Genomic DNA, 72,089 nt, shown 5'->3' with positions numbered 1-72,089 from the left:
TCCTAAAAATTTGATGCGCATTTTTAATCCAACTTTCTTCTCTTTCTCTTCTACCTTTTTCGAAAACAATTTATTAATTAAAGTAAAATATTTAGATGAACCTTGTTGAAGTCAACACAAATCATGACATTCCATTAATGATTGTTCGTGAATTTTTTGACATTCTTCATCAACAAACTTGCTTAAAGTGAATTCGTATTACAAGGATAGAAAAAGAGAAGTAAAACAATCATTTTTAATTTAATTCATTGTTTGAATGCTTGGTAGAAAAGGTTTAAGTGAACGCGCTCAATTTCTCGTGACACACATTACGAGGTTATATTCCACATTCACATACTAATCCAATCATGGGTGACAAAGCAGCATTGGAGAAACTTATATAGGAACTCCAAAACCTAAAGGCCCTACGAGAAGAAGAAGCCTAAATGAAGGCTCATAAAAAAGCAAAAAAGGGGCTAAAATAAAAGTAGAAAAAGAAAAAGAAAAAATTCTGCAAGAAAAAGCAAAAACCGAAAGAGTAGAGGCCTTGGAGAAACTTGTCCTTCGAGCTAACTCAGGGAATAAGTACTTCAATTATGAGCTTGCACCACAACCTAGTGGCAAGACTCTCCCAGAAAAGTTCTTGACTACGGATTTTCCAACCTTTAAGGTTACTAACAATCCTAGGACTCACTTAATGAGCTTTATTGGAATTATGGCATTGAAAGGGGTTGAGCCAAGCCTATATGCATGTACTTTCCCTCTTTCATTGGACCCAACTGCTAGATCATGGTTTTATAACCTTGATGCAAAATAAACTTCCACTTGGAGTGACGTTGTAAAAGCGTTTTTAACCCAATATGGAGATAACATCGAGCTCACAACTACCTTGCGCGATCTCGAATTGCTTAAGTAAGGGGAAGAAGAAGGCTTCATTGACTTCTTTAATTTTCCAGGTGGCGATCAAAGGTTGCTCTTATTCCACAAAGACCTCTAGATCATGAACTTATTCCAAAGTTCATAGACAATATGTCTCCACCATACAAGTGCCATTTACAATACCTTGGTTTAGACACATTTCAAAAAGTCTATACTGTGGGAATGTTAATTGAAAGGGACTTGATAAATGAAACCATGAATCATATAGATGGAATTGATTTTTAGAGAGGATTTCACCTACGTCGGAAACGGACAAAGCTCGAAGACGCGATCTTAAGAAGTTGTCAACAATTCAAGATGTAGCACCCTAGGTCTTGTTTTGTTTCTTTCCTTTTTTTATGATAGACTAAGAGATTCATGCTGTCGAATCTACTTATTTTTTACTCTCATTAATGAATGAAAAATATATTTTCAAGTACGTCTATCTTGTTCTCTTTTCAATCTCTTTATTGTTATTGACTTGAATTAAATAAAACGTATACATACAAACCGCCAATATCAAAAGGCATACATACTCAACACTTTAAGGATCTTGATGAGCTTTGGCTTACAAGATGTATTGAATGAAAAGAGGCCCATCTTAGGCCCACAAAGAAAGGATATGATGATTTCACCAACACAGGAGGCAACTTGAAACTCCATAAATATAATCTCATGTTCTTAACCTTAGAGAAAATCCATCCTTTTGGCAGCCCTTTGAGCCTCATCAATTGAGCCTTAGTTATTCAACCTACATTATTCCATACCTTGGGATGGGAATGGTGCAAAGATACAAATAGGAAATTGGGGGAACGAAACAGAAGAGGGGACACAAAGTCAGTCTAAACCCAAAAGGAAAGATCAAATGCAAAAGAAAAAAGAAAAAAAATCGTACTAAACCCAAAACAAAACTTGTCAAAAAAAAAAAATGGAATGAAAGGAGAGATGACAAGGAAAAGACACCTAATGTAAGAAGTTGCCACACAAAGCAGAAAGGTTTAAATTTGAGAAGCACCAAAAGTAAGAGATTTTGGGAGTATACTTGAGCATGTCCATTGTTCATAACCCCAATCCTAGCCACGTTACGACTTTAGAAAGGCCCTCCTTGAGGTAGACCATAACCATATACCAAAATCATCATTCCATGAAAATATGGACAATCTTAGGCCTTTGCACATATGGACCTACTATTAAGTAGTCATGCCCATATATAAAATGCATGTGGAGTTATGATTACAAGATCATATAAAAAAAAATTTCAAATGATTTGGATGATTTGATAGCCATTGGCTTGATTACATCATGTTATTAAAGCAATCGAATCAAACTAAATTCGATGTTTTCCATATCCTTTGCCAAAGAAAAATGAGATGACTATCATTATAAAAAAAACACAATCATCTAATTTTCTTTTAATAATAGGGTTATTTATTATATTACCAAGGTAATTCAGGTTCTATATACATAACCTAAAAGAAACGGAAATAATACAATAAATTAATATATTGACAGCCTTGATGTCAACTTTAGATGTCTTTTACAACTTTTGAGAATTGGTCTTTTCACTTGTCATGAGCAACTAAAATGTCCGCCTACGTAGGATATCTCCTGATTTGGATATTTTTACCCAAACAGCTAGTCCAATCTGAGGCAGCCATGTGTCACTGGAAGGGGCGCCACTTTGGTCCCTCCAGATGGTGACACGTGGTGGGTAGATTTGCCCCCCTGGGAATGGCAGCTTTCAAGGCTCAAATCCCAAGGGGCCCCTGCAAAAACGGCATGCCCTTTCCTAGGGCACGAAACTCTAGAAAGGGCACACATACCTAGAGCCCTATAAATAGGGAACATTCCCCTCATTTATGGGGATCGGATTTTTGGGACAACTTTTATGACATAACCTGGATTAATTACCAATCATTGTCTGAACTGTCACTCTTAAGAAACAGTACGCCTGAGCTTGGAATCCAAGCAGATAACTTTATTTCCGCACGTTTTTCTCCGAACACTTTGCTAACTTAATCTTCAGAGGTGGACCACCGACCAACCGGCGGTCCGTTTGTTTTGCAGGTACAGGCGCCCCTTGCTGGATCCTGTCTTAGTGTACCAGCCTTCGCCGCCCTTAGCTGGCGCTCGGCTGAGAAAGTGCATGTGGGCGAATGCCTCAAAGCTGGGCTCCACCTCCAGCATTTCACATGCGGCAACATATCCGATGATATTAATCCAGCAATTTGGGACAAGTTTCCTGATACCTAGTTGGTATCCGTCCAATATCCTCTCCACGGCCGAATGGAGAGGGAAGCGCAGGCCGGCTTAGAGGACCGCCTCATAGCAGCCGAATGCTTGGTCCTTATAGCTGCCTAAGATCGGCGAGGTTTTTGTATCATCCTTGTTTGGCACAGACAAGGAAAAGCCATGACCCGTTACGGTCTTGCGCCTAATATTAGCAAGGCCGGATGTCATAGAAGTCCGCTTGCTTAGCGTAACATGGTGATAGTGGGGAGCGCGTTCCAGGCGCCGAGAAGCACTCAGCTCGGCCTAGCCTTCTCCCCTTTCCACTGAAAAGGACTCCCTTGCAGTGCCTATCTTTGTTCTGGCCTCCTTTTAAGTAATGGAGGCATTTTCAGAAACGATGCCGAATTTTCATCTGAGCTCTCATCAAAGACTGGGGCCAGCAGGGTCTTCCCCCAGACTCTCTTCCGACGCCTGTTCTGAAGGCTTGGGTTTGTATTAATTGTCGGCTTCCCACAGTATGGTATCACTGGGGGTGCCGCTTGAAGAAGGGGGAGAGTGATAAGTTGGAGTTGGGGGAGGTTCAGACGAAGGGCTTTGAGGGCTTTAAGAGACTTCACTGACAGGCACCCTAATGGAGCCGTCAGAATAAATAGTCGACCCCTCTAACTGATAATAAGTACCATCCGAATTATAAACTCTTGTTGTTTTCTTCGTTCTGGCCATAGTGTCCTGCACAGACACAGAAACGATCGGATTCGGGGAAGATCGCAAAGCAGGATCTCTAACCAAGCAGTCGGCACCGCTAGTTCTAGATTCAGCCGTCCCCGGTGACCGGCTGATCCCTATCTTATGCCGTGCCGCATGCGTTTGGGAAACCATTTTTCAAAGAAAAACAAAGGAAAAAATGAAAAGTAAGAGAAAAGAGCACGCGGTTACCTTAGAAGAAGGTACTAGGAGACGCTTAGTTTGCTGGAACAAACGGATAGAAAGCCGAGCGTCGGATGCTTGAGAAGTTTAAGTCTTTGAGAGTCTTTGAAAGTCTGAAGTCCAGAGATTCTCCAAGGATTCGCAAAGGTGTGAATTCAAGGGGGGCTCAAAACTTTCTATTTATAGAGGGGGTAAAACCCTAATTTTTCCCTCCAACAGTAAAATTTGAAATCCGGCCAGTCGGATCCTAACACCTGTCACAGGCGACAAGTGACAAGCGCGTATCCCTTGTGAGGGGCAAATGATTTGGGTATTTTTACTTAAACAACTGGCCCTATCCGAGCCAGCCATGTGTCACTAGACGGGGCGCCACTTTGGTCCATCTAGATGGTGACACGTGGCGGGCAGATTTGGCCCCCTAGGAATGGCGGCTTTTAAGGCCCAAATCCAAGGGGGCCCCTGCAAAAACGGCGTGCCCTTTCTTAGGGCACGAAACCCTAGAAAGGGCACACATACCTAGAGCCCTATAAATAGGGAACATTCCCCTCATTTATGGGGATCGGATTTTTGGGACAAATTTTATGACATAACCTTGATTGATTACCAATCATTGTCTGAACTGTCACTCTCAAGAAGCAGTACGCCTGAGCTTGGAATCCAAGCAGATAACTTTATTTTCGCACGTTTTTCTCCGAACACTTTGCTAACTTAATCTTCGGAAGCGGACCACCGACCAACCGGCGGTCCGTTTTTTTGCAGGTACAGGCGCCCCTTGCTGGATCCAGTCTTAGTGTTGTAACTCTCTCGAGTGACAAAAAATCCCGAAACATTTGGCGCCGTGTGCGGGGGAGAGTACCTCTAAGATGGCTTCACAAGAATCTGTACCGGATCCTGAGACCAATCGGCATCCGGAAGACACAATGGTCCAAACGGACCATGACTCAGGGGACGACGCTGATATCAAAACCTATGTGGATCCTAACGGGTCCCTCATCTCTAGACGCATCCGTAGTATACAAAAGCGGGAGCGTCACCATGATTAGGCGGGGCCAAGCAAGGCTGCTGGACATACAAGGAAGCCCTCAGGGCGGCCGGGTGATCCTTCCCAGGCTGTAGAATTAACCCAGTCACCCAAGACGAACTCATGAAACTCCTGAGTAGTCTTAGGGGCGAAATCAAGCAGCTTGCCACCGAGAAGTTGCCTACTCCTAGAAAGGAGTAGTCGGCCAAGAAGCCAGCCCAGTCTGGTAAACAAAAGTCGGTCAGGGACCGCCAGCCGACTCCTCATCCTGCTCCCAAGGAGAAGGCTCGGCCCTAATTTGACTTCTCTAGACTCCGTTTCCCAGAAATGGGTACAAGAAAATCCATTCAGCACGTACAACTGGACGGTAGCAAGAAAACATTATCCGATGCTGGACATAACACCGAGCAGAAGAGAACCCAGCTATCAGAGTCGGCCTCTACGTCGACCTACCATGATAGTTTTCAGAATACCTCTGTGAGGTATTCCCAATCTGTACATGAGACCCCGGCAAGCAGCCCTCGGGTTCAGTCTGGCCCTCATGTGATACATTCGGCCCAGTACATAGCTCCTCCACAGTACTAGTCGCCTGCTTTACCTTACATTCACCCTGCCTTCTTTTGAGGCCAGGCGGCATACGACTACTAGCTGATGGATTGGCAGCTTAGGATGCAACACCTTAGAGATCAACTCTCTGTGTTCTCCAGGGAAATAGCCAAAGCCGAATAGCCGGCTAAGGTTAAAAATGTGTTGGTTGGAACCTATGATGGGACCTCCAACCCTGAAGACCACCTGCTAGCATACACCCACCTCATGTACTTACAAGGGTTGGATGATGCCGCATGGTGTCGCTGTTTTCCAACCACCCTGAAGGGCATAGCCCAACAGTGGTTTGGCAACCTGCCGGTTGGTTGCATTAATATCTTCAAGACGCTTGCGTTCTTGTTTGCTTCAAACTTATCTCTGAACATCCCTTCAAAGAAGACAAGCCTTGATTTGGGCAATGTACAACAGGGAGATAGAGAAGGACTGCGTTCCTATGTTAGGCGGTTCAATCTGGTGATAATCCAGATTCATGGGCTGTCTGATGAGGTCGCCTACACAGACTTCTTTAAGGGTTTGAAGGACGGGTCTACTATCAAATACAAACTCGTTCGCAAACAAATTTTAACTCTGCAAGGAGCCTTAAGAAAGGCGGAAGCCTATATACAAGCGACCAAACTCTGCTCCTCCAGCAAGCAGTCAGACTCAAAGAAGTCCGACTAACAGAAGGAGAGCAAAAAGAAAAAACAGATTTGGGCCGTTGATAACTCCGATCAACCGGCCTAGAAGAAGAAAAAAGAGTGGAAGTCGTACGTTCCAAGGTACGAGTTCCACAAGGACTACTGTTCCATCCTCTTGGAGATCAAGGATCGGCTAACTTTTGATAAGCCGACTCTTATGAAAGGTTTCGCTGAAAATCGGAACAAAAGCAAACACTGCCACTTCCATGAGGATGTCGGCCATGACACGAATGACTGCTTCAGTCTCAAGCGAGAGGTTGACTGTCTGGCCGACAAGGGACAGCTGATGTCCTATGTGAACTCCAAAGTGATTTCCAAGGCAAATCAGGGGCAGTCCAAGAAGAAAGCTCCCCAGCCTGCTATTAGTGCCGAAACAGATGAAGATCTGGTATATACAATAGCAGGCGGATTCGCCGGGGGTGGCCCGGCCATTCGCGACACTAAGGACCATCTGAGAAAGATGGTCAATTTTGTTGAAGAGGGAGAGGCGGCAAGAACATCTGCCTTCCCTGAAGTTATCATCACCGAACGGGACAAAGGCAAAGTCCATCGGCCGCATAATGAACCTGTGGTCATGGAATGCAAAGTGGCCAACCAACTGGTTGGTCGAATTTAATTGACACAGGCAGCTCCTCTGACCTCATCAGCCTCAAATGCTTATCTAATCTCAAGTACAAACCGGATAGCATGATGAAGGTCTCTCACACCCTTGTTGGGTTTGGGGGAGAACTTGTGCACCCAGTTGGACGAATTGATTTGCCCGTCCGCCTGGGGAATAAGCGAAACGGTCGGCACATGACCATCCGTTACCTGGTGGTTGAAGAGCTCACAGCCTACAACCTCATCTTTGGCCGACCCACTCTGAACGAGTGCAAGGTCGTCATCATTCCTGCTCTCATGCTGCTTCAGTATGAGAAGGATGATAAAATAGTTGGTTCCCTCAACGGGAACCAGAAGACGGCTCGAGAGTGTTACCTCTCGGACGTCAAGCCCGCGGTCGCAGCAGCCAAAAGGGGCAAACAGACAATCGGCCTTGATGATGTCAAGGAAGAACATTCGACCCCAGCATCCGGTAAGATAAGAAAGACTGATCAGCTGGTGGTGGGAAAAAAATGAAAAGCAATAGCAATCATTGAACGGTCAGATGATCTTCGTCCCCAGCCTACTGGCGAACACATTGATATCCCTCTGGACGACAGTCGGCTAGAGCGAACGGTTAAGGTGGGGACGATTGCATTTGCTAAGCTGGGTGAGAGCATGCACCAGCTTCTGAAAGAATTCAAAGAAATTTTTGCCTTTGAAGTGGAAGAGATGCTAGGCATCAGCCCGGATCTCGTCGTCCACAAACTCGCCGTGGATCCCAAAAAGAAGCCCATTCGGCAAAAGAAGAGGAACCACGACGAGGAAAGAAGTCAGGCGGCAGCCGCTGAAGTAAAAAAGCTGCTGGACGCCAAGTTCATTCGGCCATACAATTTCCCTGAGTGGGTAACTAACGTTGTGTTAGTAAGAAAGCCGAATGGAACATGGCGCATGTGTGTTGACTACACCGACCTCAACAAGGCATGTTCAAAGGATAGGTATCCACTGCCTAAGATCAACAGTCTGGTCGATTCTACAGCCGGACATGCCCTGATGAGTTTTATGGACGCCTATTCAGGTTTCCACCAGATCCCCATGTGGAAAAAAGATCAAGAAAAGACGGTATTCGTCACTGATCAGGGGTTGTTTTGTTATACGGTGATGCCGTTTGGTTTGAAGAATGCGCCTGCAACTTTCCAACTAATGATTAATATGGTCTTCATTAATCAAATTCGAAGGAATGTAGGCGTACATTGATGACATGATAGTTAAATCCAAACAACAAGCAGATAATCTTGCTGATCTCCGAGAAACATTCGCCACACTTAGGCGGAACAAGGTCATGCTGAACCTAAAAAAGTGTGTCTTTGGTGTTGAGTCTGGGAAGTTTCTCGGATTCTTGATTGACCAAAGGAGAATAGAGGCCAACACTAAAAAAATACAGGCGATAATCAACATGCAGTCGCCCCGTACTGTAAAGGAAGTGCAAAAGCTAACAGGTTGTCTGGCGGCCTTGGAGAGATTCTTCAGCCGGTCAGGTAACAAGTGTCTCTACTTCTTCTAGGCAATCAAGAAGAAGACCAACTTTGAATTGGGGGATGATGTAGAGGTGGCCTTTCAAAGGTTAAAAACTCATCTGCACTCTTTGCCGAGGCTTGTTAGCCCTTTGCCCAAAAAGAAGCTCTTCATGTATCTGGTCGTCTCCGATCATACCCTCAGTGTCGTTCTCTTAGCTTAAAGAGACGGCATCTAGCTCCCTGTCTATTTCATTAGCCATGTTCTTAGGAACACAGAGCTTCGGTACCCCATGGTTGAAAATTTTGGCCTTGCTCTTTACGAGCAATTTCAAATTGAGCTCGGTTTAAGGCGGACTCGGCTCGAGCATTAGAGACTGTTACCTCTTTGGACTTTTCATAGAGAGGCTTCCTTAGCCCTTGAATGCACAGCATGGCCTGAATTTGAGTAAAGAACCGAATGGTTAAGACCAGTCGGATATGTACTTGACAATAAATGAATCAAGATAATTCTCTACCTCACAGAGGTTCCCCAAGATGGCATCCATGTTAAGTGTGCCGACTCCTTTCACGGACGCCTTGTTCTCCGGATCAAGCGCCTTCAGCATCTCCTTGGCCATTTGGACGACGGTTGGCCTTTGCATAGGAACGGCAAGATTAAAATTAGTTAAGAAAATTTTAAGAAACTATTTATGTGATAGTATCAAATACAGAGGTGGTTTATACCATCCGGCTGAACCTCCTCCTCCTTCCCGAGGCGCCTCTTCTCTCCTGCTGAGACGACAGCAGTGGTAGGTTGCTTAAAGCCACCCTTCGATGCCTTATTGACATCTGGTTTGCTGACCTCCCTGTCAGATTCGAGAGAAGAGCCTTCTCCTTTCTTACGTTTATGAGCAATGTGCTTCCGGTTCTTGCCGGATGCGCTCACATCACCCACCCCACTCTTTTGGATTTTGGGTTGGGATTGCTTAGAGGGAGAAGGTCTGGTGGAGCCACCCTGCATTAGCAAAAGGAGAAGGCATCAGAAAACATGCGGGCAAAAATTGACCTTACTAAAAAATACCAAGTATGATAAACAACTATCTTGGGGGTCCTGACTGGTTTCTGCTCGTCACTCGCCTGATTAAGGACGTTCGAGCAGTATTATGCCGCAGAGACGGATACTTTGAACAACCCCCCATCCTCTAACCATTTGTGTAGGGGGATGTAGCTTTGAGGGACGACTTCTTTCTTCCCCTGTTCATTTGTCCGGACGGATACTTTGAACAACCCCCTATCAAAGATTTTCTCTTGGGCTCGCTTAGGGAGAGGTGGCAAAGACCTTTTGCCAGCTAGGAGGGGCGGATCCTTGTTCCACTTATTATACTTCTAATTCAGTCGGCTTTCAGAGTAGTGGACAATGTAGAACTTTGTTCTCCAGTCCTTCCATTTGTTTTCCTTGTCGACTGCCATCATGTACCCCTTGCAGGGGGACAAGGTGTACTAGCCTTCGGCGCCCTTAGCTGGCGCTCGGCTGAGATAGTGCATGTGGGCGAATGCCTCAAATCTGGGCTCCACCTCCAACATTTCACATGCGGCAACATACCCGATGATATTAATCCAGCAATTTGGGACAAGTTTCTAGATACCCTGTTGGTATCCGTCCAATATCCTCTCCACTGCCGGATGGAGAGGGAAGCGCAGGCCGGCTTAGAGGACCGCCTCGTAGCAGCCAAATACTTGGTCCTTATAGCTGCCTAAGATCGGCGAGGTTTTTGTATAATCCTTGTTTGGCACAGACAAGGAAAAGCCATGACCCGTTGCGGTCTTGCGCCTAAAATTAGCAAGGCCGGATGTCATAGAAGTCCGCTTGCTTAGCGTAACATGGTGATAGTGGGGAGCGCGTTCCAGGCGCCGAGAAGCACTCAGCTCGGCCCAGCCTTCTCCCCTTTCCACTGACAAGGACTCCCTTGCAGTGCCTATCTTTGTTCTAGCCTCCTTTTAAGTAATGGAGGCATTTTCAGAAGATAACGAGGCCGAATCATCATCTGAGCTCTCATCAAAGATGGGGGACTGCCGACTGGGGCCAGCAGGGTCCTCCCCCAGACTCTCTTCGGACGCCTGTTCTGAAGGCTTGTGTTTGTATTAATTGTCGGCTTTCCACAGTATGGTATCACTGGGGGTGCCGCTTGAAGAAGGGGGAGAGTGATAAGTTGGAGTTGGGGGAGGTTCAGACGAAGGGCTTTGGGGGCTTTAAGAGACTTCACTGACAGGCACCCTAATGAAGCCGTCAGAATAAATAGTCGACCCCTCTGACTGATAATAAGTAAAAGAAAAACAAAGGAAAAATGAAAAGTAAGAGAAAAGAGCAGGCGGTTACCTTAGAAGAAGGTACTAGGAGACGCTTAGTTTGCTGGAACAGACGGATAGAAAGCCGAGCGTCGGATGCTTGAGAAGTTTAAGTCTTTGAGAGTCTTTGAAAGTCTGAAGTCTAGAGATTCTCCAAGGATTTGCAAAGGTGTGAATTCAAGGTGGGGTCAAAACTTTCTATTTATAGAGGGGGTAAAACCCTAATTTTTCCCTCCAACAGTAAAATTTGAAATCCGGCCAGTCGGATCCTAACACCTGTCACAGGCGACACGTGGCAAGCGCGTATCCCCTGTGAGGGGCAAATGATTTGGGTATTTTTACCCAAATAGCTGGCCCTATCCGAGCCAGCCATGTGTCACTAGACGGGGCGCCACTTTGGTCCATCCAGATGGTGACACGTGGCCGGCAGATTTGGCCCCCTTGGAATGGCGGCTTTCAAGGCCCAAATCCAAGGGGGCCCTTGCAAAAACGGCGTGCCCTTTCCTAGGGCACGAAACCCCAGAAAGGGCACACATACCTAGAACCCTATAAATAGTTAACATTCCCCTCATTTATGGGGATCAGATTTTTGGGACAGCTTTTATGACATAACCTTGATTGATTACCAATCATTGTCTGAACTGTCACTCTCAAGAAACAGTACGCCTGAGCTTGGAATCCAAGCAGATAACTTTATTTCCGCACGTTTTTCTCCGAACACTTTGCTAACTTAATCTTTGGAGGTGGACAACCGACCAACCGGCGGTCCGTTTGTTTTGCAAGTACAGGCGCCCCTTGCTGGATCCAGTCTTAGTGTCGTAACCCTCCCGAGGGACAAAAAACCCCGAAACCTATCCATCTTCTCTAAGCGAGGAATATTGATTGAACATGGTAGCTACATGAAAAAAAATTATCGTTATCGCTATCACACGTGAACTTCACTGCCAAGTCATCACTATGATTCAAATATTAAGTCAATAATCCTTGCTTTTCGAAAACATGTCTAATTTTCTTTCTTTATTCTTCTATGGGAAAGTTGGATTCCCCTTCCTTTTTATACAAATCCGTCCTTTTAGTTTATTTCTTTTTTAAGGGGGTAAGTCGGGATGATCCCTCCCATTTGGCATCTTAAATACTAAAAAATAGTATAATTTTCTTGCTCTTTGCCTCAAATTGGGGGCTTAAAAAAGCCAGGACATCTCCACTTCTCTCTATTTACAGATTTAAACACGCTATTTATGCTGCAAAATCAATGTCATGCAAAGCTTATTACGAACCATCTTAATAACTTTAAATGACAAAGGGAAGAATACCACTTCCTATTATTTGACCAAGATAATTAATTATGTTACTTGATCAAAAAATTTGTGACAAACATATGCAATATTCCACAAATTAAAAACACAAGTCTTGGAGCTTTAAATAAACATGAGAAACATCCCCTAGCATATGTATACATGAATTCCAAAAGCCACCTAAAGTCTACGCTTGGGGGTTCAAAATAAAAATATAGCACTAGGTGAAAAAAGGCAATTGGCAGCGGTTCAAACCCGGTCTAAGGCACCGGTTTGAACCACTGCCTATGTGAGGGGTGCCAAAAACTTGGCTTTTGGCACTGGTTCAAAACCGGTGCCATAGGGTGTAATAGGCACCGGTTAACCGGTGCCATAGGGTGAAATAGGCACCGGTTGCCTAAAACTGCTCTCCCGCCATTTTTTTTTGGTGGTAGATAGTTTAGGCACCGGTTGTGCAACTGGTGCCTATTAACCAATTTTTTTTTTTTTCGTTTTTTTTTTCCATCGTGTAATAATATTTTTAAAAAAAAACCTGCAATAATAATAACCTGTAATTCCAGCAATTATATTAAATATAATAATTAATAATTTTATTATTATAATAACTAATAATAATAATATTATTAATTATTACAATAAGATACAAAAATAATATTAGAAACAAGAATTCAATTATATATATAGATATAAATATTCCCAAACGCAATACAAAAAAAAAAAAAAAAAAAAGTTGCTTACATATACAAATAATAGTAAGTACATATATAATGAATAATAAGTTATATAGTTCAAAAGTTAACATAAATAATTTACAATTATAATGCCATTTACATGTTGAAGGTGATAAAAGACGCCAACATGTCACGAACTTCATTAAGCTCCTTGATTGTCAACGGACCATCCTTTTGGACCTTGCAAAACTTGAAATACAAAAACATTATTTTAAAAATAATTAATTAGGCAGACAATATGTATTTTATCAAATATTACCTATATGATTTCTATATAGCCCATTTACTACATTACTTATCAAATGAACTATTTCTTTCTCATAACATGTCAATATTGGATAGTTGTATGTGTGTAAGCCCTAAAATTGTATAGGAGAGCATTTTGTTAAGGTTTATGACGCTTTTTACTCAAAATGGCCCGAATATGGCCTATATGACCTTACTTTGCCCATTTCCTACATTTCTTATGAAATGAACTTTATTTATCTCATAACATGTCAATATTATCTAGTTATAGGTGTATAAGGAAAGAAATCACATCAAAAGAGCATATTAACACAAAAAGGCTCTAATATGGTCCATATGACTTATATTCAGCCCATTTTCTACCTTTCTTGTGAAATAGCCTTTTTGTTTCTCATAACAAGTCATTGTTGGATAATATTAGGTGTCTAAGGCTAGAAATCACATCAATATAGCATTTCAAGAAGTTTAACAACGCATTTTACTCAACATGGCCCAAATAGGGCTTATATGACTTCTATGTAGCCCATTTTCTACATTACTTATCAAATGAACTATTTCTTTCTCATAACATGTCAATGTTTGGTAGTTGTATGTGTGTAAGCCCTAAAATTGTATAGGAGAGCATTTTATTAAGGTTTATGACGCTTTTTACTCAAAATGGCCCGAATATGGCCTATATGACCTTACTTTGCCCATTTCCTACATTTCTTATTAAATGAACTTTATTTATCTCATAACATGTCAATATTATCTAGTTATATGTGTATAAGGAAAGAAATCACATCAAAAGAGCATATTAACACAAAATGGCCCTAACATGGCCCATATGACTTCTATTCAGCCCATTTTCTACCTTTCTTGTGAAATAGCTTTTTTATTTCTCATAACATGCCATTGTTGGGTAATATTAGGTGTCTAAGGCGTGAAATCACATCAATATAGCATTTCAATAAGTTTTAGGACTTACCTCATCAAGCTGTTGAGTGTCCGTACAATGAGTCACAATGTCAAGCATGAATCTCATCACATACAAAGCACAATCAAGTCCATTCTCTTGTTGTGCGCACTAGCATATGACAAACAAATCACATCAGTGAAACATGCAAAGGAAATGAGCAAATATTTACTACCATATATTTTCAAGATAATCACAATATCATGTAAATTACCAACGGTGTCTTCCATGTTGGACCCTTTGGAGCACGACAATGTAGCTTCTTCATAACACTGTAGTATAAAAAAGTACATTCAAATTTGATTAGTCGTATGATTACTAAATTAGTTATTATTAGCAATAATCATCACTAGGTTGCTATATATATTTACTTTTGCAATATAGACTTCACGAGCCACTTCTCCGATGATCGAGTTGAATCAAGGTGATAAATTGTGTTAGTGGAATTACAAATCACCATGAGGCTCCAATGCTCCCTACATAAGTTCACAATAGACAAGGTAATTAATATTTAGGATTCAACATATAATGAGGCCAAATCGATTGAATTTGACATGGTTAGACTTACTCTCTATAACATGGGGCGAATATGAACTTGTCTCCCGCACGCGCTGATTCCCTTATACTATGTTCAACATAGTACAACACGTTATGGGGGTTGCCTATGATTTTAGTAGTGGATAACTGCTCGGGGTATAACCACCCAACTTTACAAGGAGAATCAGTGTCAGTTAAGTGCTCCTGCAGTGCTCTGCGTGCATGAACATTGAATAATTTATCGGATGTAGGATAATCACCATCAATTTGAATAACTTGAAAAAAGTATAGATTATGTGGGCATTGAAGTACCTCATGAATGTTTGAATGAGGGAAATGTTAAGCTTTGCACCACGTAGAAATTCCTTCACATCTTCTTTGCTGATCCATGCAATTGCATCCTCATCATAGTGGAACATTTCCTTAGGAAGTGCAACTTCCATGGGATCGACCAAATGACAAGCACGGTTGTGAAGAAAGGTCATGTCAGTAGAGAGCGATTGAAGAACAATGTCTTCAACAAGTGGAGTAGGTGGCATGGGTGAACCTTTAGAAGAGTGCAATTTCGACGCTTGTTCACTCTTGGACTATTGTTCACTTAGCTTCTTCTTAGGTTGATCAATTCTTTTAGGCTTCTCCACCCTCTTTCTCTTTAAAGTTTTGCTTCCATTGGAAATCTGAAATAGTTTGAGAAAAAATAAGTTTCAACTCACAATCACTTATACATTTGTAATTATGATATGGTTTGATAATGTATAAGTTTAGTAGTTAAGAAATGAAGAAAATAGCCAAGTGAGTAGCCATTTCGGCTCAAAATGGCTTTATTTTGATGAATTGGACCCAAAAACTTAGAACTTGGCGATTTTTATGTAATTTCAAATGAAAAATACTTATAAACATGTGATTATGATTTTTTTTTTAGATGCAATGAGTTTATAAGTTGAGAAATGAAGAAAATAGTCAAGTGAGTAGCCATTTCGGCTCAAAATGGCTTTATTTAGATGAATTGGACCCAAAAACTTAGAACTTGGCGATTTTTATGTAATTTCAAATGACAAACACTTATAAATATGTGATTATGAGTTGTTTTGAGACGCAAGGAGTTTATAAGTTGAGAAATGAAATAAATAGTCAAGTGAGTAGCCATTTCGGCTCAAAATAGCTTTATGTTGATGAATTGGACCCAAAAACTTAGAACTTGGCTATTTTTATGTAATTTCAAATGACAAACACTTCTAAATATGTGATTAAGAGTTGTTTTGAGATGCAAGGAGTTTATAAGTTGAGAAATGAAGAAAATAGCCAAGTGAGTAGCCATTTCGGCTCAAAATGGCTTTATTTGGATGAATTGGACCCAAAAACTTAGAACTTGGCGATTTTTTTGTAATTTCAAATGACAAACACTTATAAATATGTGATTATGAGTTGTTTTGAGATGAAAGGAGTTTATAAGTTGAGAAATGAAGAAAATAGTCAAGTGTGTAGCCATTTCGACTCAAAATGGCTTTATTTTGATGAATTGGACCCAAAAACTTAAAAATTGGCGATTTTTATGTAATTTCAAATGAAAAACACTTATAAATATGTGATTATGAGTTGTTTTTTGATTCAAGGAGTTTATAAGTTGAGAAATGAAGAAAATTGTCAAGTGAGTAGCCATTTCGGCTCAAAATGGCTTTAATTTGATGAATTGGACCCAAAAACTTGGAACTTGGCGATTTTTATGTAATTTCAAATGACAAAAACTTATAGATATGTGATTATGAGTTGTTTTGAAATGCAAGGAGTTTATAAGTTGAGAAATGAAGAAAATAGCCAAGTGAGTAGCCATTTCGGCTCAAAATGGCTTTATTTGGATGAATTGGACCCAAAAACTTAGAACTTGGCAATTTTTTTGTAATTTCAAATGACAAAAACTTATAAATATGTTATTATGAGTTGTTTTGAGATGCAAGGAGTTTATAAAATGAGAAATGAATAAAATAGGCAAGTGAATAGCCATTTCGGCTCAAAATGGCTTTATTTTGATCAATTGGACCCAAAAACTTAGAACTTGGCAATTTTTATGTAATTTCAAATGAAAAACACTTATCAATATGTAATTATGAGTTGTTTTGAGATGCAAGGAGTTTATAAGTTGAGAAATGAAGAAAATAGTCAAGTGAGTAGCCATTTCGACTCAAAATGGCTTTATTTTGATGAATTGGACCCAAAAACTTAGTACTTGGCGATTTTTTTGTAATTTCAAATGACAAACACTTATAAATATATGATTATGAGTTGTTTTGAGATGCAAGGAGTTTATAAGTTGAGAAATGAAGAAAATAGTCAAGTTAGTAGCCATTTCGGCTCAAAATGGCTTTATTTTGATGAATTGGACCCAAAAACTTGGAACTTGGCGATTTTTATGTAATTTAAAATTACAAATACTTATAAATATGTGATTATGAGTTGTTTTGAGATGCAAGGAGTTTATAAGTTTATAAATGAAGAAAATAGCCAAGTGAGTAGCCATTTCGGCTCAAAATGGCTTTATTTGGATGAATTGGACCCAAAAACTTAGAACTTGGCAATTTTTTTGTAATTTCAAATGACAAACACATATAAATATATGATTATGAGTTGTTTTGAGATGCAAAGAGTTTATAAAATGAGAAATGAATAAAATAGGCAAGTGAGTAGCCATTTCGTCTCAAAATGGCTTTATTTTGATGATGTGGACCCAAAAACTTAGAACTTGGCAATTTTTATGTAATTTCAAATGAAAAACACTTATCAATATGTGATTATGAGTTGTTTTTAGATGCAAGGAGTTTATAAGTTGAGAAATGAAGAAAATAGTCAAGTGAGTAGCCATTTCGACTCAAAATGGCTTTATTTTGATGAATTGGACCCAAAAAACTTAGAACTTGGCGATTTTTATGTAATTTCAAATGACAAACACTTATAAATATATTATTATGAGTTGTTTTGAGATGCAAGGAGTTTATAAGTTGAGAAATGAAGAAAATAGTCAAGTGAGTAACCATTTCGGCTCAAAATGGCTTTATTTTGATGAATTGGACCCAAAAACTTAGAACTTGGCCATTTTTATGTAATTTCAAATGACAAAAACTTATAAATATGTGATTATGAGTTGTTTTGAGATGCAAGGAGTTTATAAGTTGAGAAATAAAGAAAATAGTCAAGTTAGTAGCCATTTCGGCTCAAAATGGCTTTATTTTGATGAATTGGACCCAAAAACTTAGAACTTGGCGATTTTTATGTAATTTCAAAAGAAAAACACTTATCAATATGTGATTATGAGTTTTTTTGAGATGCAAGGAGTTTATAAGTTGAGAAATGAAGAAAATAGCCAAGTGAGTAGCCATTTCGGCTCAAAATGGCTTTATTTTGATGAATTGGACCCAAAAACTTGGAACTTGGCGATTTTTATGTAATTTAAAATTACAAACACTTATAAATATGTGATTATGAGTTGTTTTGAGATGCAAGGAGTTTATAAGTTGATAAATGAAGAAAATAGCCAAGTGAGTAGCCATTTCGGCTCAAAATGGCTTTATTTGGATGTATTGGACCCAAAAACTTAGAACTTGGCAATTTTTATGTAATTTCAAATGAAAAACACTTATCAATATGTGATTATGAGTTTTTTTTAGATGCAAGGAGTTTATAAGTTGAGAAATGAAGAAAATAGTCAAGTGAGTAGCCATTTCGACTCAAAATGGCTTTATTTTAATGAATTGGACCCAAAAACTTAGAACTTGGCGATTTTTATGTAATTTCAAATGACAAACACTTATAAATATATGATTATGAGTTGTTTTGAGATGCAAGGAGTTTATAAGTTGAGAAATGAAGAAAATAGTCAAGTGAGTAACCATTTCGGCTCAAAATGGCTTTATTTTGATGAATTGGACCCAAAAACTTGGAACTTGGCGATTTTTATGTAATTTAAAATTACAAACACTTATAAATATGTGATTATGAGTTGTTTTGAGATGCAAGGAGTTTTTAAGTTGATAAATGAAGAAAATAGCCAAGTGAGTAGCCATTTCGGCTCAAAATGGCTTTATTTGGATGAATTGGACCCAAAAACTTAGAACTTGGCAATTTTTTTGTAATTTCAAATGACAAACACATATAAATATATGATTATGAGTTGTTTTGAGATGCAAAGAGTTTATAAAATGAGAAATGAATAAAATAGGCAAGTGAGTAGCCATTTCGTCTCAAAATGGCTTTATTTTGATGATGTGGACCCAAAAACTTAGAACTTGGCAATTTTTATGTAATTTCAAATGAAAAACACTTATCAATATGTGATTATGAGTTGTTTTTAGATGCAAGGAGTTTATAAGTTGAGAAATGAAGAAAATAGTCAAGTGAGTAGCCATTTCGACTCAAAATGGCTTTATTTTGATGAATTGGACCCAAAAACTTAGAACTTGGCGATTTTTATGTAATTTCAAATGACAAACACTTATAAATATATGATTATGAGTTGTTTTGAGATGCAAGGAGTTTATAAGTTGAGAAATGAAGAAAATAGTCAAGTGAGTAACCATTTCGGCTCAAAATGGCTTTATTTTGATGAATTGGACCCAAAAACTTGGAACTTGGCGATTTTTATGTAATTTAAAATGACAAACACTTATAAATATGTGATTATGAGTTGTTTTGAGATGCAAGGAGTTTATAAGTTGAGAAATGAAGAAAATAGCCAAGTGAGTAGCCTTTTCGGCTCAAAATGGCTTTATTTGGATGAATTGGACCCAAAAACTTAGAACTTGGCAATTTTTTTGTAATTTCAAATGAAAAACACTTATAAATATATGATTATGAGTTGTTTTGAGATGCAAAGAGTTTATAAAATGAGAAATGAATAAAATAGGCAAGTAAGTGGCCATTTCGTCTCAAAATGGCTTTATTTTGATGATGTGGACCCAAAAACTTAGAACTTGGCAATTTTTATGTAATTTCAAATGAAAAACACTTATCAATATGTGATTATGAGTTGTTTTGAGATGCAAGGAGTTTATAAGTTGAGAAATGAAGAAAATAGTCAAGTGAGTAGCCATTTCGGCTCAAAATGGCTTGATTTGGATTAATTGGACCCAAAAACTTAGAACTTGGCGATTTTTTTGTAATTTAAAATGACAAAAACTTATAAATATGTGATTATGAGTTGTCTTGAGATGCAAGGAGTTTATAAGTTGAGAAATGAATAAAATAGGCAAGTGAGTAGCCATTGCGGCTCAAAATGGCTTTATTTTGATGAATTGGATCCAAAAACTTAGAACTTGGCGATTTATATGTAATTTCAAATGACAAACACTTATAAATATGTGATTATGAGTTTTTTTGAGATGCAAGGAGTTTATAAGTTGAGAAATGAAGAAAATAGTCAAGTGAGTAGCCATTTCGGCTCAAAATGGCTTTATTTTGATTAATTGGACCCAAAAACTTAGAACTTGGCAATTTTTATGTAGTTTCAAATGAAAAACACTTATAAATATGTGATTATGAGTTGTTTTGAGATGCAAGGAGTTTTTAAATTGAGAAAGGAAGAAAATAGCAAAGTGAGTAGCTATTTCGGATCAAAATGGCTTTATTTGGATGAATTGGACCCAAAAACTTCGAACTTGGCAATTTTTTTGTAATTTCAAATGACAAACACTTATAAATATGTTATTATGAGTTGTTTTGAGATGCAAGGAGTTTATAAGTTGAGAAATGATGAAAATAGTCAAGTGAGTAGCCATTTCGACTCAAAATGGCTTTATTTTGATTAATTGGACCCAAAAACTTAGCACTTGGCGATTTATATGTAATTTCAAATGACAAACACTTATAAATATGTGATTATGAGTTTTTTTTGGGATGCAAGGAGTTTATAAGTTGAGAAATGAAGAAAATAGTCAAGTGAGTAGCCATTTCGTCTCAAAATGGCTTTATTTTGATGATGTGGACCCAAAAACTTAGAACTTGGCAATTTTTATGTAATTTAAAATGAAAAACACTTATCAATATGTGATTATGAGTTTTTTTGAGATGCAAGGAGTTTATAAGTTGAGAAATGAAGAAAATAGTCAAGTGAGTAGCCATTTCGGCTCAAAATGGCTTTATTTGGATTAATTGGACCCAAAAACTTAGAACTTGGCGATTTTTTTGTAATTTAAAATGACTAAAACTTATAAATATGTGATTATGAGTTGTCTTGAGATGCAAGGAGTTTATAAGTTGAGAAATGAATAAAATAGGCAAGTGAGTAGCCATTGCGGCTCAAAATGGCTTTATTTTGATGAATTGGACCCAAAAACATAGAACTTGGCGATTTGTATGTAATTTCAAATGACAAACACTTATAAATATGTGATTATGAGTTTTTTTGAGATGCAAGGAGTTTATAAGTTGAGAAATGAAGAAAATAGTCAAGTGAGTAGCCATTTCGGCTCAAAATGGCTTTATTTTGATGAATTGGACCCAAAAACTTAGAACTTGGCGATTTTTATGTAGTTTCAAATGAAAAACACTTGTAAATATGTGATTATGAGTTGTTTTGAGATGCAAGGAGTTTTTAAATTGAGAAATGAAGAAAATAGCCAAGTGAGTAGCTATTTCGGCTCAAAATGGCTTTATTTGGATGAATTGGACCCAAAAACTTAGAACTTGGCAATTTTTTTGTAATTTCAAATGACATAAACTTATAAATATGTGATTATGAGTTGTTTTGAGATGCAAGGAGTTTATAAAATGAGAAATGAATAAAATAGGCAAGTGAGTAGCCATTTCGGCTCAAAATGGCTTTATTTTGATGAATTGGACCCAAAAACTTAGAACTTGGCAATTTTTATGTAATTTAAAATGAAAAACACTTATCAATATGTGATTATGAGTAGTTTTGAGATGCAAGGAGTTTATAAGTTGAGAAATGAAGAAAATAGTCAAGTGAGTAGCCATTTCGACTCAAAATGGCTTTATTTTGATGAATTGGACCCAAAAACATAGAACTTGGCGATTTTTATGTAATTTCAAATGACAAACACTTATAAATATATGATTATGAGTTGTTTTGAGATGCAAGGAGTTTATAAGTTGAGAAATGAAGAAAATAGTCAAGTGAGTAGCCATTTCGGCTCAAAATGGCTTTATTTTGATTAATTGGACCCAAAAACTTAGCACTTGGCGATTTTTATGTAATTTCAAATGACAAACACTTATAAATATGTTATTAAGAGTTGTTTTGAGATGCAAGGAGTTTATAAGTTGAGAAATGAAGAAAATAGCCAAGTGAGAAGCCATTTCGGCTCAAAATGGCTTTATTTTGATGAATTGGACCCAAAAACTTAGAACTTGGCCATTTTTATGTAATTTCAAATGACAAACACTTATCAATATGTGATTATGAGTTTTTTTGAGATGCAAGGAGTTTATAAGTTGAGAAATGAAGAAAATAGCCAAGTGAGTAGCCATTTCGGCTCAAAATGGCTTTATTTTGATGAATTGGACCCAAAAACTTGGAACTTGGCGATTTTTATGTAATTTAAAATTACAAACACTTATAAATATGTGATTATGAGTTGTTTTGAGATGCAAGGAGTTTATAAGTTGATAAATGAAGAAAATAGCCAAGTGAGTAGCCATTTCGGCTCAAAATGGCTTTATTTGGATGTATTGGACCCAAAAACTTAGAACTTGGCAATTTTTATGTAATTTCAAATGAAAAACACTTATCAATATGTGATTATGAGTTTTTTTTAGATGCAAGGAGTTTATAAGTTGAGAAATGAAGAAAATAGTCAAGTGAGTAGCCATTTCGACTCAAAATGGCTTTATTTTAATGAATTGGACCCAAAAACTTAGAACTTGGCGATTTTTATGTAATTTCAAATGACAAACACTTATAAATATATGATTATGAGTTGTTTTGAGATGCAAGGAGTTTATAAGTTGAGAAATGAAGAAAATAGTCAAGTGAGTAACCATTTCGGCTCAAAATGGCTTTATTTTGATGAATTGGACCCAAAAACTTGGAACTTGGCGATTTTTATGTAATTTAAAATTACAAACACTTATAAATATGTGATTATGAGTTGTTTTGAGATGCAAGGAGTTTTTAAGTTGATAAATGAAGAAAATAGCCAAGTGAGTAGCCATTTCGGCTCAAAATGGCTTTATTTGGATGAATTGGACCCAAAAACTTAGAACTTGGCAATTTTTTTGTAATTTCAAATGACAAACACATATAAATATATGATTATGAGTTGTTTTGAGATGCAAAGAGTTTATAAAATGAGAAATGAATAAAATAGGCAAGTGAGTAGCCATTTCGTCTCAAAATGGCTTTATTTTGATGATGTGGACCCAAAAACTTAGAACTTGGCAATTTTTATGTAATTTCAAATGAAAAACACTTATCAATATGTGATTATGAGTTGTTTTTAGATGCAAGGAGTTTATAAGTTGAGAAATGAAGAAAATAGTCAAGTGAGTAGCCATTTCGACTCAAAATGGCTTTATTTTGATGAATTGGACCCAAAAACTTAGAACTTGGCGATTTTTATGTAATTTCAAATGACAAACACTTATAAATATATGATTATGAGTTGTTTTGAGATGCAAGGAGTTTATAAGTTGAGAAATGAAGAAAATAGTCAAGTGAGTAACCATTTCGGCTCAAAATGGCTTTATTTTGATGAATTGGACCCAAAAACTTGGAACTTGGCGATTTTTATGTAATTTAAAATGACAAACACTTATAAATATGTGATTATGAGTTGTTTTGAGATGCAAGGAGTTTATAAGTTGAGAAATGAAGAAAATAGCCAAGTGAGTAGCCTTTTCGGCTCAAAATGGCTTTATTTGGATGAATTGGACCCAAAAACTTAGAACTTGGCAATTTTTTTGTAATTTCAAATGAAAAACACTTATAAATATATGATTATGAGTTGTTTTGAGATGCAAAGAGTTTATAAAATGAGAAATGAATAAAATAGGCAAGTAAGTGGCCATTTCGTCTCAAAATGGCTTTATTTTGATGATGTGGACCCAAAAACTTAGAACTTGGCAATTTTTATGTAATTTCAAATGAAAAACACTTATCAATATGTGATTATGAGTTGTTTTGAGATGCAAGGAGTTTATAAGTTGAGAAATGAAGAAAATAGTCAAGTGAGTAGCCATTTCGGCTCAAAATGGCTTGATTTGGATTAATTGGACCCAAAAACTTAGAACTTGGCGATTTTTTTGTAATTTAAAATGACAAAAACTTATAAATATGTGATTACGAGTTGTTTTGAGATGCAAGGAGTTTATAAGTTGAGAAATGAAGAAAATAGTCAAGTGAGTAGCCATTTCGGCTCAAAATGGTTTTATTTTGATGAATTGGACCCAAAAACTTAGAATTTGGCGATTTTTATGTAATTTCAAATGACAAACACTTATTAATATGTTATTATGAGTTATTTTGAGATGCAAGGAGTTTATAAGTTGAGAAATGAAGAAAATAGCCTAGGGAGTAGCCATTTCGGCTCAAAATGGCTTTATTTGGATGAATTAGACCCAAAAACTTAGAACTTGGCGATTTTTATGTAATTTCAAATGACAAACACTTATAAAGATGTGATTATGAGTTGTTTTGAGATGCAAGGAGTTTATAAGTTAAGAAATGAAGAAAATAGCCAAGTGAGTAGCCATTTCGGCTCAAAATGGCTTTATTTTGATGAGTTGGACCCAAAAACTTCGAACTTGGCGATTTTTTAGTAATTTCAAATGACAAACAATTATAAATATTTGATTATGAGTTGTTTTGAGATGCAAGGAGTTTATAAGTTGAGAAATAAAGAAAATAGTCAAGTGAGTAGCCATTTCGACTCAAAATGACTTTATTTTAATGAATTGGACCCAAAAACTTAGAACTTGGCAATTTTTATGTAATTTAAAATGAAAAACTTATAAATATGTGATTATGAGTTGTTTTGAGATTCAAGGAGTTTATAATGTGAGAAATGAAGAAAATAGCCAAGTCAGTAGCCATTTCGGCTCAAAATGGCTTTATTTGGATGAGTTGGACCCAAAAACTTCGAACTTGGCGATTTTTTTGTAATTTCAAATGACAAACAATTATAAATATTTGATTATGAGTTGTTTTGAGATGCAAGGAGTTTATAAGTTGAGAAATAAAGAAAATAGTCAAGTGAGTAGCCATTTCGACTCAAAATGACTTTATTTTAATGAATTGGACCCAAAAACTTAGAACTTGGCAATTTTTATGTAATTTCAAATGAAAAACTTATAAATATGTGATTATGAGTTGTTTTGAGATTCAAGGAGTTTATAATGTGAGAAATGAAGAAAATAGCCAAGTGAGTAGCCATTTCGGCTAAAAATGGCTTTATTTGGATGAATTGGACCCAAAAACTTAGAACTTGGCAATTTTTATGTAATTTCAAATGAAAAACTTATAAATATGTGATTATGAGTTGTTTTGAGATTCAAGGAGTTTATAAGTTGAGAAATGAAGAAAATAGCCAAGTGAGTAGCCATTTCGGCTCAAAATGGCTTTATTTGGATGAATTGGACCCAAAAACTTAGAACTTGGCAATTTTTATGTAATTTCAAATGAAAAACCCTTATAAATATGTGATTATGAGTTGTTTTGAGATTCAAGGAGTTTATAAGTTGAGAAATGAAGAAAATAGTCAAGTGAGTAGCCATTTCGGCTCAAAATGGCTTTATTTGGATGAATTGGACCCAAAAACTTAGAACTTGGCAATTTTTATGTAATTTCAAATGACAAACACTTATAAATATGTGATTATGAGTTGTTTTGAGATTCAAGGAGTTTATAAGTTGAGAAATGAAGAAAATAGCCAAGTGAGTAGCCATTTCGGCTCAAAATGGCTTTATTTGGATGAATTGGACCCAAAAACTTAGAACTTGGCAATTTTTATGTAATTTCAAATGAAAAACTTATAAATATGTGATTATGAGTTTTTTTGAGATGCAAGGAGTTTATAAGTTGAGAAATGAAGAAAATAGCCAAGTGAGTAGCCATTTCGGCTCGAAATGGCTTTATTTGGATGAATTAGACCCAAAAACTTAGAACTTGGCGATTTTTTTGTAATTTCAAATGACAAACACTTATAAATATGTTATTATGAGTTGTTTTGAGATGCAAGGAGTTTATAAGTTGAGAAATGAAGAAAATAGTCAAGTGAGTAGCCATTTCGACTCAAAATGGCTTTATTTTGATGAATTGGACCCAAAAACTTAGAAATTGGCGATTTTTATGTAATTTTAAATGACAAAAACTTATAAATATGTGATTACGAGTTGTTTTGAGATGCAAGGAGTTTATAAGTTGAGAAATGAAGAAAATAGTCAAGTGAGTAGCCATTTCGGCTCAAAATGGTTTTATTTTGATGAATTGGACCCAAAAACTTAGAATTTGGCGATTTTTATGTAATTTCAAATGACAAACACTTATTAATATGTTATTATGAGTTATTTTGAGATGCAAGGAGTTTATAAGTTGAGAAATGAAGAAAATAGCCTAGGGAGTAGCCATTTCGGCTCAAAATGGCTTTATTTGGATGAATTAGACCCAAAAACTTAGAACTTGGCGATTTTTATGTAATTTCAAATGACAAACACTTATAAAGATGTGATTATGAGTTGTTTTGAGATGCAAGGAGTTTATAAGTTAAGAAATGAAGAAAATAGCCAAGTGAGTAGCCATTTCGGCTCAAAATGGCTTTATTTTGATGAGTTGGACCCAAAAACTTCGAACTTGGCGATTTTTTTGTAATTTCAAATGACAAATAATTATAAATATTTGATTATGAGTTGTTTTGAGATGCAAGGAGTTTATAAGTTGAGAAATAAAGAAAATAGTCAAGTGAGTAGCCATTTCGACTCAAAATGACTTTATTTTAATGAATTGGACCCAAAAACTTAGAACTTGGCAATTTTTATGTAATTTAAAATGAAAAACTTATAAATATGTGATTATGAGTTGTTTTGAGATTCAAGGAGTTTATAATGTGAGAAATGAAGAAAATAGCCAAGTCAGTAGCCATTTCGGCTCAAAATGGCTTTATTTGGATGAGTTGGACCCAAAAACTTCGAACTTGGCGATTTTTTTGTAATTTCAAATGACAAACAATTATAAATATTTGATTATGAGTTGTTTTGAGATGCAAGGAGTTTATAAGTTGAGAAATAAAGAAAATAGTCAAGTGAGTAGCCATTTCGACTCAAAATGACTTTATTTTAATGAATTGGACCCAAAAACTTAGAACTTGGCAATTTTTATGTAATTTCAAATGAAAAACTTATAAATATGTGATTATGAGTTGTTTTGAGATTCAAGGAGTTTATAATGTGAGAAATGAAGAAAATAGCCAAGTGAGTAGCCATTTCGGCTAAAAATGGCTTTATTTGGATGAATTGGACCCAAAAACTTAGAACTTGGCAATTTTTATGTAATTTCAAATGAAAAACTTATAAATATGTGATTATGAGTTGTTTTGAGATTCAAGGAGTTTATAAGTTGAGAAATGAAGAAAATAGCCAAGTGAGTAGCCATTTCGGCTCAAAATGGCTTTATTTGGATGAATTGGACCCAAAAACTTAGAACTTGGCAATTTTTATGTAATTTCAAATGAAAAACCCTTATAAATATGTGATTATGAGTTGTTTTGAGATTCAAGGAGTTTATAAGTTGAGTAATGAAGAAAATAGCCAAGTGAGTAGCCATTTCGGCTCAAAATGGCTTTATTTGGATGAATTGGACCCAAAAACTTAGAACTTGGCAATTTTTATGTAATTTCAAATGACAAACACTTATAAATATGTTTTTAAGAGTTGTTTTGAGATGCAAGGAGTTTATAAGTTGAGAAATGAAGAAAATAGCCAAGTGAGTAGCCATTTCGGCTCAAAATGGCTTTATTTTGATGAATTGGACCCAAAAACTTAGAACTTGGCCATTTTTATGTAATTTCAAATGACAAACACTTATAAATATGTGATTATGAGTTCTTTTGAGATTCAAGGAGTTTATAAGTTGAGTAATGAAGAAAATAGCCAAGTGAGTAGCCATTTCGGCTCAAAATGGCTTTATTTGGATGAATTGGACCCAATAACTTAGAACTTGGCAATTTTTATGTAATTTCAAATGAAAAACTTATAAATATGTGATTATGAGTTGTTTTGAGATTCAAGGAGTTTATAAGTTGAGAAATGAAGAAAATAGCCAAGTGAGTAGCCATTTCGGCTCAAAATGGCTTTATTTGGATGAATTGGACCCAAAAACTTAGAACTTGGCAATTTTTATGTAATTTCAAATGACAAACACTTATAAATATGTGATTACGAGTTGTTTTGAGATGCAAGGAGTTTATAAGTTGAGAAATGAAGAAAATAGCCAAGTGAGTAGCCATTTCGGCTCAAAATGGCTTTATTTGGATGAATTGGACCCAAAAACTTAGAACTTGGCAATTTTTATGTAATTTAAAATGAAAAACACTTATAAATATGTGATTATGAGTTGTTTTGAGATTTAAGGAGTTTATAAGTTGAGAAATGAAGAAAATAGCCAAGTGAGTAGCCATTTCGGCTCAAAATGGCTTTATTTGGATAAATTGGACCCAAAAACTAAGAACTTGGCAACTTTTATGTAATTTCAAATGACAAACACTTATAAATATGTTTTTATGAGTTGTTTTGAGATGCAAGGAGTTAATAGGTTGAGAAATGAAGAAAATAGCCAAGTGAGTAGCCATTTCGGCTCAAAATGGCTTTATTTGGATGAATTGGACCCAAAAACTTAGAACTTGGCTATTTTTTTGTAATTTAAAATGACAAACACTTATAAATATGTTATTATGAGTTTTTTTGAAATGCAAGGAGTTTATAAGTTGAGAAATGAAGAAAATAGTCAAGTGAGTAGCCATTTCGGCTCAAAATGGCTTTATTTTGATATATTGGACCCAAAAACTTTGAACTTGGCGATTTTTATATAATTTCAAATGACAAACACTTATAAATATGTGATTATGAGTTGTTTTGAGATGCAAGGAGTTTATAATTTGAGAAATGAAGAAAATAGCCAAGTGAGTAGTCATTTCGGCTCAAAATGGCTTTATTTGGATGAATTGGACCCAAAAACTTAGAACTTGGCAAATTTTATGTAATTTCAAATGAAAAACTTATAAATATGTGATTTTGAGTTGTTTTGAGATTCAAGGAGTTTATAAGTTGAGAAATGAAGAAAATAGCCAAGTGAGTAGCCATTTCGGCTCAAAATGGCTTTATTTGGATGAATTGGACCCAAAAACTTAGAACTTGACAATTTTTATGTAATTTCAAATGACAAACACTTATAAATATGTGATTATGAGTTTTTTTGAGATGCAAGGAGTTTATAAGTTGAGAAATGAAGAAAATAGCCAGGTGAGTAGCCATTTCGGCTCAAAATGGCTTTATTTGGATGAATTGGACCCAAAAACTTAGAACTTGCCGATTTTTTTGCAATTTCAAATGAAAAACACTTATAAATATGTGATTATGAGTTTTTTTGAGATGCAAGGAGTTTATAAGGTGAGAAATGAGGAAAATAGCCTAGGGAGTAGCCATTTCGGCTCAAAATGGCTTTATTTGGATGAATTAGACCCAAAAACTTAGAACTTGGTGATTTTTATGTAATTTCAACTGACAAACACTTGTAAATATGTGATTATGAGTTGTTTTGAGATGCAAGGAGTTTATAAGTTAAGAAATGAAGAAAATAGCCAAGTGAGTAGCCATTTCGGATCAAAATGGCTTTATTTGGATGAGTTGGACCCAAAAACTTCGAACTTGGCGATTTTTTTGTAATTTCAAATGACAAAAAATTATAAATATTTGATTATGAGTTGTTTTGAGATGCAAGGAGTTTATAAGTTGAGAAATAAAGAAAATAGTCAAGTGAGTAGCCATTTCGACTCAAAATGAGTTTATTTTAATGAATTGGACCCAAAAACTTAGAACTTGGCAATTTTTATGTAATTTCAAATGAAAAACTTATAAATATGTGATTATGAGTTGTTTTGAGATTCAAGGAGTTTATAAGTTGAGAAATGAAGAAAATAGCCAAGTGAGTAGCCATTTCGGCTCAAAATGGCTTTATTTGGATGAATTGGACCCAAAAACTTAGAACTTGGCAATTTTTATGTAATTTCAAATGACAAACACTTATAAATATGTGATTACGAGTTGTTTTGAGATGCAAGGAGTTTATAAGTTGAGAAATGAAGAAAATAGCCAAGTGAGTAGCCATTTCGGCTCAAAATGGCTTTATTTGGATGAATTGGACCCAAAAACTTAGAACTTGGCAATTTTTATGTAATTTAAAATGAAAAACACTTATAAATATGTGATTATGAGTTGTTTTGAGATTTAAGGAGTTTATAAGTTGAGAAATGAAGAAAATAGCCAAGTGAGTAGCCATTTCGGCTCAAAATGGCTTTATTTGGATAAATTGGACCCAAAAACTAAGAACTTGGCAACTTTTATGTAATTTCAAATGACAAACACTTATAAATATGTTTTTATGAGTTGTTTTGAGATGCAAGGAGTTAATAGGTTGAGAAATGAAGAAAATAGCCAAGTGAGTAGCCATTTCGGCTCAAAATGGCTTTATTTGGATGAATTGGACCCAAAAACTTAGAACTTGGCTATTTTTTTGTAATTTAAAATGACAAACACTTATAAATATGTTATTATGAGTTTTTTTGAAATGCAAGGAGTTTATAAGTTGAGAAATGAAGAAAATAGTCAAGTGAGTAGCCATTTCGGCTCAAAATGGCTTTATTTTGATATATTGGACCCAAAAACTTTGAACTTGGCGATTTTTATATAATTTCAAATGACAAACACTTATAAATATGTGATTATGAGTTGTTTTGAGATGCAAGGAGTTTATAATTTGAGAAATGAAGAAAATAGCCAAGTGAGTAGTCATTTCGGCTCAAAATGGCTTTATTTGGATGAATTGGACCCAAAAACTTAGAACTTGGCAATTTTTATGTAATTTCAAATGAAAAACTTATAAATATGTGATTTTGAGTTGTTTTGAGATTCAAGGAGTTTATAAGTTGAGAAATGAAGAAAATAGCCAAGTGAGTAGCCATTTCGGCTCAAAATGGCTTTATTTGGATGAATTGGACCCAAAAACTTAGAACTTGACAATTTTTATGTAATTTCAAATGAAAAACACTTATAAATATGTGATTATGAGTTTTTTTGAGATGCAAGGAGTTTATAAGTTGAGAAATGAAGAAAATAGCCAGGTGAGTAGCCATTTCGGCTCAAAATGGCTTTATTTGGATGAATTGGACCCAAAAACTTAGAACTTGCCGATTTTTTTGCAATTTCAAATGAAAAACACTTATAAATATGTGATTATGAGTTTTTTTGAGATGCAAGGAGTTTATAAGGTGAGAAATGAGGAAAATAGCCTAGGGAGTAGCCATTTCGGCTCAAAATGGCTTTATTTGGATGAATTAGACCCAAAAACTTAGAACTTGGTGATTTTTATGTAATTTCAACTGACAAACACTTGTAAATATGTGATTATGAGTTGTTTTGAGATGCAAGGAGTTTATAAGTTAAGAAATGAAGAAAATAGCCAAGTGAGTAGCCATTTCGGATCAAAATGGCTTTATTTGGATGAGTTGGACCCAAAAACTTCGAACTTGGCGATTTTTTTGTAATTTCAAATGACAAACAATTATAAATATTTGATTATGAGTTGTTTTGAGATGCAAGGAGTTTATAAGTTGAGAAATAAAGAAAATAGTCAAGTGAGTAGCCATTTCGACTCAAAATGAGTTTATTTTAATGAATTGGACCCAAAAACTTAGAACTTGGAAATTTTTATGTAATTTCAAATGAAAAACTTATAAATATGTGATTATGAGTTGTTTTGAGATTCAAGGAGTTTATAATGTGAGAAATGAAGAAAATAGCCAAGTGAGTAGCCATTTCGTCTAAAAATGGCTTTATTTGGATGAATTGGACCCAAAAACTTAGAACTTGGCAATTTTTATGTAATTTCAAATGAAAAACTTATAAATATGTGATTATGAGTTGTTTTGAGATTCAAGGAGTTTATAAGTTGAGGAATGAAGAAAATAGCCAAGTGAGTAGCCATTTCGGCTCAAAATGGCTTTATTTGGATGAATTGGACCCAAAAACATAGAACTTGGCAATTTTTATGTAATTTCAAATGACAAACACTTATAAATATGTGATTACGAGTTGTTTTGAGATGCAAGGAATTGATAAGTTGAGAAATGAAGAAAATAGCCAAGTGAGTAGCCATTTCGGCTCAAAATGGCTTTATTTGGATGAATTGGACCCAAAAACTTAGAACTTGGCAATTTTTATGTAATTTCAAATGAAAAACACTTATAAATATGTGATTATGAGTTGTTTTGAGATTCAAGGAGTTTATAAGTTGAGAAATGAAGAAAATAGCCAAGTGAGTAGCCATTTCGGCTCAAAATGGCTTTATTTGGATGAATTGGACCCAAAAACTTAGAACTTGGCAATTTTTATGTAATTTCAAATGACAAACACTTATAAATATGTCATTAAGAGTTGTTTTGAGATGCAAGGAGTTTATAAGTTGAGAAATGAAGAAAATACCCAAGTGAGTAGCCATTTCGGCTCGAAATGGCTTTATTTGGATGAATTGGACCCAAAAACTTAGAACTTGGCGATTTTTTGGTAATTTCAAATGACAAAAACTTATAAATATGTTATTATGAGTTGTTTTGAGATGCAAGGAGTTTATAAGTTGAGAAATGAAGAAAATAGTCAAGTGAGTAGCCATTTCGGCTCAAAATGGCTTTATTTTGATAAATTGGACCCAAAAACTTCGAACTTGGCGATTTTTATGTAATTTCAAATGACAAAAACTTATAAATATGTTATTATGAGTTTTTTTGAGATGCAAGGAGTTTATAATGTGAGAAATGAAGAAAATAGCCAAGTGAGTAGTCATTTCGGCTCAAAATGGCTTTATTTGGATGAATTGAACCCAAAAACTTAGAACTTGACAATTTTTATGTAATTTCAAATGAAAAACTTATTAATATGTGATTATGAGTTGTTTTGAGATTCAAGCAGTTTATAAGTTAAGAAATGAAGAAAATATCCAAGTGAGTAGCCATTTCGGCTCAAAATGGCTTTATTTGGATGAATTGGACCCAAAAACTTAGAACTTGGCAATTTTTATGTAATTTCAAATGAAAAACACTTATAAATATGTGATTATGAGTTGTTTTGAGATGCAAGGAGTTTATAAGTTGAGAAATGAAGAAAATAGCCAAGTGAGTAGCCATTTCGGCTCAAAATGGCTTTATTTGGATGAATTGGACCCAAAAACTTAGAACTTGGCGATTTTTTTGTAATTTCAAATGACAAACACTTATAAATATGTTATTATGAGTTGTTTTGAGATTCAAGGAGTTTATAAGTTGAGATATGAAGAAAATAGTCAAGTGAGTAGCCATTTCGGCTCAAAATAGCTTTATTTTGATGAATTGGACCCAAAAACTTCGAACTTGGCGATTTTTATGTAATTTCAAATGAAAAACACTTATAAATATGTGATTATGAGTTGTTTTGAGATGAAAGGAGTTTATAATGTGAGAAATGAAGAAAATAGCCAAGTGAGTAGCCATTTTGGCTCAAAATGGCTTTATTTGGATGAATTGGACCCAAAAACTTAGAACTTGGCGATTTTTTTGTAATTTCAAATGACAAATACTTATAAATATGTGATTATGAGTTGTTTTGAGATGCAAGGAGTTTATAAGTTGAGAAATGAATAAAATAGGCAAGTCAGTAGCCATTTCGGCTCAAAATGGCTTTATTTTGATGAATTGGACCCAAAAACTAAGAACTAGGCAATTTTTATGTAATTTGAAATGACAAACATATATAAATATTTTATTATGAGTTGTTTTGAGATGCAAGGAGTTTATAAGTTGAGAAATGAAGAAAATAGGCAAGTAAGTAGTCCTTTCGGCTCGAATTGGGTTTATTTTGATGAAATGCGCCAAAAACATTAGAAGTTTGCTTCTTTTATGCAATTTCATGTCATAATCACTTATACATATGTAATTATGATATGGTTTGAGAATGTATAAGTTTTTTAGTTGAGAAATGAAGAAAATAGGCAAGTGAGTAGCCATTTCGGCTTAAAGTGGCTTTATTTTGATAAATTGGACCCAAAACCTTAGAACTTAGCGATTTTAATGTAATTTCAAATGTCAAACACTTATAAATATGTGATTTTGAGTTTTTTTGAGATGCAAGGGGTTTATAAGTTGAGAAATGAAGAAAATAGGCAAGTAAGTAGCCATGTCGGCTCGAATTGGCTTTATTTTGATGAAATGCGCCAAAAACATTAGAAGTTTGCTTCTTTTATGCAATTTCATGTCACAATCACTTATACATATGTAATTTTGATATGGTTTAAGAATGTATAAGTTTATTAGTTGAGAAATGAAGAAAATAGGCAAGTGAGTAGCGATTTCGGCTCAAAGTGGCTTTAGTTTGATGAATTGGACCCAAAACCTTAGAAATTAGCGATTTTAATGTAATTTCAAATGACAAACACTTATAAATATGTGATTATGAGTTTTTTTGAGATGCAAAGAGTTTATAAGTTGAGAAATGAAGAAAATAGGCAAGTAAGTACATAATTTACCTCCTTATTAATCAACTTCACCCATGGACGTGGCCGATCAACGAAGCTACCTACAGCTTGCCAAAGCGTTGTTATCTCAACCTCCTCTATCGGTACGGGTAGTGGGATGTCTTCGAACCCCGCAACCACTGAATCGATCCCAACCGAGTAATGATGTGGCCCCGCCGTAGCACCCGTCGTCGGTTGGGCACTACCATACGCCACCAAACTCAACACGGTACTATTTGCATGCCCCGGGGCTAGAAGTGCACACCGGGTGTCTTCCTACACAAGTATATATATAAAAAGAAGATAGTTAAATAGGACTTTTACAACAGCATAGATATAACAAAATTCATTAAGGTAGAGGGTTACAAATCACCTGTAACTCTGGAAATTCATGCGGTGTTGGATTTTCAAGCTCCCTCTAGTCCGCACGTGTAGGAGTAGGAACCTGCAACAGTACATCAATCATTGCACCTCAAATCTCAATTAACTCCAAAGGATCCTTATCACTCTAACCTAACCCATCCTTGAATGTCTACTCTCACTAGTGAATGTATGTCAACTTTCCAATTTTAAGGAAAATCCGACAGCATTTCCCCCTAGTTCTCCAAGTACACGATGTAGATAATTAATTACCCACATATGTACCCAGAGAACAAAGTGAGGAAATGGTAAGCTAAGATGTTCCTTAAAATCGAAAAGAAAACATACATTCACCACCTAAGTGAGAGTACACATTCAAGAACAGTCCCAACTGGGGACTATTCAAGACTTTCTCCTAATGAGAAAGCCTTGAACGGGTATCTAGGCATATGATGATGCAAGAATTCTACATATTGTTGTATTTATTTGCAATTAAACAATACACAAGTTGCAATTTCATGAATAAACTTTTATTAAATGGATAAATAGAAAGAAATATAGCTAAGTAAAGTTTATAAGTCATACCAATATAGCAATGCAACTACCCACTTGAGCTCAATATGTAGTCCTCAAGCTAATTAAACTCGTGCTTCAATTCACATATGAATCTATATATTAAAAAAAACAAAAATTAGCAACGTCATTAATTATCTAATTAATATATTCACAATTCTCTAATGTATTCACAATTCTCTAATTTATTCACAACTAATTAGGTGGCAATATCACTATTTATTTCTCTAATTTATGCACAATTCTCTAATTTAATCACAATTCTCTAAATTATTCACAAATCTCTAATGTAATCACAATTCTCTAATTTATTCACAATTTTCTAATTTATTCACAACTAATTAGTAGCAAGGTCACTAATTCTTTAATATATTCACAATTACCCATTAAAACAACCTAAAATTACACATTAAAACATACAAAAACTCAACTAATTAAGTAACATTCTTACTAATCTCTATTATATTCATAATTACTCATTAAATCAACCTCAAAATAACCCATTAAAACTTATAAATTTTTCAACTAAGGAACAAGGTAATGCAAAATTACTCTAATCTATAATATGTATTCAAAATTACTCTAAACATAAAAAATTACTCTAATGTATAATATGTATTTAAAATTTCTAAATAAACAACCAATGCAAAAATAAAAAAAAAATTAGGGTAAAATTATATATATACCTTAGGCGGTGGTGGAGGTAGCAGCGGTGGTGCGACTAGTGGAGGTAGCGCGGAGGTGGAGGCGGTGCGCGCTGGTGGAGGGAACAACGCGGAGGTGGAGGCGGTGCGCTGCTGCTCAATTCGAACAATGCTGGTGGCTGGAGGGCGGTGAAAGACAGAGAAGGGCAGGGAAGGGAAAAGACAAGGGCAGGGGAGAATTAAGGGCGGTGGTTTTCGACAATTCGTACAATGCTGGTGGTGTTTCAACTCGTACAACGGCGGTGTTTCAATTCGACAATTCGTACAAGGGCAGGGGGAGAATTAAAAGCGGTGTTTCAATTCGAACAATGTTGGTGGCTGGAGGAAGGATTGAAGGCGGCCGGTTTTTGAAACCCCTGGTGGCCGCCGGTGCAGGTGACGGCTGTGGTGGAGGGAGAGAGAGGAAGGATTGAAGGCTGCCGTTTTTCGAAACCCAGCTCTAATGAAACAGTAAGGAATGAAGAAGGAATGAAAGAGAAAGAGAAAGAGAGGAAGGAGAAGAAGGTAGTCCGCGTTTTTTTTTTTGAATTGGGTCCGGTTCAATTGGTACCGGTTCAAACCGGTGCCTTTTTAATTTTAGGCACCGGTTCAGGCCAAACCGGTGCCTTTTCTCTTCTTCTAAAATCCCGCCCATTTCTGGACCGGTTTTGGGCACCGGTTTAGCCTGAACCGGTGCCATATGGGGGGTGCCTAATGCTTTTTTTATACTAGTGTAGGTCTTACCTTAACTTTCATTTTAAAATGAGACCATATCTTAGAAAGTGATTCGAATGATTTTATAAATTATTCTAACACTTCACCAAACCTAGGTTTGATAAACATTCATTTTCAAACTACGGCTCTTATTTAATTGAAAGAACTTCACTTTTAATTAGAAAAATATGAAGTTTGCTCACATTTTCATATCTTTGTTGAAATAAGTTGCAAATTACAACTTATCTTCATCAATCTCTGACAAAATAGTCACACTCAATTACGAGCTAGACTTTTCTTTCCATTTTGGGTCCAGTTTTGAAAATAATATAATTATAGGATCCCTTTTCAAACTTTGCAATTCTAGTTCGAAACAACATGTTTCTAATAAAAAATTTTGCAAGGAGGATAACATCTACATTCTCGAGATTCAAAACAATGACAAAATTTGAACTTAAAAGAAAGAATTCAAATGTAGCAAGAATAGACGAAAATTTTTCTTAAACAAAATTTCATTTTTCCCTTATTACTTGTTCTAATGAATGACCAATATTACTAGAATTAGCAAATTTCTTTGTTAAAACTATCAATGGTCAAAAAACGGTTTAAACACACTAGTTTAATCGTTTCCAAGATTCTAGTTGTTATCATAATAAGACGAAACACGGGATTTATAGACCCATTTCAAGCAACATGAAAGGGTCTAATTATTGACAACAAGCAAATCATCGAAGTCACCCAACACTGGGGGCTACAACATTCGAAAATGTAAAATGGGGGCTTACGAACCCGAAATATAACCAAGTTATACCAGTTCGATGATCTCTTCAAGAATTTCCTAAACTAACTAGTTTTTTTGCAAATCTTGAAATCACAGTTTTATAACTGAATATTAATAACTGTCGGTTATTTTTATCATTGATAAAAACAATTTTTAAACTTACGCATAAAAAAATAAACATGAGTCGTAAGAACAAATTCATGCTATTATAAAAATTCAAATTTTCATTTATAATTTTAATACATAATTGTTGATCTAAACACTTCAATTTACATTAAAATTAAAAAGTATAGTCTATGTGAGCAAAAATAAAGTTCAAGCACAAAGTCAAAATTAAAACAAAAAAAGCACATATACGCTTGACATGCTCATACAGGATAAATACCTTATTACTTCACATGAAATTTATTGCAATATATTGCTTAAACATGTCACAACGACAAACAAACAAATTCATGAAAACAAGTCGAATAAAAAAACCCCCAAATTCAAAATTTGGGATTTAACAGTTCCAAAATCGCCCAAATTCAGCCAAGAATGAGTGAATTATGGCAAATATGAATAAGGGACGAGATCTATTTCCTTTAGCTTCAAAACACAAGAAAATTAGAGCTCTTTAGAGAGAGAAAGAAGCGAAAAACGTGAAGGAAGGAGAAAGCGAAATGAAAAATCGCGCTCAACGATTCTCTTTAGGCTGACTTAAATGTCGCGCGCCACTGAATTAGTTGCGCGTGACAGACCAGCGCAACTCAGAAAGCAGCGCGTGCCTGGCCAGCGCGACCTACTGAGTTGCGTGCGGATACTGGTCACTAAAATGACCGGAATCTTGATTTTGATCCGTTTGATCATTTTTAATGGTTTTTGCTCGTTATTAGACGTAATGGCGCGCAAATTATCAAAATCTTTTTAAATTGCTTTGCATATTATAGTTTGTTTTCTTCTTTGTTAGTTTTTTGCATCATTCTTGCATGCACACCGTGTTTTCTTCCTTCCCCAAGCATACGTTTTGAACGTTTTTTCGTAAGAGTGCCTTAAGACGTTCCGTGGTGGTGCTTTACGTAAAAGCACCCATAGTCAGGTTTGTCATTAAATTGTACTGACGTTACAAATGTTCGAGTTTTTTTTTTTTTTTTTTTTTCACGTCCGAAGCAAAAAGGAAGGTGTTTTCATGCAGCATAAAAATGCAAATGGCATATTGTACGGCGCAAAATTGTACGGCATATGTATTGCGTAAAATTTCACTTCAGCCCAAGCTTTGCGAGATCTACCTCTCAGAACTAAAAGGTAGAAAATTACTGTAGGCGTTAGCTCACGAGTCAACAGGCGCGCCGAACCATCAGGAACAGGCACTTCTTGAATGGAACCAAATACGGTAGTTAGTGAGCTTACTAACTTATCGGAAAGATAGGGTGTCGAATCACCCCCTGTATAAAGAAGCGACGAGACGATGTCGCGCCTATGTAGTCACGTGCCCCCATTCCTGAGACACGTGTACTCATCTTGTGGACAAAATTGCTAAGAGAGTTGATGACTTTCTTCCCTCTCACTGGATTTGGATTTATGCCTCCAGTCCTGAGACATGTATTTCTATCTTGATGGACATCCGTCTCGAATACCGGACCCGGCTCGAATATCGGACCATTTCGGCTCGAATACCGAAAAACCCTTTTCAAAGTAAGGCTAAAGTTTCAATGACATATCGAGGGACTTTAGACCAACGATGACACGATTGAGAGGAAATCTTCCCTTTTATCCTTTTAAAATTGATCTCTTCTCATGACTTGATATCACCCAGAACACCTTTACTTGTAAAAGCGTTCTACAATTGCAAAGGATCAATCTAGATTCTTTAGCGCGTTAAGACTAGGAAAAAACTTTTCCTAGCCATAATAGCTACTTGTTTTGTACACTTAGCGAACCAAGGATCGTTTCGACATCCTTAATATTTCTGAAAGATTCTTTATTCTTAGGGAACTTCACAGAATGAGTTTGAGATTTATTTCCTTGACTACTTTGATCATTGTCTATTCTAGACTCGATCAAAGTGGGGCCTAATTGTAGACACCTACTTTTGGCCTCTTGTCCCGAAAGGAAGTGTGATGATGTTACAAAAATCTGTTCATCATGTTAGATCAAAGTTGAAGTGTTTATAGATTACAAAAAGCATTATGAAGTAAGTTAAAAACCCATATTTGAGACCAAGTTATCTTAGAGCCTTATCCGATTACTTATTAGGCCTAAAACGTGTTCATACATGTTTAAACTTTGTTAATAGCGGACCCAAATGCTTCAAATGCAATGATTGGATCCAATGGAACCTACATTGTTAAAAAATCGAGCAAAACAGATAAACCAACCATCAAATTCCCATGAAAGGCTTATACAGATGGATATCCCTTTCAAAGAGCTTTCCAAAGGTATATTATAAGCCCAATTCCGAGCCAAACGAAGAAATTATGATCAAAACACTAAACCAGGGCCAAAACCGACACCCTTAAACTCCAACGGCTATAACTTTTAATCCATATCATAATTTAACCTAATTCAAATGGAATTAGAAAGTAGACATTCAGAGATTTCCAATGATATCTCACACGCCTTAATAAAACTTTGCAATCAAAAGTTATGGAAGTTTTAAAAACGCGTTTTCGTATAAGGCAAACAGCAAACCAGCGCAACTCAATCAGTTGCGTGCGCCTCATTAAGATGCGGCAACACCCTGAGCGATTGAAAGAGTTGCACGCGCCACCTGACTGCGTGGCTCTAAAACCCTAAACCTAGATCCCTATGCCTATATATAAGGGTCTTCGTTCAGCAATACGGGGATCGAAAATTCAGAATTAAAACCCTAGTATTCTCAAAACCCTAATCTCTCAACTTCTCTTACTATCATACTACTTTTTCCTCTCTCTTCCGAAATACTTTACAACCCTAATTTAATCCATTGAATTTCTTAGAGGTAAAAAGAAGAAAGAAATTCCATAAACACATTAAACGGAGATTTTACATAAAAGAAGAAGGGTTAGTTTCGTGAGCACTTATATAAATCACTTTTCTTTTATTGTTTAAATTACTTGAATAGAATAAATAGTGTTGTTTAATTACTTTAAACAAAGTTTTAACTAATTAATTTAGATAGTATTATTTGTAAATCAAGAATAGAATTTGATAATTAATTGTTGTTTTATCACTTAAGACAAGGCGAATATTGTTAATTTTGTTCTTTTCACGACTATCGATTAAACAAAGAATAACGACTTTTGCAATGTAATTCCTACGTGATTAATGCTTGTAAATAAAATCAAATAACTTAGTCTTTAGGTATCACATTGCATATATTTTTTGGTAATGAAATTGTGAAAAAGGAAGAGCTAGTAGAGGACGTACTAGGGCTAAGATAGCGATTCCCCTATAAAGGGAACGTTATCTTAGTACCCTCGCTCCTGAACTCATTTCTGGTTTATGTAGACCAATTTGGGCATGGGTAAACTTATGATTCGTGCTAATTATTCCATGAACTTCACATAGAAGAAAGACATGAACGAGGTTTATCAGTTTTCCTAAAACTCATTGGCGACTCCTACTTGTTTCTTACAAAACAGCGTGATGAGAGTATCATTTATGATTTAAGGTCTCTCAAATAGTCAGGAATTAATATCCTGATACACCCTAAGAATTTTAAAGTCCTAGGCTTTTAAGCGGCCATGGGAATTTAAAGAAGGACCCCCTTACGATGGGATCACCATCCTTACACTCGCAAAATAATAATAAATTGACAATATTCCTAAAATAATCCTAGCATCGGAATGCCACGAGCGTCCGAATGCTAGGGGCATAATATGATAGCACAGGTGGCTAGCATGCGCACCATGCCAAGCCAAGGGTGGCTGGCTGGTGCGTGCTAGTGCACCATGCATAGCAGCAGCAAGCAGCCTCAAGCATCACAAGGCTAGCAGCAGCTAGCAGCCGCAAGCACACCAAGGCAACAGCTGCTAGTAGCTTGCACATGGTGTGCGCGGCATGCTAGGATTAGCCTGCACTTGGAGTGCGTGGCTTGCTAGCCAAGACAGCAACCCGCAACTCCAAGTGCGGGAGCTGGGCTTCGGCTAGGCTACGGTTAGGCCTAAGGCACGGGTAGTAGGGCCGAAGCAAATGTGAAGCAAGTGGGTGAGGGACATGTGGCACAAGGAGAGTATGGAGTGGGGAGCAAGTATGGTCCCCTACTCTCCAAGTGGTCCTCACTTTCCTTTACATGTATTAGTGACACTTGTAGATTTATTATTAGTTTGCTTATTTATTTTAATTTAGCTTTAAAATAAATTGTGGAATTTCATGCTACCACATTGATGGGATAGAAATTCCCACTCTCCCTCTTGCTTATAAATACCCATCTTGGGTTTTTGGGAAGAGTGCTTGAGTAGGAGTTCAATAGAGCATTGCATTAGCAAAAACTCTTAAACTCACATAATACTCGGGCTTTGGTCGGACCTCGCTACCCTCGAGGTAACGGACCTAAAGTTGGTAGTTGTTTTTGCGGGTGGATCTCCTTCGGAGGCTCTCGTATTTTCGGGGCTAAGCTTCTCAAGTAAGAGCCCAATTTGTGGGGCCAAGCACGCGACAAAGGTAAATATCCTATTTTGCCCTTTTATAAGTATTTATGCATTAGTGATATTATTTATTGCGAGCGTGATCCTTGGCTCGGGTTTTTTCCGCGGTAAGTGGGACTCACCAAACCCCAACAATCTTATCATCAGACAAGTTTTTCCTCAAGCATGGAAAATTGTCGGTCGTTGTCACCTCTTAAGGCGAAGAAGTCAACGATTATATCATCTATCGACTTTCCTCAAGCATGGAAAATATCATCTGGTAGATTTCTTCAAGCATAGAAAACTACCAAAATCATCTGTCGACTTTCCTAAACCATGGAAAGTATTATTCGGTGGATTTCTTAAAGCACAGAAAACCGCCAAATTCATTTATCGACTTTCCTTAAGCATGAAAAGTATCATCCGTTAGATTTCTTCAAGCATAGAAAGCTAATAAACTCATTCGTCAACTTTCCTCAGGCATGGAAATGATCTCAACAAAACGTCATCCGATGGATTCCTTCAAGCATGGGAAGCTACCAAACTCGTTTGCCACCGATACACTGGTGTCATATACGCATCTGTTGAGGTTTGGTGAGTCCTACTCACTGCAGAAAAAACCCGAGCAAAGGATCACGCTCGCAATAATTAATATCACTAATGCATAAAATAATCACAAAGGGCAAAATAGGAAATATACCTTTGTCGCATGCTTCGCCTGACCGATTGGGCTCTTACTTGAAAGCTAGCCCCAAAAACACGAAGGCCTACAACGGAGATCCACCCGCTAAACGACTACCGACTTTAAGGTCCGTTGCCTCAGTGTTAGCAAGGCCCGACCAGTGCCCGAGTAATATATGAGTTCAAGGGTTTTTGCAATGGCAATTCCCTATTAAACTCCTACTCAAGCATCATTCCCAAAATCCCAACTTGGGTATTTATAGGGAATGATAAGAGTATGAAATTCTCTCCCATCAATGTGGGACTATGAGAATTCTACATTTTATTTTAAAGATAAAATAATATAAATAGGCAAACTAGTAATAAATCAACAAGTGTCATTGATCGGGATTAGATAGGTCGTTGGGACTACTAACCCTAACCAAATTAGAAATTAATAATACCTAAACTTACACTAAACTAGTTAGTGGCAAGTAAAGGGTCGAACCCAAAAGGACAAAGTGTATCAATTTGTGCTAATTAGACTACTAGGAAAGCTGGTGAGATAGAGAGAGGTTCAACTAAACACAACTAAGAACAAATAACTAAAACTAGGGAAAGTGGAATCCAATTACATCAATACATTCAATAACATCATACAATTAGATGAAAATGATCTTGATTAGGAACAATCAACACATTTAACTCACTCTCGCACAATTAAGCATGTTAATTATCCTACTAAACTAATTCACTCTCGTGCAACTAGCCTAGCAAAGGTATGAAAGAAATTAGGGCTCTCAACCAACTCACTCTCGCACAATCGATTGAAAGCACTGTTAAGAACATAGAACCAATTAAATACATAAAAGCATCATCCATACACAATAATCATGAAACAATTCCATACTAATCACAATCAATCATTCAATTTATTAACATAACCTTCATCCATTTCCCTAGAACAAAATTTAAGCTAACATAATGAAGAAAGACATGGAAAACAAGGTAAAATAACAATAAAAACAAGATTAAACAAATAAACTAATTAATCTACTCAAATTAATAAACAAAAGGCAAAAAAACTAAGAATTAAGCAAGAAAAAAAGATGAGAGAAAGTTAGAAAATGCTCATTGAATAGATGAGAAGAAGTTCCACAAAGTTGCTTCTTCAACCTCTCAAAAACTCCATGGAAATCCAAGCTTTCTCTCTCTACACTACTCCTTACCCTAAGAGAGAGAAAATAAAGGCTAAACTAATCTAATCTAGGGTAAAATAAAAATGTTAAGAGTTGTTAGAAAATAACCCCCAAAAGGGGTATTTATATACAAGCTAAATAAATAAAAGAAAAATACAAAGAAAATAAAACTAAACAAAATAATTAAGTAACAAAACTAAAAAGAAAATAAAAAGGAAAAAGTTAACCAAAAATCCCCAATATTCTCCAACCCCACGAATTCCATCAGACCAATATCCCACTCCCTTTCATGACTTCTCAGCTCTTTGATCTTCACCATTCACGCATCATCACCGTTCATCGCAATCATCAGCATTATCATCATCGCATCTCATTGAGCATCGATCAAGGCATTCGATATTTTAAACAACCACGTGAGAATCTCGTGATTGACCCACAATTGCGCGCCCGCACAGAGGTCGCACAACAAGTCGCGCAAAGCTACTGTACCATTCTGTTTTGGACTCCAATTGTGTGCGCTTTCTGACAGGGTTGCGCGGCCGCGAGTAGCTGCTCTGTGAGTTGGGTGTTGGGCAAAATGCGGCTGTAATTGGTGAGTAATTGGGTTGGAGATTTGGGTGGTTAATTGTGGGTGAAGGGCTGGTGGTTTAATTGGTGTTGCGGGGGTCAAATTAAAGTGGTAATTGCTGGCGGTTTGGTGGCGAAATGGGAGGTGACGGTGGTGTTGGTGGTTTAATTGGTGCGAATTGGTGAAGGAGGTATGGCTGGTGCAGGTTTTGGGTGGCGCTGCTGGTTGTTGTTTGAGGGTGGATGCGGTTTTATGTGGTGGTTGATTGGTGATTTTGGTGGCTGGTGGAAGAGGTGGGGGGTGTTGGTGGCTGCGGCTGCTGCTTGGTGTTGACGGCGAGGAGTTTAGGCTGGGTGGCAGGCGCGGCTGTGGTCGCAGGTGGAAGCTGGTCTGGTTGGAGGTGTTGCGTGAAAAGGAGAGTTGGAGCAGGGGAGTTGGCTGGTGGATTTGTGCCGGTGTTGGGCTGCAGATTGTTGCTGTTGGTTTTAGGGGCTGGAATGCGTGGTGGAGTTGAACGCTGGCTGACGGTGGCTGCGTGTTGGTTGCGGTGGGATAGAGGTGCGGACTAGGGGGTTAGTTGTTGGGTGCGAAATGTGCTAAGGAGATGGAGCAGGGGAGATGATGAGGAGTGTGTGGTGTAGGATAGGCAATTGGAGTGGTGAAGGTTAAGCTGGCAGCATGGGTTGGCTCAAATTTTGTGCCTCGAACCTTGGACCTCCGAACACGAATATGACTTTGAAACCCGGAACACCTACAACCACAAACACGAGGGTATTACCACGAAATAAAATAAAATAAAGATAAAATAAAATAAAATTAAAATAAAATAAGATAAATAAAATAAAATAAGATAAGACAAATAAAGTAAAATAAAAGCTAAAAATAAATAAATAATAAAAAAAAAATGAAATAACAAAAAATAAAATAAAACAAACTAAAAACTAAAAGAAAATAAATAAAATGAGAGAAACTATGAATAATTAACTAAAAATACGAAAATAAACTAAAAACTACTAAAATACTCAAAATAAAGATAAAAGACGAGAATAAGCAAATAATAGAAATAAAGGACATAATGGGCTAAATTATTGGAAAATAAGCCGGAAAATGACTCAATAAACACCCTAAAAGTGACATAAAAGTCACTTATCAAACTCCCCCAAGCTTACCTTTTGCTCGTCATCGAGCAAATTAACATGAAACACGAGAGAAGGAGAGTGAATTATTCAAGCAAAACTAAGACACTAAAGGAGAAAAGAATGTACACTAACTCACTTTCGTAGGAATCACAGTCAATTTTAGCAACTAAAGACAAGCCCTTTAAACCCCTAGATCGCCTTAGAGGACGAGTGTGCTCTCGTGAGGGTGTCCTAAGAGTTTAACCCAAAACTCTAAACAAAAACCAAGGCAAGGAAATAAAAAGAAAAGAAAAAGAAACATAACAAGAGAAAGAAAACACAAAGTTCATATTTGGACGAGAGATAGAAACAAGAACCAATGAATGCAAACCTTTCTAAATAGACAAATGTATGCACGTTCCAAGATGTCAATGGTTGATTGAAACATAACATATGCTAAGCATAGAGAACTAATGAGGACTCAATCCACCCTAGCCCCAACCAATCGGGCCGCGTTCTCTCCACCAGCTTCAAATCAACCCTTAAGCTAGCTTCTCATGATTCCTCGAAGGAACCGGAAAAAGATAAAGAAATGAAAAACTTTGAGAAAATAATCCCGACATCTCAACTATGCATACTCTCTCCATAGGTTTGAAGTCTATCTCCCTCCACCGTTCTTTAACACAACCCCACTAAAGCTTAAGGGTCTTTTATTAGGTTATAACGTAAGGCTAAGGGTTAAGGCGGGGTAAAAATTTGAAAATTTTGGTGATATTTCCTAAGTGAAGCAAAAGAGTGGCCTACTCTCAAAAACAAACTCAAGAAGTCACAAAATATCAAACAAATATACCAATAATGCCATCTCCCCCAAGCTTATTCAACACTAACACAATATATACCAAAAACGAAGTAACGCTCCCCCCCCCAAGCTTGAACGAAGCATTGTCCTCAATTCTTAAACTAGGGAAGAAAACGAAACAAAACTTAAAGATTTTTGTGTTTTTTGTTTCTTTTTCATTTTTTTTTATTTTTTTTAGAAAATGCACTTATTTAATGTCCTTGCCTTTTTTTTTTTTTTTTTTTACTATGGACGGCTTTTTCTTGAAACTTCATTTGATTTTCTTGAATTGCATCTTTCTTCTCAAACTTTTTTGCATTTTCTTTTCAAGCTCAATTTTCAATACCGTACTTAAACCAATTCACAAAGTTCTCTTGCTCATGATCAACACTCTCAAAACTCAAACCTCACATTCCAATTCTTCACTAACTAAAAGGGTTGGTAAACATAGGCCATTGGGTTTGTAATGCGGTTTAAACAAGAGCGGGAAACATTAGGCTCAAATTGGTTAATAAGTAGGTCGATGAAAAATAGAAAACCAAATTTGTAACAAAATAAAAAGAAGATAAAGAAAAATGAGAAAAGGTGCCCTTTTCCTCCGCTAGAGTGGCTCGGTCACAATCTTGGGAGTTAGAGGTCAAAACAAGGATTAAGACATGCATAGTCAAGGATCCTAAATAGCAGCTCAACAAGGTGATGAAGGCTAGAACAAAGGAAGCTCACAAGGGATTATAACCAAACAAATACCAACCAAGGGTTTCAAATCCACTATAGAGAGCAACTCCATCTTATCACATTCCCGTGAACTAAGGCTTCATGGACCCCTAAAAGTTCTTAACTGACTACCTTAGCAAATAGTATCCTAGAGTCAACCAATAACACTCTCAAACCGTGCACACATTTACCCCTTAGGAAGAAAAACATTCAAGAATGCAATTCCCAAAATAGAATGCTCAAAATAAGAACAAACAAAACACATTTTGCCAAAATTACCTTGAAAGTAAACAAAAATCTTTTTGGATTTTTCAAAATAAAAGAAAAGACATGGAAATGCATATACTCGAGTGCATGGCATAAATGAATCAACATCCCACCAAACATGATAGAATACCCTCCCCCAAGCTTGAATGAGACAATATACTCAAACATAAACCAAATAAACCATGGGAGGGGAAAAGAAAGAAATCAACCCAACAAACCAACACATGTCCAACGAGTCACCAACCATTAGAGAAAGAGCTAGGAAAGATATTACCGGATATTGGTGGGTGTAAATACCCGCAAATGAACCAATTTAACCTTTCAAAGCCGATTTCCTCTTTAATTGAATCTCGATTTCCATATGCTAGCAAAAATAGGCATTAAACTTCCTTGATTCTTGATCCAAACCAATGCATAAGAGTATATCAAGTCATGTACCTAGCAAAAGGCACACAAACATTTCCATGAGAGAAAATCTAATCTAAAAAGAAGAGAAAATGAAAGCAATAAAAACCTCGGGTTACTTCTTGAGAAAATCTTGTTTAACGTCCAAGCGAGACCGCTCTAGTAAATAATATTGCAACGAATGCAAGAGCTTATCAAATGCACTACTACACATTTTGTAGGATAACAAGTAGGCAAATGAAGGAAGGAGGACGTGCAACAAGATTATTGCACGTAAGTGAGGAGGAAGATGCCAAAAGAAAGAAGAAAAATCAAAAGAAAAATCAAGAAAATAAGAAGAGAAATAACAAGAAAAATAAGGAAAAGAATAAAAAGTCAAAACCTCCTCAAAATCTTTTTGGGTGGCACAATCACCCATTTCCTCAATAATCAGAGGATGAAAAGGAAAAGTCTCATCAAACAAGAGAGGGTCCTCAATAGGCTCTTTGACAAAAGAATGGAGGAACATGGGATAGTAGGAGATGTGGTCAAATTTCCTTGAGAAAGGGACATGAGGAAGGGGAGGGGAAACAATGGTCTCACAAAGCCTCACATCACCAATGAGGGCATGAAAATCAATCATAGAATCCTTAAAAGAACACTCATGACTCACATCTCCCTCAAACAAAAATTCTCCAATAGAAACAACCTCATCTTCCTCTCTATCACAACGATGAACAACAACTCCCTCACGATCCTCAAAGCCTAGAGTCTCTAAACCATGAATGAAAGGATAAAGGTTTCTCTCAAACTCATCCCTTTCCCATGAAGCATTGCCAATGAACTCTCTCAAAAGGCTATAGTGATTTGTTACACCTTCAATGAACGTACTAGCCATAACCTCAAATGAGTCCAAAGACTCATGGATAGAAGGGTCACAAACATTCAAGGTAGACTCATCAAGATGGGGAAGGGGGTTGGAATCCTCAAAATCGACATTTACTTTATTCACAACTCTTCCACCATCACTCAAGGAACTCTCAATATCTCTTGATTGCTCAAACTCATCATCATCATCCTCATGAACTCCCTCATTCAAACATGAAGATGGCTCACTCACATCCTCACCATGGGAAGCTCTCAAAGGGGGTGAATAAGGGGAAGGATGGCAATCAAGCTCAAATGGGGAATGAAAAGGATCAAAATCCTCAAAAATCCTATCATCACAAGAAAATCTCCCCTCAACTCCACACCCTTGGCCCACATCATTCTCAAAAACACTGTCACACTCCAAATGAGGTGCCTCACATCCATTTACATCAACCAAAGCACTCATCACTTGGGCAAGCCTCACTTCTCTCAATTTTTGTTCCTCTTGAAGCTCTTGGAGTTGTTGGGTGAGATATTGCATTTAAGAAAGAATTTGGGCATCAATGTTATTGGGTTGAGGTTCATGATCAAAGTCAAATTGCACATCATCAAAATTAGCACAAACCTCATCAAAATGAGCATAAGGGGGAAAGGTGTCAATTTGCATACTTGGATTATCACAAGGAACATAAGAAGTATCAAGAGAATTCATGAAAAAATTAAAAGAATCTTGGCATTGAGAGTCAAAGCAAGAAACATGCGATTCTCTATCAAAAGAATCCCTAGCAAGCCATGTGAAGAAATCCCACGAATTATGCATAGACAAATGACAAAATCTACTATTATTCATGTCATCAACCATTCCCCTAGTATACTCATTCATGCCCTAATAAGCTATACCACAAGTATCATTAAGAGAACACCCATGGTAACTAAGAAAACCATCTAGTCTTTCAAAGTAAGCATAGAAGGGTTCACCATAAAATTGAGGAAAAGATAAGCATGCCATTTTTGTACAAAGAACAAAGAAAAGCAAACAAAATCAAATTATATACAAGAACCTAGCTAATCTAATCAACACAAACTAATGAACGCCTTAGTCCCCGACAACGACGCCAAAATTTGATCGGGAATAGATAGGTCGTTGGGACTACTAACCCTAACCAAATTAGAAATTTATAATACCTAAACTTACACTAAACTAGTTAGTGGCAAGTAAAGGGAAGAACCCAAAAGGACTAAGTGTATCAATTTGTGCTAATTAGACTACTAGGAAAGCTTGTGAGATAGAGAGAGGTTCAACTAAACACAACTAAGAACAAATAACTAAAACCAGGGAAAGTGGAATCCTATTACATCAATACATTCAATAACATCATACAATTAGATGAAAATGACCTTGATTAGGAACAATCAACACATTTAACTCACTCTCGCACAATTAAGCATGTTAATTATCCTACTAAACTAATTCACTCTCGTGCAACTAGCCTAGCAAAGGTATGGAAGAAATTAGGGCTCTCAACCAACTCAATCTCGCACAAACGATTGAAAGCACAATTAAGAACATAGAATCAATTAGCTAGAAAGATTCTAATACATAAAATCATCATCCATACACAATAATCAAGAAACAATTCCATACTAATCACAATCAATCATTCAATTTATTAACATAACCTTCATCCATTTCCCTAGAACAAAATCTAAGCTAACATAATGAAGAAAGACATGGAAAACAAGGTAAAATAACAATAAAAACAAGATTAAACAAATAAACTAATTAATCTACTCAAATTAATAAAAAAAAAGCAAAAAAACCAAGAATTAAGCAAGAAATAAAGATGAGAGAAAGTTAGAAAATGCTCATTGAATAGATGAGAAGAAGTTCCACAAAGTTGCTTCTTCAACCTCTCAAAAACTCCATGGAAATCCAAGCTTTCTCTCTCTACACTACTCCTTACCCTAAGAGAGAGAAAATAAAGGCTAAACTAATCTAATCTAGGGTAAAATAAAAATGTTAAGAGTTGTTAGAAAATAACCCCCAAAAGGGGTATTTATATACAAGCTAAATAAATAAAAGAAAAATAAAAAGAAAATAAAACTAAACAAAATAATTAAGTAAAAAAACTCAAAAGAAAATAAAAAGGAAAAAGTTAAACAAAAATCCCCAATATTCTCCAACCCCACGAATTCCATCAGACCAATATCCCACTCCCTTTCATGACTTCTCAGCTCTTTGATCTTCACCATTCACGCATCATCACCGTTCATCGCAATCATCAGCATTATCATCATCGCATCTCATTGAGCATCGATCAAGGCCATTCGATTTTTTAAACAACCACGTGAGAAGCTCGTGATTGACCCACAATTGCGCGCCCGCACAGAGGTCGCACAGCCAGTCGCGCAAAGCTACTGTACCATTCTGTTTTGGACTCCAATTGTGTGCGCTTTCTGACAGGGTTGCGGGGCCGCGAGTAGCTGCTCTGTGAGTTTGGGTGTTGGGCGAAATGCGGCTGTAATTGGTGAGTAATTGGGTTGGAGATTTGGGTGGTTAATTGTGGGTGAAGGGCTGGTGGTTAAATTGGCGTTGCGGGGGTCGAATTGAGGTGGAAATTGCTGGCGGTTTGGTGGCAAAATGGGAGGTGACGGTGGTGTTGGTGGTTTAATTGGTGCGAATTGGTGAAGGAGGTATGGCTGGTGCGGTTTTTGGGTGGCGCTGCTGGTTGTTGTTTGAGGGTGGATGCGGTTTTGTGTGGTGGTTAATTGGTGATTTTGGTGGCTGGTGGAAGAGGTGTGGGTTGTTGGTGGCTGCGGCTGCTGCTTGGTGTTGACGGCGAGGAGTTTAGGCTGGATGGCTGGCGCGACTGTGGTCGTAGTTGGAAGCGGGTCTGGTTGGAGGTGCTGCGTGAAAAGGAGAGTTGGAGCAGGGGAGTTGGCTGGTGGATTTGTGCCGGTGTTAGGCTGTAGATTGTTGCTGTTGGTTTTAGGGGCTGGAGTGCGTGGTGAGTATGAATGGTGGCTGACGGTGGCTGCGTGTTGGTTGCGGTGGGATAGAGGTGCGGACTAGGGGGTTAGTAGTTGGGTGCGAAATGGGCTAAGGAGATGGAGCAGGGGAGATGATGAGGAGTGTGTGGTGTAGAATAGGCAATTGGAGTGGTGAAGGTTAAGCTGGCAGCAGGGGTTGGCTCAAATATTGTACCTCGAACCTTGGACCTCCGAACACGAATATGACTTTGAAACCCGGAACACCTACAACCACAAACACGAGGGTATTACCACGAAATAAAATAAAATAAAGATAAAATAAAATAAAATAAAAATAAAAATAAGATAAATAAAATAAAATAAGATAAGACAAATAAAGTAAAATAAAAGCTAAAAATAAATAAATAATAAAAAAAAATGAAATAACAAAAAATAAAATAAAACAAACTAAAAACTAAAAGAAAATAAATAAAATGAGAGAAACTATGAATAATTAACTAAAAATACGAAAATAAACTAAAAACTATTAAAAAATACTAAAATACTCAAAATAAAGATAAAAGACAAGAATAAGCAAATAATAGAAATAAAGGACATAATGGGCTAAATTATTGGAAAATAAGCCGGAAAATGACTCAATAAACACCCTAAAAGTGACATAAAAGTCACTTATCAAACTCCCCCAAGCTTACCTTTTGCTCGTCCTCGAGCAAATTAACATGAAACACGAGAGAAGGAGAGTGAATTATTCAAGCAAAACTAAGACACTAAAGGAGAAAAGAATGTACACTAACTCACTTTCGTAGGAATCACGGTCAATTTTAGCAACTAAAGACAAGCCCTTTAAACCCCTAGATCGCCTTAGAGGACGAGTGTGCTCTCGTGAGGGTGTCCTAAGAGTTTAACCCACAACTCTAAAGAAAAACCAAGGCAAGGAAATAAAAAGAAAAGAAAAAGAAACATAACAAGAGAAAGAAAACACAAAGTTCATATTTGGACGAGAGATAGAAACAAGCACCAATGAATGCAAACCTTTCTAAATAGACAAATGTATACACGTTCCAAGATGTCAATGGTTGATTGAAACATAACATATGCTAAGCATAGAGAACTAATGAGGACTCAATCCACCCTAGCCCCAACCAATCGGGCCGCGTTCTCTCCACTAGCTTCAAATCAACCCTTAAGCTAGCTTCTCATGATTCCTCGAAGGAACCGGAAAAAGATAAAGAAATGAAAAACTTTGAGAAAATAATCCCGACATCTCAACTATGCATACCCTCTCCATAGGTTTGAAGTCTATCTCCCTCCACCGTTCTTTGACCCTACCCCACTAAAGCCCAAGGGTCTTTTATTAGGCTATAACGTAAGGCTAAGGGTTAAGGCGGGGTAAAAATTTGAAAATTTTGGTGATATTTCCTAAGTGAAGCAAAAGAGTGGCCTACTCTCAAAAATAAACTCAAGAAGTCACAAAATATCAAACAAATATACCAATAATGCCATCTCCCGCAAGCTTATTCAACACTAACACAATAAATACCAAAAACGAAGTAACGCTCCCCCCCCCCCCAAGTTTGAACAAAGCATTGTCCTCAATGCTTAAACTAGGGAAGAAAACGAAACAAAACTAAAAGATTTTTGTGTTTTTTGTTTCTTTTTTATTTTTTTTTTATTTTTTTTAGAAAATGCTCTTATTTGATGTCCTTGCCTTTTTTTTTTTTTTTTTACTATGGACGCCTTTTTCTTGAAACTTCATTTGATTTTCTTGAATTGCATCTTTCTTCTCAAACTTTTTTGCATTTTCTTTTCAAGCTCAATTTTCAATATCGTACTTAAACCAATTCACAAAGTTCTCTTGCTCATGATCAACACTCTCAAAACTCAAACCTCACATTCCAATGCTTCACTAACTAAAAGGGTTGGTAAACATAGGCCATTGGGTTTGTAATGCGGTTTAAACAAGAGCGGGAAACATTAGGCTCAAATTGGTTAATAAGTAGGTCGATGCAAAATAGAAAACCAAATTTGTAACAAAATAAAAAGAAGATAAAGAAAAATGAGAAAAGGTGCCCTTTTCCTCCGCTAGAGTGGCTCGGTCATGATCTTGGGAGTTAGAGGTCAAAACAAGGATTAAGACATGCATAGTCAAGGATCCTAAATAGCCGCTCAACAAGGTGATGAAGGCTAGAACAAAGGAAGCTCACAAGGGATTATAACCAATAAAATACCAACCAAGGGTTTCAAATCCACTATAGAGAGCAACTCCATCTTATCACATTCCCGTGAACTAAGGCTTCATGGACCCCTAAAAGTTCTTAACTGACTACCTTAGCAAATAGTATCCTAGAGTCAACCAATAACACTCTCAAACCGTGCACACATTTACCACTTAGGAAGAAAAACATTCAAGAATGCAATTCCCAAAATAGAATGCTCAAAATAAGAACCAACAAAACACATTTTGCCAAAATTACCTTGAAAGTAAACAAAAATCTTTTTGGATTTTTCAAAATAAAAGAAAAGACATGGAAATGCATATACTCGAGTGCATGGCATAAATGAATCAACATCCCACCAAACATGATAGAATACCCTCCCCCAAGCTTGAATGAGACAATATACTCAAACATAAACCAAATAAACCATGGGAGGGGAAAAGAAAGAAATCAACCCATCAAACCAACACATGTCCAACGAGTCACCAACCATTAGAGAAAGAGCTAGGAAAGATATTACCGGATATTCGTTGGTGTAAATACCCGCAAATGAACCAATTCAACCTTTCAAAGCCGATTTCCTCTTGAATTGAATCTCGATTTCCATATGCTAGCAAAAATAGGCATTAAACTTCCTTGATTCTTGATCCAAACCAATGCATAAGAGTATATCAAGTCATGTACCTAGCAAAAGGCACACAAACATTTCCATGAGAGAAAATCTAATCTAAAAAGAAGAGAAAATAAAAGCAATAAAAACCTCGGGTTACTTCCCGAGAAAGGCTTGTTTAACGTCCAAGCGAGACCGCTCTAGTAAATAATATTGCAACGAACGCAAGAGCTTATCAAATGCACTACTACACATTTTGTAGGATAACAAGTAGGCAAATGAAGGAAGGAGGACGTGCAACAAGATTATTGCACGTAAGTGAGGAGGAAGATGCCAAAAGAAAGAAGAAAAATCAAGAAAATAAGAAGAGAAAGAACAAGAAAAATAAGGAAAAGAATAAAAAGTCAAAACCTCCTCAAAATCTTTTTGGGTGGCACAATCACCCATTTCCTCAATAATCAGAGGATGAAATGGAAAATTCTCATCAAACAAGAGAGGGTCCTCAATAGGCTCTTTGACAAAAGAAGGGAGGAACATGGGATAGTAGGAGATGTGGTCAAATTTCCTTGAGAAAGGGACATGAGGAAGGGGAGGGGAAACAATGGTCTCACAAAGCCTCACATCACCAATGAGGGCATGAAAATCAATCATAGAATCCTTAAAAGAACACTCATGACTCACATCTCCCTCAAACAAAAACTCTCCAATAGAAACAACCTCATCTTCCTCTCTATCACAACGATGAACAACAACTCCCTCACGATCCTCAAAGCCTAGAGTCTCTAAACCATGAATGAAAGGATAAAGGTTTCTCTCAAACTCATCCCTTTCCCATGAAGCATTGCTAATGAACTCTCTCAAAAGGCTATAGTGATTTGTTACACCTTCAATGAACATACTAGCCATAACCTCAAATGAATCCAAAGACTCATGGATAGAAGGGTCACAAACATGCAAGGTAGACTCATCAAGATGGGGAAGGGGGTTGGAATCCTCAAAATCGACATTTTCTTCATTCACAACTCTTCCACCATCACTCAAGGAACTCTCAATATCTCTTGATTGCTCAAACTCATCATCATCATCCTCATGAACTCCCTCATTCAAACATGAAGATGGCTCACTCACATCCTCACCATGGGAAGCTCTCAAAGGGGGTGAATAAGGGGAAGGATGGCAATCAAGCTCAAATGGGGAATGAAAAGGATCAAAATCCTCAAAAATCCTATCATCACAAGAAAATCTCCCCTCAACTCCACACCCTTGGCCCACATCATTCTCAAAAACACTGTCACACTCCAAATGAGGTGCCTCACATCAATTTACACCAACCAAAGCACTCATCACTTGGGCAAGCCTTACTTCTCTCAATTTTTGTTCCTCTTGAAGCTCTTGGAGTTGTTGGGTGAGATATTGCATTTAAGAAAGAATTTGGGCATCAATGTTATTGGGTTGAGGTTCATGATCAAAGTCAAATTGCACATCATCAAAATTAGCACAAACCTCATCAAAATGAGCATAAGGGGGAAAGGTGTCAATTTGCATACTTGGATTATCACAAGGCACATAAGAAGTATCAAGAGAATTCATGCAATAATTAAAAGAATCTTGGCATTGAGAGTCAAAGCAAGAAACATGCGATTCTCTATCAAAAGAATCCCTAGCAAGCCATGTGAAGAAATCCCACAAATCATGCACAGACAAATGACAAAATCTACCATTATTCATGTCTTCAACAATTCCCCTAGTATACTCATTCATGCCCCAATAAGCTATACCACAAGTATCATTAAGAGAACACCCATGGTAACTAAGAAAACCATCTAGTCTTTCAAACTAAGCATAGAAGGGTTCACCATCAAATTGAGGAAAAGATAAGCATGCCATTTTTGTACAAAGAACAAAGAAAAGCAAACAAAATCAAATTATATACAAGAACCTAGCTAATCTAATCAACACAAACTAATTAACGCCTTAGTCCCCGGCAACGACGCCAAAATTTGATCGGGAATAGATAGGTCGTTGGGACTATTAACCCTAACCAAATTAGAAATTTATAATACCTAAACTTACACTAAACTAGTTAGTGGCAAGTAAAGGGAAGAACCCAAAAGGACTAAGTGTATCAATTTGTGCTAATTAGACTACTAGGAAAGTTTGTGAGATAGAGAGAGGTTCAACTAAACACAACTAAGAACAAATAACTAAAACTAGGGAAAGTGGAATCCAATTACATCAATACATTCAATAACATCATACAATTAGATGAAAATGACCTTGATTAGGAACAATCAACACATTAAACTCACTCTCGCACAATTAAGCATGTTAATTATCCTACTAAACTAATTCACTCTCGTGCAACTAGCCTAGCAAAGGTATGGAAGAAATTAGGGCTCTTAACCAACTCACTCTCGCACAATCGATTGAAAGCACAATTAAGAACATAGAATCAATTAGCTAGAAATATTCTAATACATAAAAGCATCATCCATACACAATAATCAAGAAACAATTCCATACTAATCACAATCAATCATTCAATTTATTAACATAACCTTCATCCATTTCCCTAGAACAAAATCTAAGCTAACATAATGAAGAAAGACATGGAAAACAAGGTAAAATAACAATAAAAACAAGATTAAACAAATAAACTAATTAATCTACTCAAATTAATAAAAAAAAAAAGCAAAAAAACCAAGAATTAAGCAAGAAATAAAGATGAGAGAAAGTTAGAAAATGCTCATTGAATAGATGAGAAGAAGTTCCACAAAGTTGCTTCTTCAACCTCTAAAAAACTCCATGGAAATCCAAGCTTTCTCTCTCTACACTACTCCTTACCCTAAGAGAGAGAAAATAAAGGCTAAACTAATCTAATCTAGGGTAAAATAAAAATGTTCAGAGTTGTTAGAAAATAACCCTCAAAAGGCGTATTTATATACAAGCTAAATAAATAAAAGAAAAATAAAAAGAAAATAAAACTAAACAAAATAATTAAGTAACAAAACTAAAAAGAAAATAAAAAGGAAAAAGTTAACCAAAAATCCCCAATATTCTCCAACCCCACGAATTCCATCAGACCAATATCCCACTCCCTTTCATGACTTCTCAGCTCTTTGATCTTCACCATTCACGCATCATCACCGTTCATCGCAATCATCAGCATTATCATCATCGCATCTCATTGAGCATCGATCAAGGCCATTCGATTTTTTAAACAACCACGTGAGAAGCTCGTGATTGACCCACAATTGCGCGCCCGCACAGAGGTCGCACAGCAAGTCGCACAAAGCTACTGTACCATTCTGTTTTGGACTCCAATTGTGTGCGCTTTCTGACAGGGTTGCGCGGCCGCGAGTAGCTGCTCTGTGAGTTTGGGTGTTGGGCGAAATGCGGCTGTAATTGGTGAGTAATTGGGTTGGAGATTTGGGTGGTTAATTGTGGGTGAAGGGCTGGTGGTTTAATTGGCGTTGCGGGGGTCGAATTGAGGTGGTAATTGCTGGCGGTTTGGTGGCAAAATGGGAGGTGACGGTGGTGTTGGTGGTTTAATTGGTGCGAATTGGTGAAGGAGGTATGGCTGGTGCGGGTTTTGGGTGGCGCTGCTGGTTGTTGTTTGAGGGTGGATGCGGTTTTGTGTGGTGGTTAATTGGTGATTTTGGTGGCTGGTGGAAGAGGTGTGGGTTGTTGGTGGCTGCGGCTGCTGCTTGGTGTTGACGGCGAGGAGTTTAGGCTGGGTGGCTGGCGCGGCTGTGGTCGCAGGTGGAAGCGGGTCTGGTTGGAGGTGCTGCGTGAAAAGGAGAGTTGGAGTAGGGGAGTTGGCTGGTGGATTTGTGCCAGTGTTGGGCTGTAGATTGTTGCTGTTGGTTTTAGGGGCTGGAATGCGTGGTGGAGTTGAATGGTGGCTGACGGTGGCTGCGTGTTGGTTGCGGTGGGATAGAGGTGCGGACTAGGGGGTTAGTTGTTGGGTGCGAAATGGGCTAAGGAGATGGAGCAGGGGAGATGATGAGGAGTGTGTGGTGTAGAATAGGCAATTGGAGTGGTGAAGGTTAAGTTGGCAGCAGGGGTTGGCTCAAATATTGTACCTCGAACCTTTGACCTCCGAACACGAATATGACTTTGAAACCCGGAACACCTACAACCACAAACACGAGGGTATTACCACGAAATAAAATAAAATAAAGATAAAATAAAATAAAATAAAAATAAAATAAGATAAATAAAATAAAATAAGATAAGACAAATAAAGTAAAATAAAAGCTAAAAATAAATAAATAATAAAAAAAATGAAATAACATAAAATAAAACAAAACAAACTAAAAACTAAAAGAAAATAAATAAAATGAGAGAAACTATGAATAATTAACTAAAAATACGAAAATAAACTTAAAACTATTAAAAACTACTAAAATACTCAAAATAAAGATAAAAGACGAGAATAAGCAAATAATAGAAATAAAGGACATAATGGGCTAAATTATTGGAAAATAAGCCGGAAAATGACTCAATAAACACCCTAAAAGTGACATAAAAATTACTTATCAGTCATTAATACATGTGAAGGGAAGTGAGGACCGCTTGGATAGTGGGGGACCAAACTTGCTCCCCACTCTTTTTCTCTCCTTGTGCCACATGTCCCTCACAATTTAAGGCCCCTCACTTGCTTCCCCTTAGCTCACGACCCAGCTACCCGCACCAAGGAGATGCAGGATGCTACTGCTCGCAGCTAGCAAGCCTCGCACTCCTTGTGCGGGCTGCTACTGCTTGCGGCCAGCAAGCCACGCACTCCAAATGCTGACTGCTGTTCGCTTGCGGTCGTGGATGGCCTTGGCTGCTAGCATTGGTGCGCTAGCACGCACCAGCCAGCCTAGGCTCGGCTTGGTGCGCATGCTAGCCACCATGCCACGCGTTGTGCCCCTAGCACTCGGATTGCTCGGGGCACTCTGATGCTAGGGGTATTTTAGGAAACATGTTGATTAATTATTATTTGCAGGTCTCGTCTTTTATTATTTTTAACTCGACTTCCGACGCTCGGTTTTGACGCTCTAAGCTCTAATTTCCGACGTCTAAATATTTATTACTCGTGCGACTCATTAATTTCTTCCAAATTAATTTGTCGTGTCGGTTCGTTCATTGCTTAGGTGTGACCCGAAGGGTTCAGCCAAGATTAAGATGTAATATTAAATATGCATTAATATTACTGATCAGAAGCGGCCGCCACCTAGGCATTCCGATCACTTGACCTTACTGAATATATTAGCTTTTTAATAATTCTGAACCCATTATCAGAATAATACACTTGTTCGAAGGACACCATTCCTTTCAATCTCCCACTTGTCCTTTCGGACAAGTGAGCTTTTAGTGTATAACCCCTTTCCTATGTTTCTTCATGTCCTTTCATGAACTATAGGGTAAGATTATTCGTCATCCCTATTACGTCTTGAAGTGTTTCTCGAAATTCGAGTTTGACTGTCAATAAGCAGATGATTTCTAAAATCCATCTGAGCACGACCATTCATTTTCACAGTCTCGCTCTTCGAGAGGCCATGTAAACAACAAGACATGTTCCCTATTGTTAGTAGGGGGACATTCCCAGTCTTGTAATGTAGCTTCTCTTACTAAGAGGACTTAGCCGCCTGATAGCCGTCGTTATAATCCCCAATTTCGGCAGACATTTGACTGACATCAAAAACGGACTAGTACTCAAACAAGAGACCTCACAATACTCATGGTTAAGGAAAAGAGTTCCGATAGCAATAATGAGAAATATACTTATGACGATTTTGAATCTCTTACAGTATTCTCATAGGTCGATCCAGTATGGCTCTAAACCAATACCTATGCAAATGATTTTTTTCCTCGTAGCACAAGAAACGGTGCTATAAATCATACTACACACTAATCTCTAATGGTCATTAATCGTCCACAAAATAAATGACCTTGATCAGGGATAATTTTTTATTAAAATATTCAATAATCACTTAATAAGTGTTTCTTTATCCAAGATATTGTCTTGATACTCTATTTAAATATTCTTTAAAATCGAATGGACTCGTTATTTAATTCTAAACCACAATTAAATAGAAATGGAGTGATTTAAATTTGCATTAAAAATTAATTACTCCAAAATTGAATGGTTCATCATAGTGTTTTACATTAACATTGTCCAAAATTTAATCAAAACACTAAAATAAGGAAATCAAAGCCAGTTTCCAATGTGCTTGATTCCCATTGCCTCAACGTGTTTGTTGTGCTTAACTTGAGACAAAGGTTTAGTGAGTGGATCGGCTACATTGTCATCCGTTCCAACCTTGCAAATTCTTGTTTCACCTTCTGATTTCCATTCTCTAATTATCGGTTGATTATGATGAAACCTTTTCTCCAGTTACAATGCTTAAGTCCGTTCGGATTCTTCTAGCGATTGCCGCATATTACAATTACGAAATATGGTAGATGGACGTCAAAATCGCCTTCCTCAATGGAATTTTTGAAGAAACTGTGTACATGACACAACCTGAAGGTTTTGTCGACCAAAACAATGCTAGAAAGTTTTGCAAGCTTAAGAAGTCCATTTATGGATTAAAGCAAGCAAGCAGAAGTTGGAATCTGCAATTCGATGAAGCCATTAGTAAGTTTGGTTTTATCAAAAATCCTTATGAGTCTTGTGTTTACAAGAAGATCAGTGGGAGTGACATCGCCTTCCTTGTCTTATATGTCGATGACATCTTGCTCATTGGAAATAGCATTTCGATGTTAGAGTCTGTAAAGGCTTGGCTCGAGAAATGTTTTTCAATGAAAGACTTGGGAGAGGCTCAATACATACTAGGCATCAATATCTATAGGGATAGATAAAAAAGGATGATAGGATTGAGTCAAAGTACTTATATTGATAAGGTAATAGCTCGATTCAACATGGAAGGAGCCAAGAGAGGCCACCTGCCCATGTCACATGGCATAACCCTAAGCAAGAAGCAGTGTCCAAAGACACCTAATGAGCGGGAAAGGATGAATCAGATTCCATATGCTTCGCTTATTAGATCGATCATGTATGCCATGATATGTACTAGGCTAGATGTATCGTATGCCTTCAGCACTATGAGCCGATACCAATCGAACCTAGGAGAGGCGCATTTGACTGCGGCCAAGAATATCCTAAAGTACCTGAAAAGGAATAAGGATAAATTCTTAGTCTATGGTGGTAGAGATGAATTGGTTGTTGAGGGTTACACCGACGCAAGATTCCAGACAGATAGAGACGATTTCAAGTCACAATATTGGTACATATTCTGTCTCAACGGAGGAGCGTTTAGTTGGAAGAGTGCTAAGCAAAGCACAACTGCTGATTCTACAACTGAAGCCGAATACTTGGCAGCATCTGAGGTAGCTAAGGAGGCAGTTTGGATTCGAAAGTTCATTGGGGAACTTGATGTTGTACCCTCCATTAAGGGTCCAATAGACCTCTATTGTGACAACAATGGGGCTATTGCTCAGGCTAGAGAGTCACGAGAAAATCAGAAGGACAAACATGTTGTAACCTTGCAAATTCTTGTTTCACCTTCTGATTTCCATTCTCTAATCATCGGAAGCCTATATACAGGCGACCGAACTCTGCCCCTCGAGCAAGTAGTCGGACTTAAAGAAGTCCGACCGACAGAAGAAGAGTCGGCCTGATAAACCGGCTCCAAAGCTAGAAGAGAGCAAAAAGAAAAAACAGATTTGGGACGTTGATAACTCCGATCAACCGGCCTAGAAGAAGAAAAAAGAGTGGAAGCCGTACGTTCCAAGGTACGAGTTCCACAAGGACTACTGTTCCATCCTCTTGGAGATCAAGGATCGGCTAACTTTTGAGAAGCCGACTCCTATGAAAGGTTCCGCTGAAAATCGGAACAAAAGCAAACACTGTCACTTCCATGAGGATGTCGGCCATGACACGAATGACTGCTTCAGTCACAAGCGAGAGCTTGACCGTCTGGCCGACAAGGGACAACTGAAGTCCTATGTGAACTCCAAAGTGATTTCCAAGGCAAATTCGGGGCAGTCCAAGAAGAAAACTCCCCAGCCTGCTATTAGTGTCGAAATAGATGAAGATCTGGTATATACAATAGCAGGCGGATTTGCCGGGGGTGCCCCGACCATTCGCGGCACCAAGGACCATTTGAGAACGATGGTCAATTCTGTTGAAGAGGGAGAGGTGGCAAGCACATATGCCTTCCCTAAAGTCATCATCACCGAACGGGACAGAGGCAAAGTCCATCGGCCGCATGATGAACCTATGGTCATTGAATGCAAAGTGGCCAACCAACTGGTTAGTCGAATTTTAATTGATATAGGCAGCTCCTCTGACCTCATCAGCCTTAAATGCTTATCTAATCTCAAGTACAAACCGGATAGCGTGATGGAGGTCTCTCACACCCTTGTTGGGTTTGGGGGAGGACTTGTGCACCCAGTCGGACGAATTAATTTGCCCGTCCGCTTGGGGAATAAGCGAAACGGTCGACACATGACCGCCCGTTACCTGGTGGTTGAAGAGCTCACAGCCTACAACCACATCTTTGGTCGACCCACTATGAACGGGTGCAAGGCCGTCATCATTCCTGCTCTCATGCTGCTTCAGCATGAGAAGGATGATAAAACAGTTGGTTCCCTCAACGGGGACCAGAAGACGGCTCGAGAGTGTTACCTCTCGGACGTCAAGCCCGCGGTCGCAGCAGCCAAAAGGGGAAAACAGACAATCGACCTTGATGATGTCAAGGAAGAACATTCGGCCCCAGCATCCGGTAAGAAAAGAAAGACTGATTAGCTGGTGGTGGTCAAAAAGGAAAAGTAATAGCAATCACTGAACGGCCAGATGATCTTTTTCCCCAGCCTGCTTGCAAACACATTGATATCCCTCTGGACGACAGTCGGCCAGAGCGGACGGTTAAGGTGGGGACGGTTGCATTTTCTAAGCTGGGTGAGAGCATGCACCAGCTTCTGAAAGAATTCAAAGACATTTTTGCCTTTGAAGTGGAAGAGATGCTAGGCATTAGACCGGATCTCGCCGTCCACAAACTCGCCGTGGATCCCAAAAAGAAGCCCATTCGGAAAAAGAAGAGGAACCACGACGAGGAAAGAAGTAAAAAAGCTTCTGGACGCCAAGTTCATTCGGCCATACAATTTCCCTGAGTGGGTAGCTAACGTTGTGTTAGTAAGAAAGCCGAATGGAACTTGGCGCATGTGTGTTGACTACACCGACCTCAACAAGGCATGTTCAAAGGATAGGTATCCATTGCCTAAGATCGACAATCTGGTCGATTCAACAGCCGGACATGCCCTGATGAGTTTTATGGACGCCTATTAAGGTTTCCACCAGATCCCCATGTGGAAAAAAGATCAAGAAAAGACGGTATTCGTCACTGATCAGGGGTTGTTTTGTTATACGGTGATGCCGTTTGGTTTGAATAATGCGCCTGCTACTTTCCAACGAATGATTAATATGGTCTTCATTAATCAAATTCGAAGGAATGTAGGTGTAGACACCTAAAGATGTCTCCCCAAAACCAAACCCGATGATAAATAACCTTTCACCGCCACTATTGGTCGGGTTTAGTATTTAATCCCGAGAGTGCTTAAAAAATCGTATTTTATTAAATTCATATTTTTGAATGGTCCATGGATTAGTCTTGTTGTTTGGTAAAAGCATAGTTTTAATTTCAGCCCAACTTATTTTAAGTCCAAACCTTTTTATTTTATTGTTTTATTATTTATTTTTGGCCCAAACCTTTTATTTATTTTTATTTAATTATTTTCTTATTTTAGCCCGAATAATAAAAGCCAGAAAAAGCCCGAAATTATCAATCGGCACTTAAAAAGCCGAAAGAAATTAGGGTTAAAAATGAATTTAGACGGAAAAATGGACTGGAAGTTCCCGCGCCACGGCAGACTGCCACCGTGTCACGGGAATCTTTCCCGTCTGACGGTGGGACTTCCCGTGACACGGGAGGTCTTCCGTGACACGGGACGTTCCGTGTCCTTTCCGCGTAAACCCTTAACGCGTTTTTCATCCCGTTTTCTGAAAATTTCCCGCGTCACTCCAAAACTGTACCGTGTCACGGGCAAGTGTACCGTCTGACGGTGGGGCTTCCTGTGTCACGGTACCGTCTGACCGTGTCACGGGATACTTTTTTAGGGTTTTTATCATTTTAGGGTTCCGTGTGCTCCCTCAGCACATTTTCCCTATAAATACCCCCTCATTTCTGATGAACGGGGCACGGAGTAATTCTCTAATTTAATTTTCTCTCTTCTATGCTTTAGCCTAAACACTAGCCTACCCCTTTTCTACTTCAAAATTCCTTCTTCAAGTACTCAAAGGAGTCCATATTTTACTCGAGGTTCTGTCCTTAAACCAAGGCGTGAAAGGTAGAACTGTTTGAGGGTTTGGCCCCAAAATCAACTTTATTTTATTTATTTTAATTTAGTTATCGTTTTATTATTTCCTTGAAGTTACTAACTCGTTTATTATTTTGTAGTTGCAAACAAACAGAATCGAAGTAAGGATCATGATCCTTTTATTTCTATTATTTTTCTGACGATTTTATGTTGTTGGAATTGTGATTAATTGGTTTTAATATTAATGTTATATTTATTTTGATCACCATATTGCATGTTAAAGGGAATATGTAATTGAAAATCACGACTAATAAGATAATTTGGACAACCGGTTTAGGATCCTTTTAATCTTATTATTAATTGAAGTGATCACCAATATTTTAGAATTATGTGTGCATTAATATTAAACCAATTTAGTTAAATAATAGTTTGGAGCGAATTGAATTATTGATTGTATGCCTTTGAGATCACAGGAATGCTTTTCAATATAAGAATCGAGTAGAGGCCAATACGGGCGAATGTGACTCCATGACTCACTTCGTACCATCATCCCCGATCCTCCTTTCGTGGTTCCAAACCATATGGAGTTAGTAATCTCATGGATTATGAATGGGGTGTAACCTTCACGGGTCAATCGTTGTTGCCTATCGTTGTCCCTTTATTCGTGGTTGCCTTAAATGATCCGTGAACGGTTTACAAGTTCCTTAAAAACTTGTTGGCAGCTCCCTACTTTCCTTGTCCCTAATCGTATACGTCAATTCCCACTTCCTATGAGTGCCAAGCATATTCACAACATGCTTTTAACGTAGGCGCACTTCGAACGACGCCTACAATTTGGCGACTCCACTAAGGAGGATTCTTAATTATTTATCGATTTAAGTGATCGATATTTAATTAAGATGAGTGGATGAGACTTGAAAGATTCTTGAAAAAATATTCCTGTGATTAATTTGGCATTTTTGCATCTGCATAGACGTTTTAACGTTGCGTTCAGGTCTGTCCCGTAGGAAAAATTGGATAACTTGGTTGCGCGCGAAGGAAAATAAGGCACCAGTCAGATTTTCTGACTGCCGTGCCACGGCAGAATCTGCCGTGTCACGGTACAGTGCACCGTCTGACGGTGCACAGTACCGTGACACGGGAATATTTGCCGTGTCACGGTAGTCCTAAAATCAGTCCGGTGGCTTATTTTCTTTCCTCACAGTCGACTTCCTTCGATTTTTCTGAAAAAACGTATGTGTTCTACATGCGTCTTAGCCCCGGGGGATTTAAGCTCTATCGACCCAAAAACGCTCATGGCAATAAGGGTTCATCCGAGTTATTAAATCCACCCAAACCATGGAGTCGAGTTCGATTTCATCACGAACTCGCGGAGCCGCCCGTTGGCATACACCCTCAAGGGAGGCTGCCTTGCTAACGCGTCCAAACTCTTAACCATGGTACCCTTTTGACACCCAAAGCTTGACCAATAGTTGAACATAGATCTCGACTCTAGGTTGCGAACTTTTTTTACATCATCGTGCCTAAATGCTATGTGGCTGTTTGGTGCTAACCCTCATGTGTTTGCTCTTTTGTTTAACCCATGACCGAGAGCTTTTATTCTCACATAGTAATTAGTACAGACATAAAATCGATTAAAATCTGAAAAAATCACAAAACTGACCTGGAACTGCGCACCGTGTCACGGCATGTTCTGCCGCGCCACGGTGAACAGTGCCGTGACACGGGGAAGTCTACCGTCTGACGGCAGACTGTACCGTGTCACGACAGTCTGCACCGTGACACGGTGCCTAGGAAAGTGTCCTGTCAGTCTTTTTTTTCGATTTTTGTGTGAATGCTGTGTCCAGTTTTGTATCGTGTCTAGCTATACGGTCAAAACACGCGTCTATAACCTCACCTAATCACTCACATACCGTGTTCACACACTTTTTTTTAGTCGTGCACCACTTTTTGACCGTATATTAGGGAAGTCTTGTTTTTGTGTCGTTTTTTTTTCGGAGTAAGTCGGATGGTATCCTCCCATGTTTTTTTTGAAAAAAAAAAAATAATAATAAGTAGAGTTTCAAAATTATAGATTTTTAATAATAAAAAAAATTTCTTTAATCCGGATAGGTTAAGGTTAAGTTTGGTCATTAAAAGGTGTGTTTGTTTCGGTGTCACATCACTTGGACAAGAAGCAGGGGTAGATTGTTACGGTTCGAGTCCATACCTCAACAACCTCTTATACCAAAGAGGCGTACAAGGAGACCACCTCAATCATCTCCACAAGATCCATCTCCAGTCTACTTTCAACCAATGGCCACTAAGGAAGACATTGAGAACCTCAACAAGACAATCGAAAGATTGTCTGACATGATGCAGACACTCACCACTAGAGTCAGCACTGTAGAGCAAGACAATCAAAACAATGTCACTACTGCTGCAATGGACAAGATCAAGGAACAGATGAGCAAGATTTCTGAAGAGTTCACTTATGTGGAACAGCCTGTCACCTCTTCGTCCATAAGAGAGAAGCTTCCTGAGAAGTTTTCCACTGCTGACATTCCCAAATTCAAGCCTACTGATAATCCGCTTTTCCATTTGAAGGCTTTTTCCGCAACTATAGCTCTTAAGGGAGTAGATGTGACACTCTTCCCTACGGTGTTTCCTCTTTCCTTAGAGCATGCCTGTCAACAATGGTTCTATTCTTTGGAGTCTAAGCATGTCGCGACCTGGGAGGATGTTGCTGAAAGCTTTATGAACCGGTACAAGTGTAACATCAAGGCCAAGACTTCTGAACGTGAACTCTCCATTCTCAAACAGAAAGAGAATGAAGGCTTCACCACTTACTTAAGCAGGTGGAGAGAAACAGCTGAGCTCTTGGTGGATCCTCCCAAGGAGAAGGAAATGGTTCGCTTGTTCAATTCCAATCTGACTCATAAGTACAAGCAACACTTAAAGTTTATGCCTCTAAATGCTTTGGCTATCATGGGAGATGAAGTCTCCTTTGATCCGTCAATACTCATTCAACCTGTGAATGAACCTCTGCCGGAAGTTGTAGTTATCTCAAATACTGAAGAAGTGAATGGGATCTGGGATAGTGATGATGAAGACGTCTATCTCAAAGACATAGCCTGTTCATCTCTCGGCACCAGTGAAGATGTTTGGGGGGACTTTGAGGTCAAGGTTCTCACCAGAAGTGGACGGTTGCAACAACCTAACCCACCTCCACCTCCACCACAATCACATCCGATAGTTGATCCCATCGACCCTGTGAATAGCGATGTGGTCAAACAACTGCAAAAGACCAAGGTAAAGATGAATGTATGGAAGCTTTTGGCCACTTCCCACGAGCATCGAAAGGCTGTGATGAATGCTCTGGTGAAAATAGGAGTCGATGATGACATGACACCTCAAGGATTGGTCAACTTTCTCACTACTGAGCTGCCGAGTACTAGTAATCTGATTTCCTTTTCTGATAAGGATCTACCCCCGGAAGGGGACCAACATAATAAGGCCTTACACCTCACTGTAGTGTGTAGGCAGATGAATGTTCCCATGAGCCTGGTTGATAATGGCTCTGCAATCAATGTGTGCCCACTCCGTACTGCAAAGAAGTTGGGTATAAAGAATGAAGAATTGACTCCCTCCACTCAAGGGATTCGAGCTTATGATAATACTCGCCGTCAAGCCATGGGTACTATCATACTGAATATAACTACTGGGGCCATTGAACGTCGCACCAAATTTCAGGTGGTGGACATTAAGGCCTCTTTCAATCTGTTGTTAGGACGCCCTTGGCTTCATGATCTAAAGGCGATTCCGTCATCGCTTCACCAGAAAGTGAAAGCCATAGTTGGAGGGGTTCCGATTACTATCGATGCTTCTCCTATGCGCATTCAAGTTATTGATACTCCTATCGTCCATGTTGAACATGACGAAGAAGATGAAGATCTTTGGGGGTTTTCATTAGATGATGTTCTCGTAATCGAAGAGGAGGAAAAGTGCCATCTCGACTTCGATCCCTATTCAAACACCAGTATCAATGCCATTCTGAAGAAGCAAGGTCATTTCCATGGAATGACCCTTGGACTCAAGAAGAAAATGTCTGAATCTTGGGGCCATCCTGGTGCGCTCAAGAAGGATACTTTCGGCTTGGGATTCAAGCCAACAAAAGAAGATCTGAAACAAGCTGCATTGAAGATGAAGGTTCGCAATAACGCTCGAATCACGAAGACGGAAATGGCCATGGATCCGTATCCGTTCACCTTCAATGGTCAGTACATCAAAGAAGGGGAAGACTTCCCATGCTATGAATTCCCTGAGCCATTTGTCCATGATGGGATCCGTGAACCAGGATTTGAGGTGTTCCTCGATTATGACTTCGTTGGCGAAAACGAAGAGCTCTTCACAACCGAGCAGCCAGCTAGCCTGAACTCTGATGATCTAGGAATCAACCTTCTTTTTGGATGGAGAAAAACGAGCCCAAGACGGTCCGCAATGATAACTCCGAGCTCGTTCAAGCTGTCATAGCGAACAAGGATTTTGACCCCTCCGAGTTAATCGTCCAAGCTGACAACATTTCAAGAGGATGGCGCAAGACATTGAGAATCACTACGCCGAGTGGAGAATAGTTGGAAATAAACGCTAGCGAGGGTCCTATGTTTGATGAGTCTGAGTCGTCTGGGTCCGTGTCCGAGTCTGAGTCTAAGTCTGTAGACGAATCCTTAGAGTCTAAGGCCAAACCTCTTGCTGCTATAGAGTTTGCCTCTCTTGAGTCCTCTCTTTCTAGTCCTAATAATTCTGGTGAGGTCGCAGCCGACCTTGCCTCTCTTGATGTATTAGCCAGTGAATTCAATAAAATGAGTACCTTTGCTTACGATGCGTGCCATTCCCCTAGCCCTGATCAATATTGCTTTGCTAATGATAAAAATGACAAAGAAATAACAAAAGCAATGGAAGAACACGGAAATAAAACAGCAGTTATTGAAGATACATAAACAGTTAACATTTCCAATGATACGACTGTTAAAGAAGTAAAAATTGGATTAACACTAAGTCAATATGAACGCAAAGAGCTAATTAACTTGCTTAGGGAATTTGTTGATGTATTTGCTTGGTCATACCAAGATATGCCAGGAATTGACAGGGATATAGCTCAGCATACAATACCACTCATTCCAGGTATAAAGCCTGTCAAACAAAAGCAGCGCCGAATGAAACCAGATGTGGCTCTCAAAATCAAGGAAGAAATCAAAAAGCAATTGGCCGCAGGTTTCATCAGAGTATCCAAGTATCCGGAATGGATAGCAAATGTGGTTCCAGTTCCAAAGAAGGATGGAAGGGTCAGAATGTGTGTTGATTACAGGGATCTCAATAAAGCAAGCCCAAAAGATGGGTTCCCTCTACCTCACATTGACATTCTGGTCGATAATACAGCAAACCATGCACTCTTGTCATTCATGGATGGTTACGCCGGATATAATCAGGTATTGATGGTCGAAGAAGACATGGAGAAAACCACATTCATCACGCAATGGGGTACATATTGCTATACGGTAATGCCATTCGGGTTGAAAAATGCGGGTGCCACCTACCAAAGAGCAGCTACAGCATTGTTACATGACATGATTCACAAAGAGGTGGAGGTCTATGTCTATGATATGATTGTCAAGTCTAAAGATCGCCCAGGCCATATTGTTGCACTTCGCAAGTTTTTTGAAAGACTTTGTAAGTACAACATGAGATTAAATCCAGCAAAATGTGCATTCGGAGTCACGTCAGGCAAATTACTTGGATATGTGATCAGTTCTCGAGGGATTGAAATAGATCCTTCAAAAGTAAAAGCGATCATGGCCATGCCACCACCCAAAACTGAGAAGGAGATTCGAGGCTTCATTGAAAGATTGTAGTATATAAGTAGGTTCATATCAAAGCTCACAGCAATATGTGAACCTATATTCATGAAGCTTAAGAAGAATGTCCCAGTCACATGGGATGATGATTGCCAAAAGGCTTTCGACAAAATCAAAGAGTATTTGGCAAACCCACTCGTGCTAGCGCCAGCAATACCTGACTTTCCTCTTCGACTCTACCTCACGGTCACAACAGAAACGATGGGGGCAATGCTAGCACAAGAGATCGAAAAGAAGGAGAATGCAATCTATTACTTGAGCAAGAAACTTCAAGGATATGAGACGCGATACACACCACTCGAGAAGTTGTGTCTCGCACTTGTATGGGCCGCACAGAAACTAAGACATTACATGCTCACTCATACAGTGCATGTCGTGTCCAAGATGGATCCTCTCGAATACTTGTTCGAGAAAGCAACACTCAACGGCAGATTATCAAGGTGGATAGTCAATCTAGCTCAATTTGACTTGAGATTTGTGCCACAAAAAGCAATAAAAGGTTCTGCAGTCTCTGACTTCTAGCAGACTTTCCGCTAGAAGATGCTGAAAAAGAAGAAGATGAGTACGATTTCCCTGACGAAGATTTACTCATGACCGAAGACGATAGTTGGACGCTCTATTTCGATGGAGCTTCAAACCAAAAAGGATGTGGTGTAGGAGTCTTGCTCGTATCACCCAATGAAGAACACATCCCAATTTCCATGAAGCTCGACTTTTATGTCACCAACAATGCCGCAGAATATGAAGCATGCATTTTGGGGTTAGAAACAGCTGTCGCCTTGGGAATTAAGAAACTCAGAATCTACGGTGATTCTTCACTAATCATTAACCAAATCTCCAAGAGATGGAAAGTGAGAAGTGAAAGTCTCGCTACGTATGAAGCTCATTTAGAAACTCTCACGGAGCAACTAGATGAAGTGGAATATACGTATTTGCCAAGAGAAGAAAACCAGTTCGCCGACGCACTAGCTAAATTAGCATCAATGGTGCGAATTCCAGCTGACACAATCAGAGTGCCACGGACCATAGAGAGAAGATATGAGCAAGCTTATGTTCATGCACTTGACGATGAACAAGAACCACAGCAAGAAGACGGAGAGCCATGGTATACGGACATCCTTAATTATGTGACAAGAGGAGAATACCCTCCTAATACTGATAAAAGGGCACGCCGTGCTTTGAGGCTCCTGGCCTCACAGTATGTGCTCATCAGAGGAGAACTCCACAAGAGAACTACAATGGGAAGGAATCTCTTATGTATAGCCAAGAAAGAAGCACATAAAACCATGGAAAACCTTCATGCTGGTATATGTGGAACTCACATGAATGCAAAGATGTTAGTCCAGAAAATTCAACGACAAGGTTACTATTGGACTACTATGAAGAGAGATTGTCAC

The sequence above is a fragment of the Chenopodium album genome, chromosome 8 (assembly GCF_948465745.1).
Source record: "Chenopodium album chromosome 8, dcCheAlbu1.1, whole genome shotgun sequence".
Taxonomy (NCBI): Eukaryota; Viridiplantae; Streptophyta; class Magnoliopsida; order Caryophyllales; family Amaranthaceae; genus Chenopodium; species Chenopodium album.
This window is presented reverse-complemented; position numbering follows the sequence as displayed.